Source organism: Pleurodeles waltl, chromosome 2_2 (genome assembly GCF_031143425.1).
Source record: "Pleurodeles waltl isolate 20211129_DDA chromosome 2_2, aPleWal1.hap1.20221129, whole genome shotgun sequence".
NCBI lineage: Eukaryota > Metazoa > Chordata > Amphibia > Caudata > Salamandridae > Pleurodeles > Pleurodeles waltl.
This window is the reverse complement of record NC_090439.1, coordinates 901,809,566-901,881,654: the sequence shown is the minus strand read 5'-3', so window position 1 is coordinate 901,881,654 and position 72,089 is coordinate 901,809,566.

Sequence of the window (72,089 nt, the reverse complement as noted above, 5' to 3'; positions counted from 1 at the left end):
CCAACAAGTCGAAACCAAAATGCTTCCCCTAAAGACAACACAATTCTGTGAACCCATACTTTGAGACTGAGCCCCTAGGTCAGTTGTTCCACATTTCCCCATTTAGTGACTTGTTCTTCAGTTTTTACCCCAAAACATTTCAAAGTGCTCAACCTAAAAACACACACAAAAACTAGCTTCATGCCATTCCTCAACCCCTTCCCTCCCCTGACATTTGAGAGACCTGCACAGCCCCCCAAGCTATGGCCCAAAAGAATGGCCATCAGCCCCCCCCCAAAAAAAAACCCTCACACCTACATATCAAATAGCTCATATTTCTGATTAGGCAGAGGGCCAGACCCTCTCTGGATACACCTTACCCTGGACAAAGAATAGAAGACCATAGGACCCCAGGACCGCAAACAAATATACAAAAAAGACTTTAGACAACAAGTGATACTACCTAGCCCCAAATCCTCCCATACAAGTACATAAAATACATGAAATAAGAGGTATGTAGGAGCACAACATTTTCAGAGAAACCATCCTGCACAGAAAGATCGCCCTGCACAGAAAGAGAGGGAAACAGAAAATAAGAAAAGGACAAAAAAAGACAAAAAGAAAAGCGGCCCATTTCCCAGGTTGCCATTTGGCTGACAGCTCCATAACCTTTGGGTCATCATTAAAAAAATAGGTATGACCATCAAGTTTAATTTGCAATGTTGCTGGCTTCATAAGAAGACTGTCAACCTAATCTTTTGCAAAACTGGAATATTTTCTTGAAGCTGTCAACACTGCACCATTGTGTGATGGCAGAAGTCAGCCTGAACAAAGAATTCAATCCCAGAGGCCCTAATAGGTGGCTTAGGTGGGTCTGTATGATAGATCTCCTGTTAAGGTAAAAAATTCCCAACATACATAAGAATGGCATGGGGTAGCAAGGAGGCCCACGCTTGCTGGGAGGCCTAAAAGGAAAAGAATCAGACTATCCAGGTCCCAATCGCTTAATGTAGGAAAAGATTCTCTAAAGATGCACAACATAACCTCTAGGGTCATCTTCTTTCTCCCCCTCCGGGACACCCAAACCTCTTAGGTTATTTCTTCATGATCTAATCTTTAGGTCTTCCACCTTGAACAAGAGCCTAGAGAGCTGAGAGTCATGCTGGTGGATAGATTACTTATTCTCTCCAACTGCTGCCAGAAGGCCTGCCTGGGATGCCTCCAATTCAGAGAGGTGGGTTTGGATGATGTCCATATTTTTATAGCTTTTTAAGCACTGCCTGCATCTATAGATGGTTTGCCTTTAGTGCAAGAGAATCTTTCTTGTATTCTTCCCTATGCTGACGGAGGGGGTTGCAGATAGCAGCTCACATGGGAGCATCCTAGGCTGGTAAAATCTCCTGTTGAGATTGACCCCTGATGTAGGGCTCCTAGGAGCAGGCAAGTTAGCATCTGAAGGGATAGTAGAGGGGATAGCGGCTGGTGGATGAGAGTTAGTGTCAGAGTCACCAGATCCTCGGGGGTCTGTGCACGTTCCCAACACGTCCACCACTGAACAGCTCCAAGACTCTGATAGATAAATCACAGAGACTGAGAGAGTTCAAGAGGGGAAGAGGGGATTAGGAAGGGAACAGCTGGGAAGGAGACCTGTAGTAAGAAAAAGGTTAGAACACACCATTTGAAAATTATATCTCCTGAAATCAGTACTAGATTATGATTCTAAGCCTAGTCACTCTGAAAACATGAACAATCTAAGAGTTAAGTTTAAAATGACTAAGTTTCAAGATGGCCGGATACCTGTAAGGGAATCAAGATGAATCAAATGAAAACTTTCTTATTCAAGTACTTTCCTTTACATGAGAATCAGAAAAAACATTCTGACTAAATTTTAAACCAGTCATATAAATCTTGTTTTGAGAATGTGTACTAGGACCATACAATATTGCATCTAGAAACTCTGGCCTTCTGTGTACTCTTAAAATGTTTCAACACAAATTGCGCATATTGCAGATATATATATAGTAACACCATAAAAGGACTGTGCACCATAAATAACACAATATGGATTCAGGAAGCAAATCACATAACTTGTCAACTCGAATATTACATAATAAATATCTTAGAGTAGTGGCATACAATAAACAACATGAAATAAACTCGAGGAGAGAATCGTGCGTCTTGCCGATTCGAATGTCACCATGTGAAATACCAAGAAATGGTAGCAGGCAATGAATATCAAAATCAAATCATCATTAATCGAATGGCGCGTCTTGCCGATTCATAGAACACAATGTAAATGTCAAGAAATAACAGCTCACAATAAATAACAAGATCAAAGTACAATGAAACAAATCGCGCTTCTTTTGCCGATTCTTAAGCCACCATGTAAATGTCAAGAAATGGTAGCGTGCAATTAACAAAAAAGTTAAATCCTCATGAAACGAGTTGCGCGTTTTGCCAATTCGTAAAAAATCATGTAAATGTCAAGAAATAGTAGCGCACAATGGACAACAATGTTTAAACACCATAAAACGAATCGCACGTCTTGCCGATTCTTAAGCCACCATGCCAATGTCAAGAAATGGTAGCACGCAATGAATAACAAAGTCAAACCTTTATGAAACAAATCACGCATCTTGCCTATTTGTAAACTACCATATAAATGTCAAGAAATGGTAGCGCGCAAGTAATCTGTTACTCATTTAAGAATTAAACCAAGAATATGAAAATTCTCAATAACGGTGTCGGAACAGTCCAACCACCATCTTACTGCCTGGAACAATGATCACCAATGAAGGATGAAGGGCAAAAGACTGGAAGATCCAAATAGGCCGCCGGGACAGGAGCTCAGGAAGAAGCTGCTGCTCTGCACCGGGACCTCTGAATAGTGAGCACTGGGAGTTGCGCTGGCTCTCTTTTATAGAGTCTTGGCCCAGCCCAGAACCACGCCCAGGCATGTTGCAGGGAAAGTCTCTGGAAGGCCCTGGAAAGGTGCCACACCCTAACACACTCTGAAAACCTGCAGCAATACATTGCAAAGGAACAGTATTTGTAAGCATATTAAAAATACGTTTTCAGGATTGAACTCTGCAATGCAAAAGGTTAAACCACTACATATCAGCACAAAGCATAAATTACGTTGTTTTGAAAGTGCTGGGTTTTTGCATTTTTGTCACCAATAGAGCGCGTAGTGCTCTGGTGTTGATAGTACTCCCCTCTCCCAGACACGCTCTAGGGCCTGGTTTGCTTGGATTAAGACGATGAAAACGTCTCACAAGTACTGGAGCATGAACATCAGATGCGGAAACCCATGAGTTACTTTCAGGACCATAACCTTTCCATGAGATTAAGTACCATAGTTTACACCCTCTCAGTTTAGAATCCAACACTTTCTTGACTTCGTATTCTTCTTCCCCTTGTACTAGAACAGGAGCTGGGTGAGAGTGGACCTTTTGGACTGCCTTTTTCAAGAGGGAAGTGTGGAACACTGGATGAATCCGTAAGGATCTGGGCAATTGTAGTTTATAGGTTACTGGATTGATTTGCTGAAGGACAGTATAAGGACCTATGAATTTGGGGTTAAACATGTGCTTCTTCTTGAAGTCTATATGTTTTGTGGAAAGCCACACTTTGTCCCCTGGTTGATATTGCGGTCCCTCACAATGTTTCTTGTCATAATGCCTTTTATATTTTTGTTTGGCTTTTTCTAAATGCTGTTGAATCAGTTTCTGGGTTTGATGTAAATGCTGAATGGTTTCTGACACAGGTGGAGTAAGAGAACTTTCTTGAGGAATTGTGATGGGCAAGGTGTCAGGATGATAGCCAAATAAACCAAAAAAGGGTTTAATGCCAATAGAAGTGTGGAATGAGTTATTGTAAGCTAACTCAGCTAACCAGAGCATAGATGTCCAAGAATTAAGTGCCTGTTCAGCGTAGGCACGTAGGTATTGTTTCAAAGTCTGATTTAGTCTCTCAGTTTGACCATCTGCTTGAGGATGGTGACAAGTAGATAGCGTAGATGTCACTTGGAGTGTTTTACACCACGTCTTCCAGAAATTGGAGGAAAATTGTGACCCCCGATCGGAGAGGATAACCTTTGGCAGTCCATGATAACGAACCACTCTGTTCAGTAAAATAGTTGCCAATTTACTAGAAGTGGGCAATTTTTTACAGGGGATGAAATGTCCATATTTCGTGAGACTATCTACTACCACCAGAATTACTGAATGCTGATGAACCACTGGCAGACCTGTAATAAAGTCTAAAGAAATGTGCTCCCATGGACGACTTGGGGTTGGAAGTGGATGTAACAACCCTTTTGGTTTTGAATGAGTTGTTTTAATGCGAGCACAAACTTCATAGTTGTTTACCATTGCTTTTATATCTTTTGTTAGGGTAGCCCACCAAAAATAGCATTGGATCAGTTCAAGAGTTTTAGGAGTACCTGGGTGACCTGCCGTAGGTATCACATGCAACCAATGGAACACTATCTTGCGAAGTTTGGTAGTGGGTACGAACAAACGACCATCATGAAAGGGTAAACATTGCTTGATTGACCTTTTAGGATCTGCGTGGGCCCATGTTTGCCATTTTTCAACAGTGAAAGAGTTGCGAATTTCTTCAAAGAAATCTTCAGTTTTTATGATACATAGAACCTTGTCAGGAGCAATGATAGCTCAGGAGGCTTGAAATGTAGGCAACGTGGTAGACTCTTGACGGGTCAGGCTTGAGATTATCTTTACCAGGCCGGAAGGTTACTACAAAATCAAATTCGGCAAAAAAAAGCATCCAGCGTAATTGCCGAGGGGTCAAAAGTCTGGCGGAACTCATGAATTGAAGATTACGATGATCAGTATATACTGTGACAGTGTATTTGGCACCCAACAAATGATGTCTCCATTCTTTACAGGCATCACAAATTGCCAGAAGCTCTTTTTCAGCAATGACATAGTTCTGTTCGGCTTAGTTCAACTTCCGAGACATATAAGCTACAGGATGAAGTTGACCAGTGTCTTTATTTCGTTGTGATAAGACGGCTCCTATTGCTACATCTGAAGCATCAGCTTCCACTAAGGTTGATTCGCATCAGGATTAGTCAAGACTGGGGCAGTGGAGAAAGCTTCCTTCAAAGTCGAGAAGGCTTGATCAGTTCTGGGGACCATACAAACTTTTCTTTCTTTCTTAGTAGCTTAGTGATTGGAGCCACTGTCTGAGAGAAATGATTTATGAACCTCCGGTAAAAATTTGCAAACGCCAGGAAACATTGTACATCACGAACAGTCTTTGGCGTGGGCCAATCAGATACAGCTTTTACTTTCTTTTCTGCCATCACCATACCTTGAGGGGTAAGAATAACCCCTAAAAACTCAACTGTGGTAACATGAAACTCACACTTGGTTAGTTTGCAATATAAATGGTGTTTTCGAAGGGCTGCAAGAATTTTCTTGACATGTTGGACATGTTCGTTTTCATTGTCTGAGTAGATCAAAATGTCATTGATGTAGATTATGGCAAATATGTCGAGGTACTCTCTAAGAACGTCATTCAAGAAAAATTGAAATGCAGCTGGAACATTACACAGACCAAAAGGCATGACAGTGTATTCAAAAAGGCCATATCTTGTCTTGAACGCTGTTTCACATTCGTCACCCTCTCTCATTCTGACCAAATAATAAGCACCTCGAAGGTCAAGCTTTGTGTAGATTTTTGCTCTCTTTACTTGTTACAATAAGACCGGAATTAGGGATAAAGGATATTTATTCTTGATGGTGACTTTGTTCAAACCCCTATAGTCGATGCAAGTTCAAAGTTCTCCATTAGCTTTTGTAACAAAAAACAAAGGCGAAGCTGCAGGAGACTTAGAGGGGCGAATGAAGCCATTCTCCAAAAATTGATCTAGGTATTTTCGTAAATGTTGATTTTCATGTTCTGACAGGGCATATACACAACAGTTGGGAAGTATCGCACCTGGGGCTAGATCAATTTGACAGTCATAAGATCTATGAGGAGGTAGAGTCTCTGCTCCTTTCTCATCAAATACATCTTTGTAAGATGAATACTGTTTGGGCAGCTGAATTTCTTTCTCCGCAGCAGTAGATATGTAAGAGTTGCAAACATTTGGTTCCTGAATCTTTTGGAGACATTGTTCATTACATAGCGCAGATGAGAACACGATTTTTCGTTCTGCCTAATTGATCTCCGGATTGTGATGAGTTAACCATGGCAAGCCGAGGATAATCCCATATTGGGCAGCATGGATCACGTGAAGGATGATTTTCCCTTTATGTTTCTTTCTTTGATTCTTATCTTCACAAATCATCGACAAGGGGATAGTCTGAAGAGTTACCGGACCTCCAGTCAAAAGTTTTCCATCGACTGTCTGGATGATTTCTGGGGTCTTCTTTTCAATGCATGGGATCCCCCATGCACAAACCAATTGGACATCAACAAAGTTCCCAGTAGCCCCAGAATCGACTAGAGCTTTTTTGAAATAGATATTTTTCTTGACCTGAACTCTTATTTCCAGGTTAAGATGTCTAGATCGTGAATGGTCCACGGTGACACCCAAGAGCAACCCTCCTCTGCATCTTGGGTGTTTTAGTTTTCCAACTCGACTGGTGCATTGGCTGTGACCTTCTGAACTGGATCTTGCTTGTTCTTTGGTTTGATTGGACAATCTTTGGCAAAATGACCTTTTCGCCCACAATAAAGATATTGTCCATTTTTTCTGTGTAGGTCCTTTTAATCTTTGGTCAAAGGTCTTCTGAGGGTTCCAATTTCCATCGGTTCTGGTGTTCTTTCTTTCAGAGATCTTGAGTCTCTGTTATCATGAACGCGCCATGAATATTTTTCAATCTTTTTGCGCGTTCCTTTCCGTTCTGCTAAACGATGATCAAGTCTCAAGACAAGATTTATTAATTCTTGACAGTCTGTAGGTTGTGGGTCGATTTTCGCTAAGATATCTTTTAGTTCCTCTTTGAGTCCCTTGTAAAACAAGACCGCTTGTTTTTCTTCAGGCCAGGATGTCTCGGCAACCAACCGGTTAAAGTTGGCTAAATACGACACTAGGTCTTGATTCCCTTGGCGTAAATCTAATAATTCACGATCTGCTGACTGTGTTACAGTTCTACGATCAAAAACTCTCTCAAATTCACGAACAAAATTTCTCCAGTTGTACAACAAGGGACTATTTTTACACACAAGAGGAATTGCCCAAGTAGCTGCATCCCCAGACAGATATGATAACAAGAAAGTTATTTTGGACTGGGCATCGGGGAAAGTATTTGGTCTGCAGGTGAAGTGTAGTTCCACTTGAACCAGGAAAGATTGCGCTTTCAAAGGGTCACCTGAGAAACGTTCTGGGGGAGCTAAAGGAATTGCAGAAGGAACATTTAGGGAAATCGGATTACTTCCAGAAGCCTGAGAAGAAGTACCTGGCCAAGACACACCTGTGGGACTTTGTTCCTTCTTCTCTACCTTCTCTTGCAACTGACTCACTCTCTCTGCTAAGCTAGTTGTCAATTCTTTGGATCATACCACCTCTGCTTGGAGCTGGGTGATAGCCTTGACTAACTCGTCTAGCGTGGCCATGCTGAGAACATACACAAGCCAGGAGGATAATAATTTGTGGGCTCACTATTCTGTCAAAGGCACCAGATCCTCGGGGTCTGTGCACGTTCCCAACACGTCCACCACTGAACAGATCCAAGACTCTGATAGATAAATCACAGAGACTGAGAGAGTTGAAGAGGGGATTAGGAAGGGAAGAGCTGGGAAGGAGACCTGTAGTAAGAAAAAGGTTAGAACACACAATATGAAAATTATATCTCCTGAAATCAATACAAGACTATGATTCTAAGCCTAGTCACTCTGAAAACATGAACAATCTAAGAGTTAAGTTTATAGTGACTAAGTTTCAAGATAGCCGGATACCTGTAAGGGAATCAAGATTAATTAAATGAAAACTTTCTTATTCAAGTACTTTCCTTTACATGAGAATCAGAAAAAACATTCTGACAAAATTTTAAACTAGTCATATAAATCCTGTTTTGAGAATGTATACTAGGACCATACAATATTGCATCTAGAAGCTCTGGCCTTCTCTGTACTCTTAAAATGTTTCAACACAAATTGTGCACATTGCAGATATATATATATATATATATATATATATATATATATATATATATAGTAAACACCATAAAAGGATTGTGCACCATGAATAACATAATATGGACTCAAGAAACAAATCACATAACTTGTCAACTCGAATATTACATAATAAATATCTCAGAATAGTGGCATACAAGAAACAAAAGAAATAAACTCGAGGAGAGAATTGTGCGTCTTGCCGATTCGAGTGTCACCATGTAAAATACCAAGAAATGGTAGCACGCAATGAATATCAAAGTCAAATCATCATTAATCGAATCGCACGTCTTGCCGATTCGTAAAACACGATGTAAATGCCAAGAAATAACATCTCACAATGAATAACAAGATCAAAGTACAATGAAACGAATCACGCTTCTTTTGCCGATTCATAAGCCACCATGTAAATGTCAAGAAATGGTAGCGCGCAATGAACAACAAAGTTAAATCTTCATGAAACGAGTTGCGCGTCTTACAAATCCGTAAAACATCATGTAAATGTCAAGAAATAGTAGCGCGCAATGGACAACAATGTTTAAACACCATAAAACGAATCGCGTTTCTTGTCGATTCTTAAGCCACCATGCCAATGTCAAGAAATGGTAGCACGCAAGTAATCTGTTACTCATTTAAGAATTAAACCAAGAATATTAAAATTCTCAATAACGGTGTCGGAACAGTCCAACCACCGTCTTACCGCCTGGAACAATGACCACCAATGAAGGATGAAGGGCAGAAGACTGGAAGATCCAAATAGGCCGCCGGGACAGGCACTCAGGAAGAAGCTGCTGCTCTGCACCAGGACCTCTAAATAGTGAGCACTGGGAGTTGGGCTGGCTCTCTTTTATAGAGTCTTGGCCCAGCCCAGAACCACGCCCAGGCATGTTGCAGGGAAAGTCTCTGGAAGGCCCTGGAAAGGGGCCACACCCTAACACACTCTGAAAACCTGCAGCAATACATTGCAAAGGAACAGTATTTGTAAGCATATTAAAAATACATTTTCAGGATTGAACTTTGCAATGCAAAAGGTTAAACCACAACATATCAGCACAATGCATAAATTACGTTGTTTTGAGAGTGCTGGGTTTTTGCATTTTTGTCACAAATAGAGCACGTACTGCTCTGGTGTTGACAGTTAGTGGGTGTTTTCTCAGTCCCATCAGGATCCCAAAGCCGCTCATCCTCCTCTGGAGAAAGGGCAAGGTCAAGAACTCCTTGTTTGAACACAGACATAAGTAAGGGCCAGATGTAGGAAAATCCCAAATTGCGACTTGCAATTTGCGAGTCCCTGCGACTCGCAAATTGCAAGTCGCAATTTGGGATGCAGAAAGGTGTCTCAGACACCTTCTGCGAGTCGCAATGGGGTCGCAAAGACCCACCTCATTAATACTAATGAGGTGGGTCGCAATTTGCGACCCCATAGCGACTCAGGGCACTCACGGGGATGGAGGCCTGCTGGGAACAGCAGACCTCCATGTCCGTGACTGCTTTTAAATAAAGCAGGTTTTTTTTTTCAAAGTGCAACCCGTTTTCCTTAAAGGAAAACGAGCTGCACTTTGAAAAATAAACCGAAACCTTTTGTTTCGGTATTTTTCAGGGCAGGTAGTGGTCCATTGCACCACTGCCTGCTCTGAAAAATTATTTTTTGGTCCAGTCACAAAGGGGAAGGGGTCTCATCGGGACCCCTTCCCGTTTGCGAGTGGGTTACCATCCACTTCAAGTGGATGGTAACTGCGAGTCCATTTGCGACCGCTTTCGCGGTCGCAAATGGAATTGCATACCATTGCGACTCGCAAATAGGAAGGGAACACCCCTTCCTATTTGCGACTCGGAAATGCATTTTGCGAGTCGGTTCCGACTCGCAAAATGCATTTCTACATAGCAAAGACGCATTTGCGAGTCGCAAAGTCTTTGCTACATCTGGCCCTAAATCCTCTAGTTGAGTACATGTCAGATCTCCAAGGCCACTTTTGTTGTGCCAGAAACCCTTGGAAGGAGCTGAGCCTGGAGCCTCTGAGAGCAAGAGGCATCCCTTTATAAGCTCTAGCTGGACAGCTTGATCTTGGTCTAGTTTATCAATGTCGGAAAGGCTACCAGACACTGACAGGGAAACAAAAGCCTCCTGAGAATCTGCCCCTGTGACCAGTGGGGCTAAGACATCCCCTGCAGTCTCTCCTGTGGCACAGTCCCCCTGCAAAGGAGTCTGTGAGGTAGGAATCCATATATTTCCCAGCTCAAGCTGATGGCTGGCCTTTCTTATACTTTCATAGTCCTCAATGGCCACCTTCAACTGGACCTCGAGATCATTAGTTGAAGCACAAGCAAATTCTGCCACACCTGATGCAAGTGGCTCAACCAATAGAACGTTAGAGATTAAAGAAGCTGAACTGTCGTAACAGACCAAATATAAAGATTTAAGGAAGCAGCCAAGTTCTGGATATGGTTGCAGGGAGCACTCCTTTATCCCTATTACTCCCATTACCCCTTGTAGTGACAGGAAGAGGGGAGATATAATAATCCATGGTTTTCTGAGGTTAAGTGAACATGCAACCGCGCCTCTCAAATTCCGGAACCCTTGTACCCATCACAAATGGCAGAATACCAGAATTGATGGGCAGATCAAGTTCCACACCTTCAGCCTCAATGATTGATCCCAACAGGCTCAGATCTCCCATGGCAGAGACTGAAGTACTGAAGTACGAGGGGTAGCTGCCATAGATTGCGCTGAACTTCTGGTACCCCCCCAAACCACCAGCTTTACTGCATTCATTACCGGCGGCTGACAGTAGCGGCTTACTTCCAAATCTTCAGGTGGTGAGAGGGCCAGCTACCACCTGCCACCCATCCCCTCCTTTACAGCCCCCTTAGCTGGCATCCCAAGCAATACATGGCAAATAAAAGCAGTCAGAAATGTCCAATAATCGACAATCACACAGAGCTTACCAGCATGCTTCCAGTGAGAGTCGATGCTCTATACAATGTTGTAATTATGTAGCGAGCTGGAAGGCAACCCTTCTGAAGGCTGAAAGTGGAATAATGTAGCGAGCATAGGCCAGAAGTCCCTTCCTTCAGCCTGACACCACGAGGCACCTGCCCAGCTATGCTGCTGACAGACGAATGCTTGTGAGGCAGAAACGCCATCCTACTTGTAACTCTGAGCACCATGAGAGAATGACTACACCTTTTCCTGACACCGCTTGTCACTTAGTGGGCTGCTGAATCGTGCAGCCATGCAGAAGAGACAGGAGAGGTCTGCTGCATTGTCAAATCAACAAATGGGGCAGGTAAGTATGAAAACTGGGGTCTAATGTTCCAATGCCATCAGATGCATCCAAGAGGCCCTCGAGACTGGCCATGCTGTGCCTAGCTATGATCTGCCATATTGGCAAATGAGTGGCAAAAAAAGAACTTAAAATATCTGCCATATTGGCAACTGAGTGGCACATATCATGGGTGTAATATTTTTCTTTGTTGGCCCTCACTTCAATAGTTTAGGGCAAAACAATACATTTCATTATGATCAAAACTTAACCAAGTAGATAAGTATGTGCAACATTATTTTATGCAAATATTAAAGGTGTTACAACCAAAGATAACATTTCTTTAACTCACTAGACAGAGCTGAGCAATTTGTTACCCCAGACAATGGTAATAATGATCAGGATAATGTTTTTCAAAACTCCACTGGATGCAAGTGAAAATGTTTTAAGTGCCAACTGGGAGCTAGAATATCTAGAAACTCTAAACGTATAACTTGGGAAATAGCTGTCTATCCTAAAAAGGGTTGCAACTACTACAAAATTATGCTGGATTTCTTGTAATTACGCAAGAAGTGTAATTCAGCATTTTGCACTATTTTCTCAAAAATGCCCCCTCACATCCAAAATGGACATGAGGATGCATTTTGCACTAAGAAATACCTCTAAGGGCCACATGTAGGAAAGTCCGAGATTGCGACTCGGAAATTGCGAGTCAGTCCGACTCGCAATTTCCGAGTCGCAATCTCGGATGCAGAAAGGTGTCTCAGACACCGTCTGCGACTCGCTATGGGGTCGCAAAGACCCACCTCATCAATATTCATGAGGTGGGTCGCATTTTGCGACCCCATAGCGAGTCCCTGCACTCACAGGGATGGTGGCCTGCTGAAGTCAGCAGACCTCCATGTCTGTGACTGCTTTTTAAATAAAGCAGGTTTTTTTTTCATTTTGCAGCCCGTTTTCCTTAACGGAAAACGAGTTGCAAAATGAAAAAAATACCGAAACCATTTGGTTTCATTTTTTTCAGAGTAGGCAGAGGTCCATAGGATATATAATATACAATATTATTGTCGACATTCACAAAGGGGAAGGGGTCCCATGGGGACCCCTTTCCTTTTGCGAATGAGTTACCACCAATGTGACACTGGTGGTAACTGCGAGTTGCTTTGCGACCGCATTCGCGGTCACAAAGCAATTCTGAATTGCGATGCGAGTAGCAAATAGGAAGGGAACACCCTTTCCTATTTGCGAGTCGCATTCACAAATTGCGAGTCTGTACCGACTCGCAATTTGTGAATGTGCATCGCGTGAGGCCTTTTGCATGGCGCAAACTGCAATTTTCTCAGTTTGCGACATGCAAACGGCTTCCTACATCTGGCCCTAAATGCACAAAACATAAATTGCGGCAGGATTTTTACCCAACTTACTCCAGGGATTAGCACTAATTACTTGTAGCAAAATGCACCCTTGCATCCAAAATGGACGCAAGGTTGCATTTTTCTGCTAAGACAACAGTGCTAACTGCAAAACAACTTGAACAGCAGCTGAATTTGTCATTTCTGTGCTTATTTTTTTCCCAAAATTACTCTTATTTATGCAACCAAGCTTAATTTTGTAATTATTTGTAATTGTGCGTCAAAGATTAACACAGAATTACCAATATGACTTTTATTACTCCAGCATAATTAAAATTACTGCTAGGCCTGGTTATGATTTTAAAAAATTGAGATCTTAGCTTTACTCTCACAAGGATAATAGTAGATACCATCTAGTGCATTAGTTATGTCTTAACTGTCAGCAACAATGTGTTTGTCCATAAACTAGGCTCATCTGCTTGCTTCAGGGAAAATATGTATGTATGTCACATCATCTTAGATGCAGTTGTAATAAGGGTGATCGTGTCAGAGCAGAGATAAGGGAGAGAGTAAACACACATTCTATATATTGCTTGGCCGACTACAAGCAGTTAAAAGTTGATTTTATTCTTATATCTCTACAGACATTTCAAAGTAACTGGTGGATTATAGGATACCTCCATTAGTATACCCTGACCATTTGTCGATATAGATAAAAATTTCCTCGCCGGGCAAATGATGAAGTGGTTGTCACAGCACTTCAAGTCTCCTGTGCTTAATTAAGCATTTGAATGCTAACAATTCAAATAGTATTTTAAAGAAAGAGTGGCATGGTAGATAGAGGGGCTATTTTATACCATGATCAGTATGTCTTGACAGAAAAAAACAAATCAACCAAATTTCAGATGCCATTGGAGTGAAAATTCATTTTGTGTCCAAAATTCATATGTTATAGGAACACAGAGACGGTGACAGGATGGAACATACACTTACATGACTTGTGAATGAGAAAGATCACATCTGCCTGCTTGGAAGATAGTGGATATCTCAAAGAACAGTCCAAGCCATAAGGACAAATGCGCTACTCTGTGAATTCTTTGGTACTATTTACACATGCAAGGATACCAAGATGGAGATATGCGTGGAAGATTGCATATAAACTGTTCACTGAAATTACAAAAAAGTATGGCTTTAGAGGAACTCAAAATCCTGACTCAGTCTCTGAAGATTGTTAGAGAAAGAGATGATCTCCCAAATGGCGAGGCATCTAGGTCAGTTGGAATAACAATTTACTTTTTAAAGAATTTTGCACTGAGGTGATGCTGCATCTACTTCCCATGTGGGAGCAAATATGAAGGAAGACAAGCTGCTCGAAACAATGTAAAAAATCCATCAGTACGTATAATCTAATCCCAACAGGGACAAACAGACCTCATTTAGGCTTTAACAAAGCAGTAGCACTGCCATAAATTGGCAACTGTCCCCATCTTATTTAGAGGCAGGGAAATCAACAGTTTTCCAGTGGCAGAGCCCCCTCCACTGTCAGAAACCCAGAGGCTCATATAACACAAGGCCTCTAGGTCAATGCACTTGAAAGCCCGCCTATTTAAGGTGTGCCTTCCAATGCATATATTTCCTATGCTCGAACGTCTACCAGGTATGGTAGACCCAGGCAAGAAAAGGGATCAATGCCCCCAAAGCAGTGCAGGAAAACACCCTATTCATCAAGGTCATTGTTTTCTTTCTTTTCCAAAAATAACCCCTCACTTTGAGAGTTGCTTAGTGGAAAAAAAAAATGCCAACTGTCAGCAAAGACATGAATGCTGTCCAGCATGGCCTTTGAAAAGAGTGCTCCTGCAGTGTCAGAGGGAGCATTTTTAACAAGCCTATTCACACTGAGATGGCGAAGAACTCTAAGTATGGTAGGCAGTCTTCTCACGGGATGGGGGAGGTGGAGCTTCCACACAGTCAGGCTGACAGACCATCCTCCAAACCCTAAATTCTCCTGATAGATTCTAGAGGCTGTCGAAATATTTACAATGGTTGTGGCTGCTAAGCTAAGGAAAGAAAATCCTGCACTGTTTTATCTGGATTAGGCAAGATTTATTTTGGCATCCTATGGCATTGAACATGTTTTTGTTTCTCAAATTGTTCACTCAGTCAGTTGCTACAATGTTGGACACCAAAGAGAAAATTATGTGAGTTTTTTTGGTTGGTTATAGGACTTCTCAGTACCTAGCATACACAGTGCACTGCTGAGTTTTCTGTAGTGAGTTCCACTTATATGTCATTTAACTCTCCCTATTTGCCAACCTTCCCTTCAACTATCTTGTTTTCTTTGGTAAAAGGCTGCTTCTGCAGACTAAATTTTTGTTAAGATAAATTAAACCGTTTTACCCATCACCTTGTTGTTTGTTGTAGTTGAAGCACTTAGTGTGACATGTATGCCCAGACATGGGTTCCACACCCATGCCATTGACTCAGGGTGTACCCTGCTGACGAGACCAAAACTGGCCTTGTGTTGCTTGTGTTCCCCTGTCCTGGCCTAGCAGTTCGATACGCACTGTTCCCATGGGGAACATGATTAGTACTGATTTACATAAGGTGGGTTTCTGTGTAGAGTGGCATAGTGGGTAAAAAACACAATGGACTGGATTGTGGCCTGAGTAGTTGCCAGTGGCTCAGATTATTTTGCGCCTTCCATACGTCACCCTGTTGTTTGTTCAGAATGGGGCACAATAGGAACATGGAATAAAGCCATGATTGTCTTCTGTGCTCATTCCTCCATGTGTCTGGCCACCTCACTCATTTTTTCTATTTACAATGGTGCTGCCGTATTTGCAATGTATTTCTTTTTACTTTGTTACAAGGGTGCTCCCTTCACATCCCTGCATCTATCTTCTTTTTTTATATTTCTCCACCTTCACCTGCTCTGTCATCCTACATGGCAGTGCATTCAAGGAAACATTCAACAGTGAGAGATACATCGGAACAGTCTGGATACTCGCTTTGCTGTAAAGGACAAGTAAACATTTTTAATAAGGCATGGAATCTGTGAGGCTGTTATTTATGCATAAAGGCTAGTATATAAATATGTGTTATTACTTCGTGTGCTAATGATATAGATATCAGCAATAGACATGGCTGTCAGATGTTCATTTTCCTGTTTGCCCTAAAAATGCAGTTTCAGAGGCAGTGAGAAGGAAGTGCGCACAAGACGCTCATATCTTTCTACACTAATAACATGCTCTTAAATGTGATGACAACAAACTTTATTCTAGCTCCAATGTAGAAGTGATGGTCAAGACTGGTCAGGTCTCCTGCATCCAGTTATTCTGAAGTAAGTGAGACCTATTTCCAATGACATGCCACATGCCCAGACTAGGCACTTTGTGTGAGTTCATATCGGTATGGGGTATTTTAGGTACATGTTTCTTTTTGATGTTCTATTCATGCCTCACAGCACAATGAACTGTTTCACTATGACATAAGGAGAAAACATAACATTTATGGCTGCCACTTCTTGGATATTAATTGTAGCCTCTTCTGGAACAGGATTAATTTTAAGTCATTAAGGGAGATCTCTGATTAGAGGTAATTGAGGCTGTTTCTATGACCCAGTCAGAAAGCTAACTTAACAGATTAATGTGCTGGACTCTGAACAAAAACATTAAAGCTGCTTGTGGCAATTTCCCCTTTGAAACTAGAGCTCACTAAAAGTCCCATCAGCTTACCAATTGAATGTACTGTATTTGTCTATGGAGCGAACTCTGTCATACATTAATAAGAAATACCTCAACGTTGTGTCCCACTTTATTTGAGAGAGTGATAACACTTGCATCATAGCTTATCATTAAAATTGTTTTCAGTGGCTCCTAAAAGCTTTGGGTTGAGAAGCTGAAGATGCTGACCAGGAAATAGGAAGAAGCATGGGTTATCACAAATTGTAAATCAAACAGCTGTACTCTACCAAAATGCTGGATCTTGATAGACTCCTAACTGTACAATATACACCCAAAGGACTCACAGTTAATACCTGCAGCAAGATTTGTTACATTATCTGTCCGCATATCACTACGTCTTCATACCATAACACCTTCCAATAAAATTCATAGTTGTAAAGAGAAACGAAAATGTTTAACTCATGGAATGTGAGCACAGTGGGCGGCGTGCTGCTGGAGAATGCAGCTTTAGAATCATTCACCTACAAGTGAAGAATGCTGAATATGTTAATGAAATGTTCCCCTTTCTCTGTTTGTTTTATATATTTAAAGTGTTTCTAGTCTGAAGAAATTGAGTAGACCTTGACAATTTTCATTGTATTTTAAAATAGCTGTCTCATTTACGATATTACTTATTTTAGAATTTTTAATTGATTACCTTCGAACATAGTTGTATAATATGGAGCATTTTTTGAAGACAATAAATCTACATATGTAAATGTGTTTTATCATTTCTTTATACGTATACCTAACTTCCAATAAAAATGATTTTGGAGTCAGCTCACATTCAAGCAAGAGGATTCTACTACTGGCAATCTGAAGTAAAAAGAGAAACAAAATGCCCAAACAACAACGCATTCAGATGCTCTCAATACACATAGGCACATGGATGTGTTCAGTTTAATTATGAATTCAGTCTGTAAATAGCTTCCAAAGTTTCTAACACATCTACTCCCCTGCATTTGAACCGAAGATTTTAAAAAATGTGTCTGCCAACATTGTACTATTTAAAAATGTATGAAGTATTATGTGACAGAAATGGTGGGTAGTCCAGGGAAAGGGATATGGAATTGGGTTACTGTGGTAGGAATCTCTATAATTAAGCTGTTTAGCTACTGTTTGACATTAAAAATATAATATGCCATAATTAACTACAAATCTATATCCCTCCTCACATTTTAAGTTTCAAAAGCTAGTTTAATATCTGCACTTACCCTCCACACCCCGAAGCTCCTTTATTCCAGCTTTTCCATAGGAACCGCTCTAAATTGAACAGCTGCTTTTTCCAGCAACGCTGTGTTCACAAGCTCTTCACTTTACAGCGGTCTATTTGTTCATTACTCTATGGTGAAACGACAGCAGAACAGTAGGGAATCAAATGACAGATAGCAGTTGTTGTTGGAAGTACAATTTCAACTCAGTGAGTCAGGCTGTGGTCTCACTTGAATTAGGAAGATATTGAAACTGTATAGACTATGTGCCCCTTTTTCTTTTTTTATGCATTTACCATTAACTCCATGACAAAATAAAAATAAATCTTAATTTTGTCCATTTTTTAACTCCCCAAGCCTTGAAAAATCATAAAAATGTTACCAGACCTGCAGATCTAGTGGCTTAAATAATCTACTTGCACTAACTGTAATGCTCTTAAACCATAAACTTGTTTCAAATTATGTACTCCTAGGCAAATATTTTAATTTACTGAGCCGCCATTTGATTCATTACCACACATGATAGCACCATTAATATGGTAGTGCAGCATGTCTGCTGTACAAAAACTCATGTTTAATAGACTAAGGGGCTGATTATGAGTTTGGCGGATGGAAACATCTGTCTGCCAAACTCCTGATGGGGAGGTTGCCGTGGTGCTGGTGACCCACCGGCCCCATTACAACCAAGGTTTCCATCGGTCAGCCCAGTGAGAAAGGTGCGGCAGCATTGCCGCCGGCAAATAACAGAGCTGGCGGCAATGCTGTTGCATGCAGGGAGCACCAGCACCCTTAAAGTGTGCACTGTCTGCACAGCAGACAGTGTGCATTCCAAGGGTGCTGGGCAGGGGGACACCAACACTGCCCATGCCACTGGCATGGGCAGTGCAGGGGACCCTCTGTGGCCCTCTGCACTTGTTCTCTGTCAGCTTTTTCATGGCAATGGCACCGCCATAAAAGGCTGGCAGAGAACAAGGTTGTAATCAACAGGGTGGCGCTGACTTCAGCACCGCCCTGGCTGATTGCAAACCTGCACTGCCGTCAGCCCGTCGGGATCTAGGATCCTGGCGGGGAGGGTGGTAGGTTGGTGGGTCTGCCCACCAACCTCCTAATGTGGCAGTCGGACCGCCACAGCCACAGCAGTCTGACCACCACTGCGAGTCTGGCTGTCCTAGGACTGCCAGACTTGTAAGCAGGTCCTAAATGTTTTCACCACATATAATACAAGTTTAGCCGCATATAGGATACACATGACCCCTGACTTGCCTCTTAGCTCATAAACGGCATTGTCATTGGGGCAAGGCAAGAATGTTTCTCTGATCATGGTTCAAAATTATCACTTTTAATATAAATATGTAACTAAAATGTGAAGTGGTAGCGTACTGTCATTTGTAATCAGCAATTTTTACATTAAAGTAGCCACAAACTTTCTACTACTTTACTTGGCGATGTCCAAATGACAAATATTTGCAGAAAGTCAGTTTCTAAACATTACTGTTTGTACACTATTTACTATTAGTAAAACTGCACATACTGATAAAACTATATGGTGTACAAACAGAAATGTTTAGAAATCAAGTTTCTGCAAATATTTGCCATATGGACATCACCAAGTAAAGTGGTCTGATTTATTTTGCTCACACCTCTAAATTACAAAAAAGTGCATTTATAATTCCTGATATAGTTTGAAATGTTTTTACTATATATTTACAAGCTATTTAAATGTAAACTGACATCCTACATCCTTTTGTTTCACAATGATTGCCAAAGAGCACACTTTACAAAATCCTCTGACTGTAGTAAGAGAAAAAAAGCAAACATAATTTTAAGGATAACATAAAGAGCATTTAGTAAAAAGACAAACTGACATCTGACCTCTGCCCTTGAACAGACAGCAAATGTGTCAACATAAAACAAGATTTAAAGGCATCTTTATTGCTCATTAGTTTTCTGAATGAACAGAACACCTATTCCTTTCCAGCTCAAGTTCCCTTAACAGAACAAGATGAGTAGGTCCTAACAATAGCTCTACTTGATAAAATCTCACTTGCCAAAGCGAGTTGGTGAGTAGATTTTTTGGGGCCTGCTCTCTTCCATAGGAATTGTTTTTACGTCTACAGCACATAGATTCCCAGAGCATGACCTTCAGTAGGGTCTCCTATTTCTCATGAGTATAAAATATTATCAGTCTCGTCGTCATTAATAATTTTTTGGTTAAGCTACAGTAGAACCCTGGGCCTTGAGCACTGATTGTGCCATCTTCATAAGTAGCCCCTTAACCATGTTTCAGGACTGCCATCGCAAGGACTGTGTGTGCATTTTACTGCCACCTCAACTTGTCATTTAAAATCCCTTGCCAAGCCTTAAACTCCACCTGCATTACATATAAATCACTCCTAAGGAAGACCTAGGTAGCACATAGGGCAAGGTCCCATGTAAGTAAAAGGCAGGACATGTGCTTTTAAGTTTTACATGTTCTGGTAATGAAAAACTCTCAAAGTTGTTTTTCATTACTGTGAGCCCTGCTCCTTTCAGAAGCCAAGATTGGGAATTCCTTAATATTCTTTTAAGCTGCTATTCCTGATCAGAAAGCAGTAGCTATGTCATGTTTCATATATTTGGAATGGTAATGATAAAACTTATTTAACGGTAAAGTCAGATTTAACATTAACATTTTAGTAATGTCACTTTTAGTAAGTATGCATTTCTCTTCTCTTACTGCTCTGTGTGCCTTGCAGCCTATCTCCAATACATGTCTTGACTGGGTCGGGTGAGAGCTCCATTTGTGAATTCCATCCAGACAGCCACAAACACAGGACACTAAGCTGCATCTACATTCATCTGCATACTGATGGGTCTTCCCAGACAGGGAGGATGGGAAGGGTTCACATATACACTGCAAAGGGTAGTGGCTGGAGCCACACACAAAGGGGTTATTATCCCCAAAGGATATTCTGGATATATGGCTGTGATGAAAGGGGAACATGTGCACTTCAAGGAGCTGCTTTGAAGTCACCCCCACTTCAAAGGCACTTTGGGGTATAAGTACAAGGGCTCTGATCCATTAGTACACTTCTGGACTTGGGAAGAACTCTGCTGGAGTAGAAACTGCTGTGCTGTAAACATTGCCACTTTGTTTGGACTGATAGTGCCAAGGAACTGCTTCCCTGCTTTACTGAGCTGCCTGCCACCTGTGATCTCTACCCTGCTGAGGACAAGGAATGGACCCATCCTGCTGAAACCTAGAGTGAGTCAAAGGGCTTGCTGGCTTGTTTTCTGTTCTGCAGTCTTAGGTACATCACAGACTGCCTGCAACTCTGCTACCATTGCCTGAGGTGCCCCCTCAAGTCCTCGGCCTCAGAAGTGGGTTCTACAGCTGATTTCTGCAGAAACTGATGCATCACCTCGAGTGCAGGAGAATATCTGCTGCATCGCCCTGTCATCAACCAACACAAAGGCTATTCGATGACAGCAGATTCACAGCCTGTATGATCCGGAGACGATACTCTGCGTGGCATTCACTTCAATGGAGCCCGACGATGCAGCAGTGACCCGACTGGACAGAAAATACTGCTGCATCGTGCCCTCAACTTTGACGCTTTGCTTCTTTGAAGATACTGTTTCAGCGGACACTGCATGGGTTTTGTAGCCGGCCTACCCTCTATAGCAGTCAGTCTGAACTTTGGGTTTGTACTGGTTCTACTCGACCTCAAGTAACCTTTGGACCACTGGTGACTTCAAAGCACTATTTTACATGTATTCTTTAAAAATTCATATCCCGGCTTATACTGATTGGATTTTTGCTGTCTTGGTCTTGTTTTACTCACATAAATAATCCTTATTTTTCTAACTTGGTGTGGAGTTCTTTTGTGATGTTTTCACTGTGTTACCTTATGAGTTATTGCACAAATACTTTACACATTGCCTTCTAAATTAAGCCTGCCTTCTTTGTGCCAAGCTACCAGAGGGTGAGCACAGGATAATTTAGGTTGCACTGTGACTTACCCTGACTAGGATTGTGGTTCCTACTTGAATAGGGTGCATGTCTCTGTCAACTAGAGACCCCATTTCTAACAGTAAGTGTTTCATTGTCGTAGGCATACTAACCATGCTGCTCCTTCTATGTGTAGCACAATAAAGTTGTTGAAAACATTTTGAGTCTGAAAAATATTGAATATTTAGCTGCATGCCTTTTTTCTACTAAGGACAGAAGCATATGAATCCCGATTAGTTTTGGTCTTTGCCACCACCTGATAATCTACGTTGATAGTAGAATGGTGATCTCACAATGGTTGGATTCCTGTTGTGTGCCAATGCTACAAACGTTATTTACACAACACCCAATTATTTTTATCTCATCCTTATTAGCTCGTTCTTGCTCATTAGTCAGTAATAAACACTGAACTGGCATTACTCTACACTGGTTGTTAGTCCATATTAGCCTTGATTTTACTAGCCCCCACACACAACATGCAATCATCTAAATTATACCAGTATCAGCTTTACTCAGCTATATCCATAGCGGCTCGAAGATTTTTTTAAAGGCAGAACGCTGGAAGAACATGGATGTTACTTAGGGGTCACCAGAGGTCGCAACTGCGACCTTTGTCTTGCCCCTTGAGACCCCTGTGATTGCCTTTGCGACCCCTGGTCTCATAAGTGGCAACAGTGTCAGGAACACAGGGCAGCCCGTCCTTCTGGACTGTGCTAGGGGCTCCGCTTTCTTGTTTCCACTCAGTCTTTGACATTACCCTAATAGTGAATAATACCACATTATTCACTATTAGTGTAATAAAAAAAGAAGTACTGTTAACTGGAATATGATTCTCCTTGATAGTGGAGGTAAGTGAAAAACACTTTTAAATGTAACTTCTGTGTATGCTTGCGGGTGAGAGTGTTCTTATGTAAATCAGATTGAGTGTATTAGTGAATGTGTGTGTATAGGTAAGCATGTGTGTGAGTAAAAGTGAAGATGAAATGGCGTGTGGTGTCACTTCCGCTACCCTTGGTATTTTGGTGAATTGTCGCCCATGTGAAAGAATACAATAACAACTATAAAAAGACACTGCATTCACGGTGTTCATTGAGACTTAAATTATCTCCTAGAAATATTTCTGACATAGCTGAATGTTGTGATGCAGATGCAAAAGCTGAATAGCTTTTTAGGGAAAGAGATTCAGTAACAAGCTTCAACATTTGTGTTTCGACCCTTTCTTGATGAGGCGTTTTGTTGTGACTAAAATGCCTGTGTGTCCGGTCCTTTACTGCAAGTTACAGGGCATTGGCATTCTTTACGTGACGCATCGACTTCAAATATAAAATATTTCAATATTCATGAGAGCATGATTCCTTCCCCCTTGTGAACTCTGAATGTTAACATACCCCTTGGAAACAGGCGGAACTGCTGATTTCGAGCAGATGGATGGCAGTAGATGTAGCATTAGAATTCGCTTGCTTGACAGCCAAATGCTGCGGCTGCAATCTAAGGTCAGAGACATAAGAAACTGACATTTGTATTTACGTACCACGGCACTTCCTGCTTCTGGCATGGGCAATGTTTTGATATTTCAGGTTCAAATTGATATTGTGCGCGTCTATAAGCGTGTGTGTAAACGTACGCATGCGTGGATGCGCATGTACCGCGCGTGTGCACGTATATATGGCGGTGCTCTAGTAGAAGTGCGCGTCCTCGACGATCCGAGCATTGCTGGAACGGTTAACTGCTAAAGACATACTAGAAAATAATGGTAAAGTTAGGGAGGAATAGGATGGGAGATGTAGAGCACGACAGTAAGACCATTGTTTAAGGCCTGGTCTGGATGGTGAGCACATGAAAGATATAATCTGATATTTGATGGAAGGAGATTATAGTGCATTTCAGGCTCCTTTCTGTCAGGAATTCCAATCATACCATATCAAAGACGAGCAAAACGCTGAAAGTTGGAAATGTTATCAGGCATTAGCAGGCATTTAAAGCATGCATCTTTAATATTTCTAGCTCAGGAAAGTATTTCATGCCATGTAAATGCATGGTAATTTTCCGACTTTAGAAGGGAGCTGTGCCAGCACATTACAGCATCCTGGACCCAATTCTGCAAACATGGCGATGCTTTCAAATTGCTCTGCCTGCCTTTCCCCGCCTTAGATTGCCGCGATGGCAGCAGAATTAATCCATTTAAAAATCTGCAGTTTAAATTTAAGGATTTTCATTTTCCCCCTCTCTCTTTTTTTTAGAATATCAATAAGTTCCAATTGAAGAGCGGATTCTTTTGCAATTCAGGCATGTGCTGGCGATAACGGGCGAGTTGGCATGAAGAGAGGCAGAGATGGATTAATTATGCAGAGAACATGGAAATTCTGCTTATCATCGGCGAGCAAAGGAGCCCAGCTCACATAATCAGCAAACGAAGGGAGAAAAAAAATAACAATGCAATGGCAACTTCCAGCCCATCATCAGGGTTTTTTACCCCCTTGTAATTAAAAAATAACATACAATTATAGCCCTATCTACCGTGCAGGCAAAGAGTGGGTGTCCACGAAATAATTGCACTGGGATATTAAAGGCGGGAACAAGGGCTGCCCACTGCTGTTCCCTCGCATGCTCCTCTTCGTGCCTTTGCCTTCTCTCTCACTCTTTTGGCCTGTGTGAATCGTTTCGTTCCTTTGCAGCACCAGTTGGATGGATATCCCAGGTGACATCCTATCGCAGTGGCCAAGTGTCCACGCGCTTCCCACCTCAGCTTATCTCTGTCTAGGCAAGCATGTAGAAGATGCATGTGTGAAGGTCTGGGCTTAGAAAAAATGATGGCTACTTCTGAAGCACAAAGACAGTGGTACCCAGATGGAGGAACAAGCCATCCCATTCATCACATCCAGGCTATTTCGCTTTCAGAAGGTTTTCCTGTTTACCTAGAGAGACTGCTGTCCCTCATAGATAGAATAACTCGAGCGTGATCTCGCTTGCTTTTTTTTTTTTTTTAAAGAAAAACATTTATGCGCATGATGAAAATGATAAGTCAAACCAGATGTTGACTTGTACGTTTTACCATCGTTCTCTGCATAATACACTATTATCGAGGTGTGCCAATGTAAATGTAAGTACCTGAACTTTGCATGCATTCCTCCATCGCACTAAGGTTCAATATAGTTTTTTTATATTAACGTAAAACGCATTTGCTGATAAATGTTGAAGACCGCAAGATATTTGAAAGAAAAGCCCAAATCTGTTTATCTCAAAAGTGAGCAGGTGCACCCCAGGGAATGATGCAGTAGCGAGGACAACCAAAATACTTAAACTGCCTGTAAAAAGGTGTGGGAATCAGCTGGAGAATTATTAATATGTGTCAGAAATGTATAAACATACATGAACAAAATTTAAGTGCATATACAGAGTGGGGGTTAACTGCTGTAATTTTTCTTTAAGAATCAAAGATCAAACATAACAATACGGGATTTTCAACATGTTGTAAATGCATAGAGTTATATACCTACCATCTAATATAGAGTCAAAAATGTGGTCTGGGAATGGTGGGCCAGATGTTTCAAGCAGTTTTACCCTTTCTGTGTCTAGGGGAAAATGTGTTCATACATATGGCCCGGTGTGCCTAAAGACCTGACATATGTATCCCAAGAGAGTAGATGGAACATATAGTAACACAGTGGTGACACTTAGAATTTGAAGCCAAGATGATTTTATGCCTATTCCAATATTTCTCTGCAGTCCTGACAATTGGATAGGAGCATTCTCCCCCAAATTTAACACAAACAAGACTGAATGGCTGCTCTAACCCAGAGAGAGAGGCAGATCAAACTCCTCCGCCTTTGGCTTGAGCATTGCAGTACTGCTGGAATTACATAAACCCTCATCTTATTTTCCATCTCCATAGGCTTCATTATTATACATTAAAAATGGAAGTGCACATTGTATAAATCACCAAATCTGGAAGATAATAACTCCAGAAATTTTTCAAAGGTTGTTTAAATGTTGTATTTTCTCTACTGGAGAGGAAAGAGGGCACACCATCCTTGCAGAGCTTCTGAAGAACACTCTTACTTCGCACACCGCATTCCACATCAAAATATATTGATGGACCATATTGGATGGTGTGGAGCATCCAAAGGCCTCATATAGCTCCTCATTTCTTCACTAATGTGCTTATCTACAACAAGAAACTCATTACTGTGAAGAATTTCAATAACTGAGGAGCAAAACGTGCCTCCTGCAAACATAAAAATCAACAAGAAAAAAATGTCTAACCAAGCAATCCTTTGCCTTACACCAAAATTCTGAAATACTCTTCAAATATATGCTGAACGTCATCCGTCCCTGTTCATTTTCTACAGGACAAAAACAGGCATCTTTACTGGAAATTCTAGTAGCTAAACGACCTGTGACCCTGAATGCATTGGCCCTGGTTCTTGCCACTGTATTGTGCCTCTTGTAACGTTACTGTATTTCCTTTGTTGTTTGTGAAGCACTGTGGTATTACGTGGTAAGCTGCATTAAACTAAAAACACTGTTATACAACCTTACTGCAAGAAAATAGATGCCATAAACATCACCAATAACACAGTGCAAAACTTCTGACTTTGAAGGCACTATGGCCCTCATTACAACATTGGCGGTAAATCCTGCTTACCGCCGTGCAGAAGACCGCCAACACATCGCCGCGGCCACGGAATTCCGCCACAGCTATTACGACCCACAGCTCAGAATCCGCCAAAATCTAGACACCCACACAAGTCCGCCACACCAAAGGTCAGTGATAAACTGGCGATAACAAAACCTCCACCGTCACGCAAACAGGAATACGCCCACACTATCACGGCCCATGAATCCACATGGCTGTCTTTCAACCGTGGTATTCTATTGGCGGTACACACCGCTGCGCTCAAAATACACACACATTTACAAAACACTACCACATTGGACAATTCCAAATACACACACCACTCCTGCACACCCAATACAATATAAAACACCCACCCACATTACCCACAAACCCTGTCCATCCTTAAACTGCCCTAGCTCCACTTCCTATGCCCCTTTGGACAATGCACCTGTGATGCAAATAGACTGGACTCTGCCATGGACATTCCTCCACCATCACCCCTGCCCATTTTAAAACCCCCTCCACTATTTAGCACTTAAATAAACATCCTTGAATCACAAAACAATCTGGAGTCAGTCTGTGCTTTCGCAAATGTGTATTTGCAATAACTGAGGAAAATAGCAATGCCCATTGTATTGTCAACATACCTATATCACACAGCTCTAGTCCATGAGGTAACATAGCAGAGGTCACACAGTGGGACCCACATCTGTGAAATCGAAAGGGAAAGTGACAAATTAGAGTCCATACACTGGGTGAATGTGAGAGACAGATTATAGATCGAACAATTTTATCAGATGTAGGAGGCAGTGATGTCTTCTTACCTGTGTCTCACTGGAAGTATTGCTGGATCACGTTGTTTCTGTTGTCTATGTCCTCTTCTTCTGCCTCCTCTTCTTCACTGTCCAAAGGCTCCACAGCTGCCACAAGACCTCCTTCTGGACCATCCTCCTGCAGAAAAGGCACCTGTCGTCGCAAAGCCAAGTTGTGCAGCATACAGCAGGCCACGATGATCTGGCACACCTTCTTTGGTGAGTAGTATAGGGAACCACCTGTCATATGGATGCACCGGAACCTGGCCATCAGGAGGCCGAAGGTCCTCTCTATAACCCTCCTAGTTCACCCATGTGCCTCATTGTAGCGTTCCTCTGCCCTTGTCCTGGGATTCCTCATTGGGGTCAGTAGCCATGACAGGTTGGGGTAGCCAGAGTCACCTGCAAATGTCAAGGGACGACTGTTAGACACACACTAACCCTTAGGGACAATCCCAGACAACTATTCATACCGTATAGGGTCCTTGTCCTCACCTAATAGCCACACGGTGCCTCTGGAGTTGCCCCATCACATAAGGGATGCTGCTATACCTCAGAATGTAAGCGTCATGCACTGAGCCAGGAAACTTGGCGTTCAAATGGGAGATGTACTGGTCTGCCAAACACACCATCTGCACATTCATAGAATGGTAGCTCTTCCGGTTTCTGTACACCTGTTCACTCCTGCGGGGGGTACCAAGGCCACATGTGTACCATCAATGGCACCTATGATGTTCGGGATATGTCCCAGGGCATAGAAGTCACCTTTCACATTAGGCAAATCCGCCACCTGAGGGAAAATGATGTAGCTGTGCATGTGTTTCAGCAGGGCAGACAACACTCTGGACAACACGTTTGAGAACATAGGCTAGGACATCCCTGATGTTATGGCCACTGTAGTTTGAAAAGACCCACTTGCCAGGAAATGGAGTACTGACAGGACCTGCACTAGAGGGGGGATTCCTGTGGGATGGCGGATAGCTGACATCAGGTCTGGCTCCAACGGGGCACACAGTTCATGGATTGTGGCACGATCAAGTCTGTAGGTGACAATTACATGTCGCTCTTCCATTGTCGACTGGTCCACCAGCGGTCTGTACACCGGAGGATGCCGCCATCTCATCACCTGCCCCAGCGGACGTGCTCTATGGATGAGACCAGCGATCAGAGGGTCAGCCAACACTGAGGTACTAAAACAACAACTTTATTGCACACATTTGTCAATCAGCTATGTGCCTGTCTTAGTGTGTATGCAAGGCCTAGATATGTGTGACACATTTAAAATTAATGCCATGTGGCCCCCTGAAATGGCGGCTGCCTGACCTGTAATGTGGGACAAGGGGATATGAGGTAACTGCGCTGGCGTTGTACACCGCGCGGTAGGCAGTCGAAGACCGCGGCGCAATCCTGCATTGGTTAACATTGGACCCTATGGGTCCCAGGAGCCAATGACGATGTACGCCGGCGGTGACAGTAGGCACCACCACCGACGTGACCGCCATTTTCTCTCTGTTCACTCACTTGATACCTGATCTTCAACAGGAGAGGACCTACACTGCAATTGCTGCTGTGACCTCAGTCTGGAAGCGACGATTGCTCATGTGTCTGGGGAAAGGGCCCCTGCCTTCACATCGGAGGAATTGGATAAACTAGTGGATGGGGTCCTCCCCCAGTACACGCTACTCTATGGTCCTCCAGACAAACAGGTGAGTACACTGTGAGCATGCTGTATGGGCAATGCCTGTTTGGAGTGGTGTGGATGGGAGATGGGGGGGTGAGGCGTGCATGATCCGATGGTGAGTGTATGTGCATCAGGGCAAGGGTGGGAACGTGGGCCAATGACTGTGACGGTCCGGACGGTTAATGTTGTATCTTTTCCCCTGTACTATTCCTGTAGGTCAGTGCCCACCAGAAGAAGGATATTTGGCGTGCCATCGCCAAGGAGGTCCGTGCCCTGGGGGTCCACCACAGACGGAGCACCCACTGCCGTAAAAGATAGGAGAACATTCGTTGCTGGAGCAAGAAGACAGCGGAGGCCCAGTTGGGGATGGCCTCCCAACATGGGAGGGGTACCCATCGCACCATGACCCCCCTGATGTTCCAGATCCTGGCGGTGGCGTATCCGGAGTTAGATGGGCGCTTGAGGGCATCACAGCAGCCACAAAGGGGTGAGTACCGTCACATCCATCTGACTCTGCGCGCATTGGAGGTGGGGGAGGTGGGCTGGGGGTTCCCCTAGGCTAGGGTGAGCCTTGTACGCAAGGACCCCTTGTGAGGCAGGCTAAGTGGCATCCCACCCCACCAGTAGTAAGAGCCATCTACACCTAGTCAGGCTCCTGTGACTTCCATGTGTGCAGCAATCGGGCATAGTCCATGTACCACATGTCCCTGTGAGGAATTAGGGAACTCTAAGTGCATGGCGTTGTGCAGAGGGCTGCTGTGTCTGTAGTTTCCAGCAACGATAGCGGTATTGCATGTACTGAACATGTCTTTCTACTTTCTTTCCCCCCCTTTTTGTGGTCTCCCTGTTCTTGTGTGCATTAGAATCATCAGGCGGAGGAGCTGTGCCACCGGAGCAGGAGGGAGCTGCATCCAACATGGCCCTGGAGGGCGAGACTACGGAGTCAGAATTCACCAGTGGGATGGAGGGCGAGGGGAGCTCCACGGCAGGGACTGGAGCAGAGACCAGTGAAACCAACTCCTGCTCTGATGGGAGCTCCCTTTTCGGTGGCTGGCCCCTCTGTGCCCCCGCATCTACAGGTACAGCTGCCACCCCCTACCAGCACTGCCCTCCCAGCAGCCCCTCAGCATGTGCCCCGTGGCCGCTCACCCAGGAGGGTAGGCATCTCCTTCGAACCAGGCTCCTCAGGCCCTGCCCCAGTCAGCCCTGCTGCCCTCAGTGAGGAGGCCATTGACCTCCTGAGATCCCTCACTGTTGGGCAGTCTACCATTCTGAATGCCATCCAGGGTGTAGAGAGGCAGTTGCAACAGACAAATGCATACCTGGAGGGCATTCATTCTGGCCAGGCAGCCCAACAGCGAGCATTTCAGGCTCTGGCATCAGCACTGATTGCAGCCATTGTCCCTGTATCCAACCTCCCCCTCCAACTTCCTCCACCCAGACCCAATCCCTAGTACCTCAGCCTATCCCAAGCACACCATCAGACCAGCATGCACACACCGCAACACACAAGGGTAGCTCTCGCAAACATAAGCACCACACATCCCACAGGCACTCACACAAGCATCATACCCATGCACACATACCAACACCCACTGCCTCCACTGTGTCCCCCTCCTCCATGTCTCCCTCCTCCCTCCCTGTCACGTCTCCACTCACACCTGCATGCACTACATCCTCAGCCACTACCTCCATCACCAGCACGCCCATCACCACATACCACTCATGTGCAATCACCACCCCCACTACCATTCACACATCCCCTGTGTCTTCTACCAGTGTGTCTGTGAGCTCTCCTCCCAAAGTACACAAACGCAGTCAGACACCCACCCAACAGCCATCCACCTCACGGCAGCCTCCAGCCCATGCACCTTCACCCAAAGTCAGCAAACGAACACCTCCTACAACCACTACCTCTTCCTCCACTCCCAAACCCCCTCCATCTATCCATCCCAGTGTGTCTAAAAAACTTTTCCTGTCAAACCTTGACCTCTTCCCTTGACCTCCCCCACCATTTCCGTACCATAGGGCACGCCTTTCCAGATCCCAACCCAACACCTCAGCCACCACATCACCGGGCACTCATCCGGCTGAGGTGTCCCCCCTTCCCTTACCCCTGAGGTGCCTGTTTTTTTTCGATCTGATGCCCCTGCATTGTTCTCTCCGTTTCGATCGGGTATCTTGTGTGGGCCTCGCCCATGCATTTTGGGCCCAGTGGTCCACGGACTATATTGGTGCAGTACCTGGACTTGACTTCTTAGTATACATATTTGTTTATGGTGTGTATAAAATTTTGATTAATGGATTTTACATGATTACAATCGTTCAACTCATTTCCTTTTGTCATTGTGTTCTTCCAGGGGGAGTTGGGGGGCGTAAATGTAATGTTTCAGCATATATTGGTGTGTGTGTGTTGTAGTGGGTGGGGGTGGGAGTGTTGCGTGTTGCGTGTGTGTGTCACTCTCTTTGCCCTTCCCCCTCCCTTGTGTTATGGGTGCAGTACTCACCGTGGTCGTCGCCACCGTCGGTTCTTTCTCCTGGTAGAGGAGCAGGAAGACAATCGCAGGGAGTATTTGGAGTTCAGGCTCCATGGCATCCTGGTTCCTCGTGGGTTGTGTAGAGGTCAGTGTTTCCCCTTCCAAGTCCTGTTTCCGCTGTGTTTTTGTTCGCGTTGAATCCGCCCCGGAAAAGGTGGCGGATTTGCCTGTCATAATAGTGTGGGCGGTACATTGTGTTCCGCCTGACTGTTGGCAGTGACCCCCATGCTGTTTGTCTGTACCGCCATGGCGGTCAGAGTGTTAAAGTGGCAGTCTATGTTGGCGGTTTCCGCCGTGGTCGTAATCCCATTTTTTCCCCGCCTGCCTATTGGCGGTATTACCGCCGCTGTAACACCGACCGCCAGGGTTGTAATGAGGGCCTATGTCTTAATTCAGGTAGGCCAAATGCTTGCATGTACACTCACAAAACGCCCAATTCACAAAAGGAGTATGTGACCTAGTACTTCAGAAGTACTACTTCATGTCTTACCAAATATAAATGATAAAGGTGCCAGTCCTGTACCTTGGTACCAATTCTCAGAGGGTTTATTCACAAAGATATATGCTTGTGTCCCGTAGGCTCTCATTATTCTAAAGAGACTACTGGATTTTGAGCGTCAGAATCGCCCGCGGTGTGGGGGACTAAGTCTAACCTACTGCAGGTGACACCTGTCGCTCCAATCTGGGTTTTGCTCCAGCAAACTAGCCTCATCTCTACCCGAGTGCAGGGGTGACTGGGCAGCCGAGGGCATGACATAGTTGGTTTTTCAGGGAAGCTGTGGTCACTCAGGTCTCATCCGTTTCTCTCAGTTACATTAGTCTCATATATACAATGACAAACAGAGGCAGTGTATGTTTCAGTAATTATTTTAATGAAGCAACTGCATCTTAGATAGCAAAGCATGAGCTGCAATAACCAGGATGACACTGCATGACAATATTAAAATTGTGACAAAGAGAGTGAAGCATAAGAATAACGCTACCATATTGTTACTACAGTCAATAGACTAATTCCTACCTACGCTATGATAGAGCACAGCGTGTTAAGCTCTAATTCTGCCCTTCAGGTTCCCCTGGGAAGACATCACCCCCCATTGCTGAGCAAAGGCCTGAAGTCTGCAAAACAGCTGTAGTGAAGCATTCGGCAATCAGCATACAGTCGTGGTTCTCTGGCTGGAATCTCCCTCTCACGTGTAAGGGAGAGGGAAGTGTTTTTATAATAAAACAGCTGATTGTTAGAAATGGGGTTTTTGGTTGGCAGTCAGGTTACCCCCTGTCCAAGCAAAAGCCCTCACTCTAGTCAGGGTAAGTCACACACAATCCAAGATTATCCTGTGCCCACCCTCTGGTAGCTTGGCACGAGCAGTCAGGCTTAACTTAGAAGGCAATGTGTAAAGTATTTGTGCAATAAATCATACAATACCACCATATAGCACCACAAAAATACACCACACAGTGTTTAGAAAAATATATAATATTTATCAGGATAATTGTAGGTCAAAAAGTATAAAGTTGCAATGGAAAATTGTAGAAATATCACAGAAAAGTGATATGAAGTGTCTTAAAGTCTTTAGAATATAAACAAAGTCTCTTTCAAGCACAAGTACCTGGTTTAGCGTGGACAAATCTCCTCAGAGGGCCACAAAGGAAGAGGTGCGTGGAAAAAGGGCGTGTGCGTCGATTTCTCCCCAGCACACACGGACTCGCGTCGTTATTTTACACGCGGGGAAGTCGTACGTCGTTTTCCGGCTCGCGGACAGTCTCTTTCTGTGGATCGCAGGGATTACCAGATGTCCCAGGTTTGTGCGTGGATTTTCCTGCTTGTTCTCCGGCTGCGCGTCGGTCTGCGGGGCTGCGCGTCGAAATTATGATCTCACGGCAGGCGTTGCGTCGATTTCTCCTCTAGACGTCGGTCTGCGGGGCTGCGCGTTGAAATTACGATCTCACGGCAGGCGTTGCGTCGATTTCTCCTCTAGAGGTCGGGCGGCGTTATCCTTGCGAAGCCGTGCGTCGGATTTTCGATCGTCCCCAGAGCGTCGCGTCGGTCAGCGTCGAAGTGTGGCGTTTTTCTCGCCGCGAAACAAGCTGTGCGTCGAAATTTTCGGCACACGGAGCGTCCAAGCAAAAGAGAGAAGTCTATTTGGTCCTGAGACTTCAAGGAACAGGAGGCAAGCTCTATCCAAGCCCTTGGAGAGCACTTTCACAGCCAGACAAGAGTTCAGCAAGGCAGCAGGGCAACAGCAAGGCAGCAGTCCTTTGTAGAAAGCAGACAGGTGAGTCCTTTGAGCAGCCAGGCAGTTCTTCTTGGCAGGATGTAGTTTCTGGTTCAGGTTTCTTCTCCAGCAAGTGTCTGTTGAGGTAGTGCAGAGGCCCTGTTTTATACCCAAATGTGCCTTTGAAGTGGGGGAGACTTCAAAGAGTGGCTAAGAAGTGCACCAGGTCCCCTTTCAGTTCAATCCTGTCTGCCAGGGTCCCAGTAGGGGGTGTGGCAGTCCTTTGTGTGAGAGCAGGCCCTCCTCCCTCCCAGCCCAGGAAGACCCATTCAAAATGCAGATGTATGCAAGTGAGGCTGAGTACCCTGTGTTTGGGGTGTGTCTGAGTGAATGCACAAGGAGCTGTCAACCAAGCCCAGCCAGACGTGGATTGTAAGGCACAGAAGGATTTAAGTGCAAAGAAATGCCCACTTTCTAAAAGTGGCATTTCTAGAATAGTAATATTAAATCCGACTTCACCAGTCAGTAGGACTTTGTATTACCATTCTGGCCATACTAAATATGACCTTCCTGCTCCTTTCAGATCAGCAGCTGCCACTTCAACAGTGTATGAGGGCAGCCCCAATGTTAGCCTATGAAGGGAGCAGGCCTCACAGTAGTGTGAAAACGAATTTAGGAGTTTTACACTACCAGGACATATAACTACACAGGTACATGTCCTGCCTTTTACCTACACAGCACCCCGCCCTAGGGGTTACCTAGGGCACACATTAAGGGTGACTTATATGTAGAAAAAGGGGAGTTCTAGGCTTGGCAAGAACTTTTAAATGCCAAGTCGATGTGGCAGTGAAACTGCACACACAGGCCTTGCAATGGCAAGCCTGAGACAAGGAGAAGGGGCTACTTAAGTGGGTGGCACAACCAGTGCTGCTGGCCCACTAGTAGCATTTAATTTACCAGCCCTATGCACATAGAGTGCACCTTACTAGGGACTTATAAGTAAATTAATAGTCCAATCAGGTATGATTCCAGGTTATCATGTTTTAGGGGAGAGAGCATATGCACTTTAGCCCTGGTTAGCAGAGGTAAAGTGCGCAGAGTCTATAAACCAGCAAAAACAGTGTTCAAAAAGCGGAGGGAGGCAGGCAAAAAGTTAGGGGTCACTACCCTAAGGCTGTCAGGTCTAACACTGATGTTCTGAGAAAATGTCCCTACGTAAGGATGTGTGTTTTCTACGAATGTCGGAGGCTAAACTTATACCACGTTCACCAGCAATGTACTTTGCTGTAGCCTTGGAAGAAGCATAGAGTGAGCAAGAATGTCTTGTTTGAGACCAGAGTGGTGGCCTAGGCAAAAACAGTTAGATAAACAGAAAATAAAACAAGACCGTAAAAGTGGCTATTGTAACAATAATAAATTAAAGCCAAATAAAATATATATAGGTTAGAGTGCACAGTGGCTTGGCCTAGTGTGTTAAAATAACGTACATGGAGCTATAGCTAAAATGGCTAAACAACACCCGCTACTTGTCGGTTGAAGGTGGTTCAAAGCCTTGTTACATATAAACTTGCTACTAAAAAAGCGCAACCTAAGATATACATGTAAAAATTAATGTCAATTATGAAAAGTCGAAGGGGCACATGAGCATATAAAAGGAAAATTTAAGATATGAACATGTGGCATAAAAAGACCGAATTTCAAAAGGCAAAGTTATTTTTTAAAAGTTCCAATCGATTCCGGGACCATAGAGGACAGGAAATCCTCCACTTCGGCAGATGTTAAAGTTGGAAAGGTATCGCCAAGAAGGACCAAGGAGCAGTTGTGTTCCATAGCCTCAGCCAAGGCGACATTCCGTGGTGTACGAAAAGATTAGTTAAGAGCCACATCCTCCAGGAAGGGCAACTCATAAGTAGCTTCCCATAGCAAACGCAACCTCAACGCGCATGTCTGGTGATGAGCCCTCAGCGAGAACACTAACAGATCAGCATCCAATTAAAGCAATCACTGCGTAGAAAGACAGACTTCCAGTGCGTATTTGAAAGAACACCAGAGGCACCGAAACACGGGCTGCACACAATGCAAAACCGGTCTGAATGACAGAGACCTGTCACATTCCAATTGCTCCAGGAGTGTTGCTCTAAAATACTGCATCATGCGTTCATGACACAGCTGCGCTGATGGGAGCGCTTTCATTCCTCCTTGTTGCGGCAGGACAGCCATTGCACATAAAAAATAGCAACAGCAAAATGCCTACAATTATAGCCAAAGTTATTGGAAATCCCCCCAAAATACTGGAGAAAATTGAATGAATGGCTGATGTTATCAAACAGAATATGGAGGAGAAGGTGTGAACGAAACCAGAACCAACAGCCTTAAAAAAGTTTGCGATTCCAGTTGTACTGGACGCATTAAATATCCATCTCATGAGTTCAGTAAAGTGTCTCTGAAAGTTTGCACTTAAAATGGACTGTATCTCTGCTGACGACCTTGCCACCTGAAGTGCATAGGTCTCGCATGCAGATGTAAGGGCCTCATGCTTCTGAAACAATAAAGCCTTGAGTCTGCTCAACTTGTCAAAATTCACATTAGAAGTAGCAATGTGAGGTCAAATGTCTGCCACCTCTTTTATTTTAGTAGGAGGAAACAGTACGTTCCCGCAGCATGTAACAATCTTAGAGACCGAAACAACATAAACTATTCTGGCTCGCATCCCACAACAGTCTTCACCATTGAGGAGAACATAGCTGCCATTTGAAAGCACCTGGAACGTAAGTCTAATCAAGGGGATAGGAACTTTCTTCAGATAACAAGCTAAGTTTGCTGCAGATGCGTTACACGCCCCATGCAAGGACAGCTGTTTACAAACCATCGAATGGCAGACTGAAGTCTCGCATTCACTACCGCTAAGAAAGACTTCTTTAATGCCACTGAGACATTTGTTCGAGAAGGGTAGCTCCCACACCTCATGGATGTAAATATCTCCCAGCCTTTCATATCTGCCTACCAGAATGTGGCTTAAACAGGAGGTGAATTGAAGTGTAGAAATAGGCAGATTAACGACCCCGTGTATTAACCACTCAGCAGATGGTATTTCAGCCACAGTAAAAGGCAACTTTTCTAATTTCTCAATATTTAGCATGACATAAGTTGTTTCTTTCTTAGCCATTAGTTGTTGTTGTCATGTTAAATTAAAGGAAGAAAATATTTCCCTCGCACTGACATGTTGCCTGGGAACACGACCCTCCTTCAGTGTTTGAAGTGTCCAACCCAACTGCATAATAGACCTTAGCTGACTCTGTCCGTGGTGTAAGGAAGACATATCTGTTTGTATAATGTCTATAGCAGAAGAGACAATGTTATTTAAGGTGTATATCCGGTCGGACAGGGTATTAATCCCATTATCCACAACAGCTAATGCCTTTTTTAGATTTTCCTGGTCTATTTGCCCTAACCGGGCAGCTGCTTCTTGTTGGGAAAGCTTCCAAAGTTCATTATATACTTCATATAAGAAACGCGTTCTGCAGTGTTTTTTGGGGCCTAACAGGAAGTGCTGTGAATCGGTATTATTGGACAGGAGACTGAGGTGTTCTATAACCACATCTAGTGAGGAAGTTCTTAACCATTGCTGGCATAGTTTCCCTACAATGTATGTTGTAACTATACCCTCATGTTCGGATGATATATAGCAAGGGTTCGGCCTATTAGTTCTAAAACCTCCAGAGGAGTTGATAAAACATTGGTGACACCCATTGGTATCTACTGGCCACAATAACCACCTGCCAGGACGTGTCAGTGAAACAATAAATATACTAATCTGGACCCATTCGTCAAGCTGATCTTCAGTTGCATTTGTATATTTTTGCCATTTATAAAATCTTGCAGGTATACTGGGCATGTTTAATTATTTGATCTTTGCTAAGCCTATATAACTTGTTTGTTGTACTGTTTCATTTAAGAATATCATTTGTACAGGTATCAGGCATGCTCTGAATAAAGCTTCCTTCCCCCTTATTTGCCAATGTCTAGTTCCCCACACACTTTTTAAGTCAGTCGACTTCAGCCAATATTCATAGCCTTCTATAGTCAACCGGGAAACAAAGGAATCCGAATATATACATTTCGTATTTGTCAATAATATGTGTATGTTTTCAGTAGGTGGCAATTTAAAATAATTTGACTCAGCATTTTTAACATTATGCCCAGAAAAATATGTAAACTTTTCAGAATATGTTTTGGAACTCCCTTGTGGTGGAGTCAGACAATGTTCCCATTGTGTATAATTAAAAACAGTCTCTGGGCTGGTTGCTCTGTGGATGAAATGGTGCCCATAATAATTATAGCAAAACATATCACCATAATTCTCTTTGGATTGATAAACATCTTCGTTTTCAAATACAGTATAATACTGCAATTCAGTCATCATAGAATCAACGTTTTCACATCCCAATCATCAGAAACAATGCCTGGTATTATTATATCATTCATGGAGAGTTTGAACATACTGTATATGGTATTTGAATGACCTCCATAGGGCCGCATATATCAAAAGTTACTTCATCCCAAACAATCCCATCAGGAATTGTTATTGCGGAAATGTTCACAAAAGACTTTAAGGGCCTGATTACAACTTTGGAGGATGGTGTTAATCCGTCCCAAATGTGACGAATATACCACCTACCGTATTACGAGTCCATTATATCCTATGGAACTCGTAATACGGTAGGTGGTATATCCGTCACATTTGGGACGGATTAACACCATCCTCCAAAGTTGTAATCAGGCCCTTAGTGTGATGAAAAATGTGGTTTTAGGACCTCATCCACCAGTTCAACCGTTTATTTTTCAGGAAGAAAATGACCATGTATTAACAAAAAGAAAGGTTTGACAAAAACAATCCAAAGTAGGAAAGCTAGTACAGTCAAGGAAAGCCAAAGATAGTTCCATGGAAAAATGAAGGGGGTCATTACAACCCTGGCGGACGGTGTTAAAGCTGCGGTAATACGTCAAACAGGCCGGCGGACAAAAAAAGGGAATTATGACCGTGGCGGAAACCGCCAACATAGACAGCCACTTTAACACTCCGACCGCCACGCCGGTACAGACAAGCAGCGCGGCGGTCACCGCCAACAGACAGGCGGAAGACAATGTACCGCCCACAGTATCACAACTCGCCAATCCGCCACCTTTTCCGGGGCGAATTCACTGTGGATAAAAACACGGCGGAAACAGCTTTTGCAATGGGAAAACGCTCACCTTAACACACTCCACGAGGAAGGAGGCCACCATGGAGCCCGAACTACAAATACTCCCTGCGCTTGTCTTTCTGCTCCTCTACGATCACCATCTACGTAGGCACCGAAGACAACGGTGAGTACTGCACCTATGACATAGGGGAGGCAAAAGTCAGGGGGAAACACACGCAACACCCCCACCCTCAACCCGACCCTCACCCACTACAACACACACACCAATGCATGTACAAACAGCACAGTAACAACCTCCCCCCCCCGGAAGAATGCAAAGACAAAAGGAAATCAGTTCAAACATTGTAATGTATCAAAATACAGTAAGCTAATATATACAGATAGATATACACATTCCAGAATTGATACATTACGATTAGTAGTGCAGGTATGTACATATCAATGTATGTGCACCACTGGGCCCAAAATGCATGGGCGAGGCCCACACTAGATACCTGTCCACAAACTGAGAGAACACTGCAGGGGCATCAGATAGAAATACAACAGGCACCTCAGGGGGAAGGGAAAGGGGGGCACCTCAGCTGGATTACAGCACCACGGCAGATCCACGACGGGGCTCCATGCCCATTGATGTATCCTGGGGAGTGCAAAGCCACAGTCTCTCAAGTCTCTACAGTGGGTGGGTTGCCCACTGCATTATCCTGGATAGTGCAAAGCCACAGTCTCTCAAGTCTCTATAGTGGGTGGGTTGCCCACTGTACCATCCTGGGGAGTGCAAAGCCACAGTCTCTCAAGTCTCTACAGTGGGTGGGTTGCCCACTGTACCATCCTGGGGAGTGCAAAGCCACAGTCTCTCAAGTCTCTACAGTGGGTGGGTTGCCCACTGTACCATCCTGGGGAGTGCAAAGCCACAGTCTCTCAACTCGATAACAGTGGGTGGGTTGCCCACTGCATGATCCTGGGGAGTGCAAAGCCACAGTCTCTCAAGTCTCTACAGTGGGTGGGTTGCCCACTGCATTATCCTGGGGAGTGCAAAGCCACAGTCTCTCAAGTGGATAACAGTCTCCACAGGTTCTGGAGGGGGACTGGTGCCCAGACTGCATCAGGCTCCCCGTGACGGTTCCTGTTCCGTCACTGTCCCAGCTGCACATGGGCTAATGATGCTTGATTTGGCGGTCTTTTCCCTGTCTAGCGGTGCTTTGCCATGTCGGTCTTTGCCCTGTTCAGCGGTGCTTTGCCATGGCGGTCTGTGCCCTGTTCACCGGTGCTTGACTTTCCAGTTTCTGACCTGTTCAGCGGTGCTTTGCCCTGTTCAGCGGTCTTCACCATGGCGGTCTTTTCCCTGTTCAGCGGTGCTTGACTTTGCAGTTTCTGACCTGTTCAGCGGTGCTTTGCCCTGTTCAGCGGTCTTCACTATGGCGGTCTTTTCCCTGTTCAGCGGTGCTTGACTTTGCAGTTTCTGACCTGTTCAGCGGTGCTTTGCCCTGTTCAGCTGTCTTCACCATGGCGGTCTTTTCCCTGTTCAGCGGTGCTTTGCCATGGCGGTCTGTGCCCTGTTCAGCGGTGCTTGATTTTGTTGTCTGACCTGTGCATTGGTGTGTGGCATGACGGTCCCTCATTGCCCAGCGGGGCTGTGGCTGCCGGGGCCCTCCAGGGCACTGACTCTGGCGGTGGTCTCCGGACCAGTGAAGATTGTGCTGCCCTCCTGGGCACTGACTCTGGTGGTGGTCCCAGGACCAGTGACGATTGTGCTGCCCTCCTGGGCACTGACTCTGGCGGTGGTCTCCGGACCAGTGACGATTGTGCTGCCCTCCTGGGCACTGACTCTGGCTGTGGTCTCCGGACCAGTGACGATTGTGCTGCCCTCCTGGGCAATGACTCTGGCGGTGGTCTCCGGACCAGTGACGATTGTGCTGCCCTCCTGGGCAATGACTCTGGCGGTGGTCTCCTGACCAGTGACGACAGTGCTGGCGGTGGTGTCCCGGCCGCCGGGGAGGATGGGACCCTTCTCCGCCGTGCTGCTCTTCCAAGACTGTGCAGACTTCTTCTGGCCCTTCACCACCTTTGGAGGAGTCACAGCTGACTCGGCACTCCCCCGGGGACCCTTGTGAGCAGTTTTGCCGCCAGGAGTCTTCACCCTGTCCCGTCGGCCACTTTCCAACTTAAGGTGCTTTACAGGGGGTGGACTGGCAGTGCTTTGGCTCCGTGTCACACTGGCTGCCCTGGTGGCCGATGCACTCCACACACCTTTAACACGCACCACTGGTACTGGACTTTTTTTGGCTGAGGTGCTACTACGGGACCTATGAATTGGAGGGGTGGGGGTGGTGGCAAAGAGGTCAACGTTGCTGAGGAAGAGTTGCTGACGAAGACTGGGATGGGTAGCTGGAGGGGGTCTGGGAGTGGAGGAAGAGGAGGTGGTTGTAGGAGGTGTAACTTTAGGTGATTTGTGTGCAGGTGCAGGTACTGGAGGCTGTCGTGAGGTGGATGGATGTTGGGTGTGTGGGTGCCCGCGTTTGTGTACTTTGGGAGGGGTTGTCAAAGACACACTGGGAGTGGACACAGGGGACGTGTAAATGGTAGTGGGGGTGGTGAGTGCAGGTGAGCGGGGTGTGGTGCTGGGTGTTCTGGTGCGAATCCTAGTGCCGGTAGATGTAGTGCATGCAGATGAGAGTGTAGACGACACTAGGAGGGAGGAGGGAAATGACGAGGAGGGGGACACAGTGGAGGAAGTGGATGTTGTTGTGTCTGTATGTGGGTGATGCTTGTTTGAGTGCCTGTGAGTTGTGTGGTGCTTATGTTTGCCTGAGCTACTTTTGTGTGTAGAGGTGTATGCATGCTTGTCTGGTGGTGTGCTTGGGATAGGCTGGGGTACAGGGGACTAGGTCTGGGTGGAGGAAGTTGGAGGGGGGAGACTAGACACAGGGACAATGGCTGCCATCAGTGCTGAGGCCAGAGATTGCAGGGTTCGATGAAGGGCAGGCTGACCAGAATGAATGCCCTCCAGGAATGCATTACTGTGTTGCAACTCCCTTTCTACACCCTGTATGGCATTCACAATGGTAGACTGCCCAACAGTGAGTGACCTGAGGAGGTCAATTGCCTCCTCACTGAGGGCAGCAGGGGTGACAGGGGCAGGGGCTGAGGTGAAGGTGATGCCCACCCTACTGGGTGAGCGGGCACGGGGCAAATGCTGAGGGGCTGCTGGGAGGGGGGTGCTGGTAGGGGAGGTGGCGGCTGTACTTGTAGAAGTGGGGGGCACAGATGGTGCCGCCACCACAAGGGAGCTCCCATCGGCGGATGAGTCCGTGTCGCTGTTTGGTGATCCGGTGACCGACGTGAAGCTCCCCTCACCCTCCGTCCCACTGGTGTATTTAGAGTCTGTGGTGTGGCCCTCCATGGCCATGTGGGATGCATCTCCCTCGTGCTCCGGTGCCACTGTACCTCCGCCTGATGATGCTGATGCACTCAAGAACAGGGAGAGCACAAAAAGGGGGGGGGGACGACAGAAGAAAGACAGGTTGAGTGCATGGCTTACCGCTACCGTTGGCGGACAATACAGACACAGCAGCCCCCTGCACTATGCCGTGCTCTTGGCCTCTACAGATGCAATTCCTGGGATCTGCCCTACATGGCTATGGTGGTCATCTGCAAACATAGATGACACAGGGGCATGTATACCTGTACTTGCCACGCTACAGAGGTGGGGTGGAGTGCCACATGGCCTGCATTACGGAGATGCCTAGCCTACGGAACTCGCCCTGGCCTAGGGAAACCCACAGCCCTCCTCCCCCACCCAGACCCCTCCACTGCGCGCAAAGTCCCCAGAATGAGAGTGTACTCACCCCCTTGTGTCTGCTGTGATGCCCTCAAGCGCCCATCCAACTCAGGGTAGGCCACCGCCAGGATCCGGAACATCAGGGGGGTCATGGTTCGACGGGCACCCCTCCCACGTTGGGAGGCCATCCCCAGTTGAGCCTCCGCCGTCTTCTTGCTCCAGCGGCAAATGTCCTCCCATCTTTTCCGGCAGTGGGTGCTCCGTCTCTGGTGGACCCCCAGGGTCCGGACGTCCTTGGTGATGGCACGCCAAATGTACTTCTTCTGGTGGGCGCTGACCTACATGACATGTACAGGGGAAGAAGAGAAGTCATTAACAACAGCACCGTCGAAGTGGGTTGCCCCCATCCCTACCCTTGCCATGTGGCACATGCATTCACAGTCCTTCATGTTCCCTGACCTCTGCCCCCTTCCTACTGACATCCAGCCCTCTCCACCCAGGCATAGCCCATACAACGTGCTCCCTGTGTACTTACCTGTTGGTCTGGAGGACCGTAGAGTAGCATGTACTGGGGAGGACCCCGTCTACGAGCTTCTCCAACCCCTGAGCAGTGAAGGCAGGGGCCCTTTCCCCAGGCGCAGCAGCCATTGTCTCTTCCAGACCGAAGTCACAGCAGCACTTGCAGTGTAGGTCCTCTTCTGTTGAAGATCAGGTATTGAGTGATTGAACAGATAGAAAATGGCGCACTTCATCATTGGCTCCTGGGACCCATAGGGTTCAATGTTAAAGAATGCAGCATTGCGCCACGGTCTACGACCGCCTACCGCGATGGTGTACAACGCCAGCGCAGATACCTCACATCCCATTGTCCCAGTTTAGAGGTCAGGCAGCCGCCATTTCAGGGGCCCACATGGCTTCTTTTACTACTGCGTCACACATACCTAGGCCTACACTCAACACACAAACAGGAAGAGTTTTGTATTTGGTGTTGTGTTCTGTGTAGCTGTGGGTATATACATGGGAATTTGTTGACTCTGTGGTTGCTGTTGTCCTTCCTAGGCACCGTCAGCTGGGACATGTGAGGAGATGGCGGAATCCTCCGGTATACCGACCGCTGGTGGACCTGTTGACAATGGAGGAGCGACATTTAATCATCACACACAGGTTTGACCGTGCCACAATCCAGGAACTGTGTACCCAGTTGGAGCCAGACCTGATCTCACCAATCCCCCATCCCACAGGAATCCCCCCTGACGTGCAGGTGCTATCAGTGCTCCATTTCCTTGCAAGTGGGTCTTTTCAGACAACAGTGGCCATGGCATCAGGGATGTCCCAGCCTATGTTTTCCAACGTATTGTCCAGAGTGTTGTCTGCCCTTCTGAAACACATGCGGAGCTACATCGTTTTCCCTCAGGTGGAGGATTTGGCTACAGTGAAAGGTGACTTCTATGCCCTTGGACATATCCCCAACATCATAGGTGCTATTGATGGGACACATGTAGCTCTGGTCCCCCCCCACAGGAGTGAACAGGTGTACAGGAACCGGAAGAGTTATCATTCCATGAATGTACAGATGGTATGTTTGGCAGACCAGTACATCTCCCAGGTAAATGCTATGTTCCCTGGCTCTGTGCATGACACCTACATCCTGCGTAATAGCAGTATCCCGTATGTGATGGGTCAACTACAGAGGCACCAGATGTGGCTATTAGGGGACTCTGGTTACCCCAACCTGTCATGGCTATTGATCCCAGTGAGGAATCCCAGGACCAGGGCAGAGGAACGCTACAATGAGGCCCATGGGCGGACTAGGAGGGTGATCAAACGCACCTTCGGCCTCCTGAAGGCCAGGTTCAGGTGCCTCCATATGACAGGTGGTTCCCTATTCTACTCACCAAAGAAGGTGTGCCAGATCATCATCGCCTGCTCGATGCTTCACAATCTCGCTTTGCGATGCCAGGTGCCTTTTTTGCAGGAGGATGGTCCAGATGGCGGTGTTGTGGCAGCTGTGGAGCCCTGTGGAGCCTGTGGACAGTGATGAGGAGGAAGCTGAGGAAGAAGACATAGACAACAGGGAGTCAGTCATACAGCAATATTTCCAGTGACACACAGGTGAGATTTTTTTTTTTACTATTACATTCACATTCACACTTCTACCTCTATCCTGTCTGTCATTTAGTAGCAGTATTTGGTAACTGAGTTGTACCTTTCCATTACGGTTTCACAGGTGTGGTTACCAACGTGTGTCATCTGCTTGCATCCTTCATGGACTTGTGATGTGTGACATAGGTATGTTGGCATTACAATTGAAAACGCATTTTGACACTGTCATTGATAATACAAATTTACCAAATCACAGACTGACTCCAGATTGTTTTGTGCTTCAAGGGTGTTTATTTAAGTGCTCAAAAATTGAGGGGGGTTGTAAAATGGTGATGGGGGATGATGGAGGAACATCCATGGCAGAGTCCAGTCTATTCGTCTCACAGGTGCTTTGCCCATATGGGCATAGGAAGTGGAGCTGGGGCAGTTCCAATCTGGACAGGGTAACAAAGTGGGACAGTGGGAGGGCAATCAGGGTGATCTCATTTCCTGGCGGGGGTCTTGCCACCTTGCTCTGTCCTGTTCCTGGATCTCAGGTACCGCTTGCGGGGTGGTTCTCCGTCTGCAGGGGGTGGGATGCTGGTGTGGTGGTCCTGTGGCGGGGCGTCCTGTCCACTAGCGCCAGCGGAGGTGGTGGGCAGTTCATCGTCCATGCTAGTGTCAGGGGCCCCTTGGAGTGCCACGGTGTCCGTCATGGTCTTTTGTATGTCCTTCAGCACCCCTATGATGGTGCCCAGGGCGGAGCTGATGGTTCTGAGCTCCTCCCTGAACCCCAAATACTGCTCCTCCTGCAGGCGCTGGGTCTCCTGAAACTTGGCCAGGACCGTCGCCATTGTCTCCTGGGAGTGGTGGTATGCTCCCATGATGGAGGAGAGGGTCTCGTGGAGAGTGGGTTCCCTAGGCCTGTCCGCCTCCTGTCGCACAGCAGCCCTCCCAGTTCCCCTGTGTTCCTGTGCCTCCGTCCCCTGGACCATGTACCCACTACCACTGCCCCCAGGTCTCTGTTGTTGTTGGGGTGGTGGGTTATCCTGGGTTCCCTGTAGTGGTGTACACACAGCTGATTGACGTGTCCTGGGTACGGAGGTATGGGCCCACTGGGTGGGTGCTTTGCTGGTGTTACCAGAGGATGGAAGGTCAGTGTTGGGCTGTGCCTATGCGAGGGGAACCGACTGTCCCGAGGCCCACGATGGTCCGGGCTGGTCATCTGGATCCTGTTGGCCAGAGCTGCTGTCATCACTGTGGGCCTCTTCTGTGGGTTGAGTGCAGATGTCTGGACCCTCCTGTTTGGTGACGTTCCGTAGTGGTCCTGCAGGGGTATAAGAGCAAGATTATTGCATGTGTGTGTGTCATGGTGTGCAATGGGTGGGTGTGCGTGTACCCCAGTGCAAGCATTCCTGTGTGGGGGTTTGTGTGATGATGGTTAGGGGGTTGTTATGGGTATGTGAAGTGAGCATGCTTTAGTGAGGGGTGACCATGCTTAGTTGTGTCATGCAGGGCTTGGTGTTGGGATGTGTGGTTTGTGTTATGAGTACATTAGTGAGGAGTTGGAGTGATAGGGAGGGTGAGGGTGGGGGTGTGTGATAGAGTGCTGGTAGGGTGGGGGATATGATAGTTAAGATTTGACTTACTAGTGTCCATTCCTCCACCGACTCCTCTGAGACCCTCTGGATGCATGATGGTCAAGACTTGCTCCTCCCATGTTGTTAGTTGTGGGGGAGGACTTGGGGGTCCTCCGCCAGTCCTCTGTACTGCGATGTTGTGCCTGGAGACCACAGAACGCACCTTCCCCCGTAGGTCATTCCACCTCTTCCTGATGTCCTCCCAATTTCTTGGATGCTGTCCCACAGCGTTGACCCTGTCCACGATTCTGCGCCATAGCTCCATCTTCCTGGCTATGGGGGTGTGCTGCACCTGTGAGCCAAACAGCTGTGGCTCTACCCGTAGGATTTCCTCCACCATGACCCTGAGCTCCTCCTCGGAAAACCTGGGGTGTCTTTGGCGTGACATGGGGTGGTGTGGGTGATGTATGGGGTGGTGTATGTGTTGATGTGTGTGGTGATGTGTAGTGGTGTGTGGTGTTTTGTGTGTGGAATGTTGTATGGGTGATGGTGTTGTGTGCCTCTGTGAGGTGGGGTTCTCAATTGCTGTGCTCTCTGTCTCTCGGCTTCCTCAAAATTTCTGGTTGTAGGGGTTTGTGGGTGCTGTGGGTGTGTGTTTTATATTGTAATGGGTGTATGGGAGTGGTGTGTGTATGTGTATCAGGTGTGTGTATTTTGAATTGTCCAATGTGGTGGTGTTTTGGAGATGTGTGTGTATTTTGAGCGCGGCGGTGTGTACCGCCAATGGAATACCGCTGTTGAAAGACCGCCGCGTGGATTAGTGGGTCGTGATAGCATGGGCGTGACGGTGGAGGTTTTGTTTTCGCCAGTTTATCGCTGACCTTTGGTGTGGCGGACTTGTGTGGGTGTCTGAATTTCGGCGGATTCCGAGATGTGTGTCATAATAGCTGTGGCGGAATTCCACGTCCGCGGCTGTGTATTGGCGGTTTTCTGCACGGCGGTAAGCGGCTTTTACCGCCAATGTTGTAATGACCCCCAAAGTGTGTTATTTTAAGCCAGTTCATTAGCATATGTGTTCTTGATAGTTCAGGTGTTGAAGAGGTGAATAAGTCGGAGACGTCATCATTGATGTCAGCAAAATATCCAGAAGAAGTTTGTGCAAAAACTGGAGCTGAGTTAGTTGGTAGAGTTGGTGCTTCTTGCAGTGGCACAGAATAAATAGCACCATCCATTTGTGTTGAAGCTGTATCGAATCAATCAACTATTTCTGTATTATTTGATGTTAGTGGAACCAATGCAAGATCATTTTCCACCCTCCCCATGCTCGGAGAGGTGTCGGTGTTGGTACTCACAACTTGTAGAGGAACGTCCTGACCAGTAGTGAGAGGGATTCGGGAACTACTGGTTGTTCCTCTTGGTCTGCTGTGCAGGATCGCCCACATGGTATAGTTTGACAGTGTCGATGGAGACAAAACTATTTTCTTTGGCACCTGCCAACGGTGGTAGAATTACAGTTCTGGTACTGTGTATTCCCAAGACTGGGACCGGTGCTCGATAAGAAGGACCAAATTCCTTTTTCACAGCAAACTTTTCACGTACTAGATCCCCGACTCTAGGAATCCAGCCGATAGGTGTTACAGGTACATAGTTGAATCCTGTGGAGGCAGCACTGATAGAAACATTTTCGTCACAGAACTGTTGTAAATCCTGTAAGACAGTGACACGTTCATTTATGTCCAAGGGTGTTTCCGCCGCCTCCACACCAGGACCATCAAGATCTGGAACATACATTTGACTTCCAAAAAGGCACTGATATGAAGTACGACCCCCCAGGGAACTTCTAGGCAGGTTGTTAAGTGATCTCTGAACTCCATACAGGTGATTAAGCCAACTACGACCCGTACCTAAGACTCTGGCTGTTAAGGATTGCTTTAATTCACGGTTTAATCACTCCACAACACTATTTCCCTTGGGATGAAATGGTGACGAGTATTGGAGTTGGACCCAAACGAAGCCATGGCATCCTGGAATGCCCTTGAGCATTGAGCCCTGGTCCGAATGGAAAGCCACATCTGCATATGTACCGATAAAGTCAGCCAAGCATTGTGGCCACACCCTTAGAAATCTGGAGCAAGGGTCAACAGCGACCAGAATATACTTGTATGCATTGTCTGGTGTTAGGGGCCTGAAATGGTCCAAGTACACACATTGTGAAGGTTTATTTGAAATCTAGAGGGGTGTCTGCGGCGGGCGTTTGGCAGAGGAAACTTTAATTTGTTGGCAGATGTCACAACGAAGGACATACTGCTTGGTCTCCTTGTAGAGACCTGGCCACCAATAGCGGGCTTGTAAGATTGACATTGTAGCTGCCACACCAGCATGGGCAGATGCTATCCCTTCATGGGCTGCTTTAATCAATTGTGGTCTTATATCTTTGTTGGGAATATCTCTCTCCCCTACGCCTGGTATCCTAACTTCAGCGTTCAGGCAACCTCTCATTCGGTAGGAATATTTGTCAGGAAATGCTTTTGCATAGGGCATACCATCAGCCGTAGCTTTCACGGCAGCCCATATGTCTGCATTCGGTTTGGTACTTAAACAAGTTACTGCAGCAACAGCAGCCACAGCTACTGCTGACTTTGCGGCTTTATCGGCCAATGTATTCCCAGCAACGTGTATTCCAATGCGCTGGTGTCCAAGTGTGTGTACAACATGGACACTTGGTAACGTTTCTTTCAGATCTGCTACTTTCCCTCACAGAAGTCTGTGTTTAATGGTGTTGCCTTTAGAATCTCTGAACCCATTCTGGCACCAGTAATGCAGGTATTCATTGAAGAACTGGACACAGTACGAATCACAAAAAATCAGTGTATACTGTGCAGGATCCGTATGTTCCAGTGCCATCACCAGAGCTTTTAGCTCTGCTAATTGTGCTGTGCAATCCCCTAGGGATTGCGTAAATGTATGGAGTGGACAGAACTTATTGTCCTCCATATAGCCGCTTATGACTGCGCAAGCAGCAGAATATTGATGTTTTGTGCCAATTGCAGGTGGTGCTGAGCCATCGGTATACATGACTCTGTAATATTGTTCGATAGGCAATGTGTTTGCTGGAATTGGGTATTCCAGCTCCTATTGCAAAAAGTCTTGAGTTTGTAACTTTGGGTGAAAGATGTAGTCTACATCAGTGGTTGTCAAAGATGTGGCCCATTGTATCCAACGTGGATTTAATGCTTTAGTGTTTGGGATGCTTGATTTTGTGACAGCCTCTAGGTCTGGAATTAGAGAAACAACAATAATGCATTTGCCCTGGACTAGAGGTCTTTCTTTAATGACAGCCATCTGAACAGCAGTGAACATTTTCTCAGTGGCAGCAAAGCGTTGTTCTGCTACTGAGTACAAATGTGATTTGTAAGCTTTTGGGACGGTCTCACCCTCATTGAAAGTTACATAAGTGAAACCAATGGCCACAGCAATTACTCTGATGACCAAGTGTGTTTTATTGTCCCTCGTGTGTGTAGGTGTTGTGCTGCAAGCATGTCTGTCTGCAGTTCCCTAAGTATTCATGTGTGTTCGACTGTCCAAAATTTACATGAAAAGTCAGGACGTATCAAGTCATATAAAGGTTTAATGCGTGAAGCATAATCTGGAATGTAAGGGCCAGATGTAGGTAGACTTCAAGTGGATGGTAACTGCGATTCCATTTGCGACCGCTTTCGCGATCGCAAATGGAATTGAATTGAATTGCATTGCGAGTCGCAAATAGGAAGGGAACACCCCTTCCTATTTGCGAGTCGGAAATGCATTTTGCGAGTCGGATCTGACTCACAAAATGCATTTCTGCATAGCAAAGAGGCTTTTGCGCCTCGCAAACGGCGTTTTTCGCTGTTTGCGAGGCGCAAACCCTTTGCTACATCTGGCCCTAAGTTCTGCCAAAATTTAGAAAATCCAATAGAGATTGGAGTTTTTTTATCATGTTTGGAGGTTGTAGTTGTGCGCATTTTTTTTAAAAAGAATTATGGTACTAGACTCTTTCCTTCACTTGATAGCTCATATCCCAGAAACAGGGCGCTAAGAAAAGGTTATTTTTGTTTTTTTGAAGTTGAATTTGTAGCCAAATTCAGCAAATCCTACAACAATGCAGGCTACCCATCTTAAATGTTGTAGCAATTCATCATCTGTAAGATAGATATCATCTACAAAGGACAACGCTTCAGGGTCAATGTCGTGCAAACTTGCAATTACACGAACTGCGAACAGTCCTGGGCTGTTCTTGTACCTCTGAGGTAAACAACAGAATTTTTTCTGGGAGCCTAGTGCACTGAAACTTGTTAAGTCTCTACTCTCAGGTGCTATATTCTGGCAGAAAAAAACATTGGAAATATCCAGTGTTGTTTTGTATTTTTTACGCACTATATTGTTCATCAGTGCTGTACTATGTGAATTTTGTATAGCATGTGTGTGTATGATTGTTTAAGTGTCTGTAGTCTAAGACTATTCTGTATGAATGGTCCAGTTTGGCTACTGGAAATAAAGGATTATTCATTGGGGAGACACAGCGTTCAATTACGCCCTGGTATTGTAGTTGTGTAAGTATTTCTCTCACTGGTGCTTTTGCTTCATTTTTTATTGGGTACTGAGGTTGGGGTTGAGGTTCATTTTAAATGGGAATTACATGGTAGGGGGATTCTTTATCCCATCCTACATGATTGCGATATAACGCGGGTGCCTGTGCCAATGCCCAATCAATGGCATAGGATTCAGCGAGTTCCTCCGGAACAAGGGGCGAGAAAGAATGTTTAATAACATCTTCTCCATCTGGGCAGGTACTGACAAATTCAGGTGGCCAATCTTGTTCAGCCAACAAAACATTATATATATTTACTACGTGATCCCAAAAGATTGCGTCTATTATGTGTTCAATGTCTCCTTCTAACTGTAGCGTTACTTTATACACCCTATCAGGCGTGTAGACACGCATGTCTGCAGTTTCTACTTGTAGAAAGTCATCAATTGCTTTTACCCCTAGATGCTCTAGAAGACTCCAGTGATCTATTGTGATCTCTGCCGCACTGTCTAGCAGTGCTAGTGCCCACTTCCTGTTCTTCAAGAGGACCCTCTTCTTGAGTGGCATGTCGTACTGCAACTGCTGCCACCTTTTTCTTTTTAAATTGAGGTTTCTGTTGGGGAGGTTTCTCTTCTTTTTTAATCAAAACCTCTGATGAGTGTTGTGATTCCTGTCTCGGTTTCACGTACTCTGTTCTTCGCTCTGATCGCCCACCTCTCTCACTGCGTTTTTCCGATGAGTCCTAATAGGAACGAGATTGGCATGTATCAGTATATTGATATCTATCAGGCATTTTTATATTATCTCTATTTCTGAGATTAAATCTATTCAGGGGGGTCTCCGTACGCGGAGATTCTCCCATTTCTGTTTTAGGTGTTTGTTGTTTTTTATCCCAGCGTTTCCTAATACCCTCAGGAGCTTGCTTGGAAAAATCTTTATTAGATTTGCCCTGAAATTGTGGTTTAGTTTGTCTGGCACCTAGACCATTTTGACCAATGCTAAAATAGGTCTCTGCAATAATCTTGGGCAGCTCACGTTCCTGATCCTGTTGAGGAACATCACGGAGCCGCATGCGCACTACTAGTGCGACTGCTTCCCCTTTAAAATTACTTAAAATAATTGTGGATACAGTGGCACAATTGCCCATTAAGCGCATCCTCAAGTCCAGGGCCGGGGCAGCCCCGTATTCATCTTGAATTTGCTTCAACACTTCCGGTAAATTGGCAAGTGTCGGTGTACCGTGTGCGGTTGTATAGAGCGCGGCAAATTACCGTGCCCCAGGTATTACAGTTATCTACTGTAGGGACCATCCCAAATGTCAAGCACATCGTTAGAATTCCATGTTTATCCTGAGGTCCCGTATGGGGAAATACTGCTTCCAGCTCATTTATTTTTTGTACTAACCCAAACGGAGTTTCCTCTTGTTTGGCAGGTACTTTATCCATGATCGAATGTACAGTCGCAGGGTTTTTACTTGGCATCATTGGATGTGGTTGTGATGGAGCAGCACGTGCTGGGTTTGTTTTTAATGTTTGCATCACAAACTGTACTAGTCGTCTATATGTTGCTGTTAATTCAGTATATAAGCGATGAACCTCAGCTACTGCTAAAGTCACTACTGCAGGGTGAGGTGTATAGGTGGCCAATAAAGGCCAGGTAGGACCATCATTACTTAGAGGACCTAACCTTACTGGTAAAAGTGTGTGGGGTAGGGTGCCATCAAGCCAATTATTATGTTCTTGATAAGATAAAGGTATTTCTAAATATGCATATGCCCTGTTTTGTCCAGGTACGTTTGCAAATGTATAGTGATGAAATGTGTTTGTGTTCCCATCAACTGCTGGAAATGTGACCCAAAAATAGAAAAGTTTTGTTCTATAAGCTGCAAGGGCGTCCACCACAAATGTGACTGTCAACCCCTCTAAGCCATTAGGCCATTTGCTAATAAATGTGTAGTCAGATGTTGTCTCATTATGACTGCTATTGCTACCTGTTGCGGGTTCGCAATTTTAGATGGTAAATTTGTTCTGAGAAGGCATACCAAATAGGGTTTTTCCTTTTAGAGTTCAAGCTTGAACAACCTCTTAGCATAAGATAGGATTTCCTACATAGCTGAGGAGGAAGTCCTCAATACCATGGACGTCTCCGTATATAGTACTGAGGTATTGTTGTATATAGTGAGACAGAGATACTCAAGAGTACCCGAAAATTAGAGCCTGACCAAACGTTGGCGACGCCGTGTCACGTAGGTTCTCATTGATCTAGACTACTGGATTTCGAGCTGCAGACTCACCCGCGGTGTGGTAGACTAAGTCAAGCCTACTCGAGGTAACACCTGTCTCTCCAATCCAGGTTTTGCTCCAGCTAACTAGCAGTGCCTCATCTCTACCCGAGGGCAGGGATGACTGGGCAGCCGAGCGCATGACATAATTGGTTTCTCAGGGAAGTCGTGGTCACTCAGGTCTCATCAGTTTCTCTCAGTTACATTAGTCTCATATATACAATGACAAACAGAGGCAGTATATGTTTCAGTAATGATTTTAATGAAGCGACTGCATTTTAGATAGCAAAGCGTGAGCTGCAATAACCGGGACGATACAGCATCACAATATTAAAATTGTGACAAGGAGCATGAAGCATAAGAATAACGCTACCATATTGTCACTACAGTCAATAGACTAATTCCTACCTAGGCTATGATAGAGCACAGCGTGTTAAGCTCTAATTCTGCCCTTTAGGTTCACCTGGGAAGACATCATCCCCCATACCTGAGCAAAGGCCTGAAGTCTGCAAAACAGCTGTAGTGAAGCATTCGGTGATCAGCATACAGTCGTAGCTCTCTGGCTGGAATCTCCCTTTCACGTGTAAGGGACAGGGAAGTGTTTTTATAATAAAAGAGCTGATGTTCTGAGAAAATTTCCCTACGTAAGGATGTGTCTTTTCTATGAATGTCGGAGACTAAACTTATGCCATCTTCACTGACAATGTACTTTGCTGTAGCCTTGGAAGAAGCAAAGAGTGAGCAAGAATGTCTTGTTTGAGAACAGAGTGCTGGCCTAGGTAAACAACAGTTAGATAAACAGCAAATAAAACAAGACTGTAAAAGTGGCTATTGTAACAATAATAAGATGAAGCTGAATAAAATATATCTCGATTACAGTGCACATCCGCCTGGCCTAGTGTGTTAAAATAACGTGCATGGAGCTATAGCTAAAATGGCTACACAACACTTGCAGTGCTCCTGAATTCCAGGAGTAAGCCAGGAGTACTCCTGACTTACTCCTGAAGGGGTCAAGTCACAAAAAACATTTTTGAGTGTGTGAAATAGTACTCCAGTAGTCATGCCACATGTAAGACTAAATATGATTTACAAAAGTGTTGGTGGGAATTTCTTCCTATGCCTATCCTATATCTTGGCCCTAATTCACAAAAGGATGAAAATTCTCAAGGATTTACTCTTGAGTGCAGCAGTCATAATCCAGGAGTACCAACAAAAACAAAAATTGTAAGATCGTTGCAGTTCACAAAAGTTACACTCATGTACACGCCAGTAGTATTACAGCCCAAACAATCTCAAATCTGTTATATACAAGGCTTGGAATCAGTCACACATCACAATAGGCCGCTCACATCTACTGCAAGTGAGTTACATAAAAATTAGTTGGCATGATACCAATGCATAGCTTAACACCTAAAACAATAAAAACGAACGAAACAAAATTCATAATAGTCATACTATTTTAGACATAGCAGGAACCCATATGCACAATATTGTTCAAAAGTAAAAAGAAAAAAAACTCAATTAAGCATAAAATTATTATACGAAATAGTCATATAAATTTCCACTTCGCATACCCCGTGTATCTCACATTGCACACATGTTAAAAACATACGGACAACACCTCAACAGCAAAAAGGCAGCAGTTTACATCTAAGTCACAACTTATTTTCTGTGGTAAAGCCAGCTAGTAGCACTTACATGCAGAGTCTAAAATGCACTCTTTCTTTTCTGTTGCTCCTGTAACATGCTAATAAAGGCAGGTAAAGTATTTATATTTCAATATGGCATTGTTTTAACCTAGGGATTCAGAAAAAGAAAGACCATAAGCTTGAACGCACCCAACTGGCAGTACAGATCATTCTTCAACTATACTACCATACCACTGAGATAACGTCTCCTAAAAAAGATTCAACTTTAGATGGCTGACAGTGGAAAAACAAATTCACAAAAGATAACTATCTATGCTCCAGAAGGCAATGTCCAAAAGTCCTGTAAGAACATTTGTCCTTGTTGGTTACTTGTCAGTGCCCTATTCTCTAACCAGGGAACAAATTGGCGGTGATCCACATAAGAAGGAATATGTGGAGAGTGGAGGGAGCTGAGCCATTTCCTGGCCCTGCTTCATCAGAACAGGAAGTGCAGCAGGATTTTGAACACAGAGGTAGCTTTGGACCACGATGCAGCGACAAACATTTAGGCAGCTGTATGCATGCCTATAGCCTGCTATTCCCAAGCTGTTCTCCTTGGTGCAGTCTCTGTGGATTGCGGGGTACCCCTGGTAAATTCATCTGTGCAGCTGGGCTATAATGGGTCTGTACCAGTTTCGCAGACCTGCACTTTTGTTGCAAGGCACCTCCAGTATACTCATTTTGGAGCTGACACTCCAAAGGCCACATGATCCTCCCAGGTCCCCTGCCATCCTCACCTGCACAATGAGCCACTCATGTCTTTCTTCAGCTTCCCAGACCTGAGCATCCTATGCTTTCCACTGGAGCAGCCACCTGCAATGTGCACTGCACCTGACCTGTTTTGCTAAGTGCAAGAGGCTGACAAATGGACCATGGAGAAGGTTTAAAAACTAAGCATCATAGTTAAAAAGTGAGATCTGTATAATGTTTGTAAGGATTGTTAATGGTCCCTGTGTCAGTTCTTTAACCTTATGTCACCTAACCTGTTAGAACTTTAAAATTAATTTCCAAAAAAGGGCTCAAGTACCTTTCTATAAGAATTACTTTTATACCCAAACCAGAAAAAGATGACTATTTTTGTGAACACTATACACTTAGGGCCTGATTATGAGTTTGGCAGTCCTACCGCCATCCCTCCTCGTCAGTTGTACCAAGAACTCCGTTGAGTTGAGTTGATTGTCTCTCGTCCCCCGTATGTACATGTCACCGCTGACCCAGCAGTGGTGCTTCTGACAGCAGGGCACCGTCCCAGGACTTGGTCAGCAATTTAGGAAATATTTTTTCATATGTTCAATGCGGGTGTGTACATTATGACTAAATAAGTGGAAAATGCACACATATGCATGCCACATGAAAAAATACCTTGTATGAGTATTTTTCCATTGCTGGAATCCGGACCATATGTGCCCAGTCCAGTCCATGGGACAAAAGTGTGAAATCTACTTACCTGGATTTCGCCCCCACAGGGTCATTTTCTTGAGGGTCAAGTTGCTGCTGTGAAGCAGGACCCCGTATAAAGGGGTCCACCCCAGAGACTGAAGGAAAAAAAAGGAAATGGGTGAGCTTGCACCCCATTTCCTTTGATTCTGCTGTCTCGAAGCAGGTGGTCTCCCCGCCAAAATTGGCTCAACGGAAAGGCACTTCGTAACCTCGACAGTGGGAACCTTGCCTGGTTTTCCATATGCCGCCATCGAGGCAGTCAGCAAATGGCTGGCGGATTCAGCGAGAGTCCGGCGGTCTCTCCTTCAGCAACCCACTAACATCGTAATACAGTGGGTGGACCGCCAACTAGGCAGGCAGGGAATCCGACACTGTTTCAACACAGGGACCCTTTCCATCAAACTCGTAATCAGACCCTTATTTCTTTGATCAATTCTGATGGCAGATTTTCGCTAATGTGTTGGCCGTGAGATTTGAAGCATACTTATTTAATTAAAGCATATCAGTCAGAATTTGTCAATTGAAGGTTATCATATGATAATGATACAATGTTTTCAAACATTTTTTGAGATACCTAGAACCATATACCCTAAAGCAATTTCTTATAGATGCAGGATGGATAAAATCCTTTGATGTATCTGGCTCCTTTTTCTGAATTTGATCAGTCCAAGTGTATGTCCTCTGATCCCTAAAACATGGCAAACGTGACATCAATTTCCAGCAAGGCCATTATTTATGGTTCAGCAAATATTCCAGTGGCAAGGAACTTAAATGCCACCTGTGGACAACAGCATGTTTTATGCCCTCCACTAGGGTGACCAGGAAAACAAGGCTTCATGCTTACATGTGTAGCCTGAATGCTGCAACTTAAAATCCTACAGATGGATTTGTCAAAATAAACCCTTTTTGACAAGACACAAGCCTACCTTTAAATATTATATAGGTCACCTGCGAGAAGGCCCTCCAGCAAAAAACATGGTGCCTAGCATTTACAGGTTAAACATATAGAAATTAAAGCGTGACCTGTTCCCACTGTGACTAGATACCAAAAGCTATTTTCAGAATAAAGATGCTGTGACATTTCAAGGAGTCAAGGTAAAGTGTAATTAAAGCACTTTTTTGCAATTTTGGCTTAGAAAATACTACACAGCTCTTTCAACCACTACTTTTAATATTTATGAACAATCTAATACTACTGGGAAGCTAGATTTAAGATACATATACTGGGAAAATGTCTTTCAGAAAGTTATACTTTCCATGTGTGATGAGCCAGTATACTAATTAGCAGTAGAATGCCTAGGCTACCCTCCTCCTTCACCCCCTGAATAGGTGTGAAAACTGCTCCTAGAGCAAAGATAATGGTTTATGACTTATGGCAAAATATCTTTGATGTGAGGTATGTGACTCAGCTTATCTCAGGAAAGGCCATTGGGAGAGTCAAGTGACTTTATTTTTATTTATTTTTTTGGTTTAGATTTCTTTATTTGGTTTTAACAAAATGTACTATTTTGCAGGAAGGTGTTCACATTAAAACAATAAATGTGTGGTTTACAAATCGATCAGTAATCTCAGACTGCCATAAATTATCAGACCTATTGTGTGTCAACCACTTACGGGGGTAACATAACCCTGACATTTTTGTTCACCAACTTAAGGGGGCAAACAAGGTGAGATGTCCATTAGCCCTCATCATTTCTGACCAACACAGTCTACCCAGTGCATACACATTAGACAAGTGCATGTATGTACAAGGCCTCCGGGTCGAGCATGCAGTTTGCAAGGGTATTTTCTGTGTCAGTGCCATGCTTAAAGCTGAATAGTACAGTTGCAATTGTCTACGATGGTCTATTATCTTCTTTGTGTCTACCTTTGCTGCATACAGATCCCGCACTATCACAACTGGGTTCCTATTCTTCCTTTGATGGACCAAGTCAGTGATTATGTTCAACTTTATCCCACTTTTGTAGGTTACGTAGCCACTCTGCCACCTCAGGTGCTGTGCTAGGCTTCCAGTGCTTCGCACTGCAACACTTGAACAGCACAAGTGTCCGGTCTACAAACTTGTTTAGGAGTTTTAGATCTTGAGGATAGGCCAAGGCATACCTGTGGAGTTTGTGGCAAAGGCTTGTCCAGCATGTCTAAGATTATTTCTGCTACTGTTGTCCACGTCTGACGTAGCACCGGGCAGGTCCACACTATGTGGTAGAAACTTGCCTTGGGCTGGTGATATCTGGGAGAGTGTGCAGACGATCTTGGGAACATGCAATGTGTAGGTTTTGGAGCAAAATAGGTCTGGTGTAAATTATTGAATTGTGTGAATTAAAATCTCAGGTTGTGTGATACTTTCTTTATGTGTTCCGTGACTCTCTTCAATTGTGCCTTGGTCGGTTTGCTACTCATGTTGGGTTCCCATTTGTCCTTGATACTGAATTCAGTGGTCTTCTATTGTGTGTTGAGTAATGTAGAAAGTGTAGTTACTGCTTTCCTGACAGTGCTGTGTGTCAGTATTCCTGCAAGATTAAAGATGTAGTCAGTTCCAAGTGTCCACTACCATATTTCTTAAGCACTGCATGTTGTATGGCATTGTATAAAAGAAAGTGTCGAACCAGCACTTCATATAAGTCTCCCCTTTTTTAGAAGGTGTGTAATTTTTCCTCAGTGTATAAATCTTCAGTTATCATTACACCTGCATCCCTCCAGGCTATACAGCCTGACTCAGTATGACATTTTGCAGTTCCAGTACTGCCCATAACAATAATTTCTGGGCATATGTATGGCATTGCCCACTTCTATGGACAAATCTATGTTGCCACATTCTAGCCACTCTCATCAGTTTGGTTCATCACGTAGCGATATAGAGGAGTCAGGATCCAGGAAAGTGTAGATACATTTCAAAGGACCCTCTTCACCCTAGATCGCTCTGTGCAGGGTCTGTCACCCAAGTAGCACATCAGCCATTGTAGTAGAACCACCCCATAATGTAGTTCATAATTGGGGGCCCTAGTCCACCCTCCAACAAAAGTCTCTGTAGCATGTATACTGCAACTCTCTTTCTACCCTTGTCTCTTACGAGCTTTGACAAGAGACTATGCAGGTTTTAAAGAAGGATCGAGGAAGGAGAACCAGTAGTGCTGTGGATAAGCATAATAATACTAGTAAAATTATCATTTAGGCTATCTGTACACAGCCCAGTGGGTATAGCGGGAGGGAGATCCAGAATGATATAGAATCACATATTGTTGGTAGCCCCCTGCTAAAGTTCTCTTCGATAATGTTCGTGGCTCTGTGGTATATGCGCACCCCTAAGTATTTAAGCATGTCAAATCTCCATTCCAGCCTGATCTGCAAAGCAGCACTTCTGTGGTCACCAGGTACCAGGCCCAATGGGAACACGCATGACCAGATTCCAGTTAATTTGGAGTCCTGGTACATCCCCCAGTACCTGCATCAGGCCCCAGAGAGACCAGTGGGCATCTCAGAGGTAAATCTAGGTATCATAAGCATGGAAGGCTATCACATTCCACCCTCCCAAATGCATGTATTCCCCAGTCATGCACTTTAGTCTGTAACACGCAAGCCGGTGGTTCCATGCAAGAATGAAGATTAAAGGGGAGACAGGGCACCCTTGTTGGCTTCCTCTGCCTATGTTGAAGTGGTCTGAGATAATCTGTCCCATTTTAACCCTGGCCATGTTGTGGCTCTTCAATGTGCGTGCCCAACTCATATATACCAGGCCCTTACCCATCCTCCTTAGCAATGCCAGGAGGTATGGCCAGTCAAGTGTATCAAATGCCTTCTAAATGTCTACAAACACCACTAGGCAGTTCTCATCCACTGTTCCCTGCTCTCCCGTAACGCTAATCAACAATCTAATATTGAGAAAGGTGTTTTGGTCCAAGTGGGCCAAAGAGCTCACTGTAGTCAGCAGTCTATTTGTTAGTATTTTTCATAGGATTTTGTAGTCCAAGTTAAGTAGGGACGGGGGTGGTAGGATGGAACAACTGAAGGATCATGGCCTGGTTTGGTAAGCACCACTATCAGCACCTTCCTCAATGATTCCAGGAGCATTTTCACTTCTCCTCGTTCCTCAAACATCTGTAGAAGTCTCATGGATGTATGTGTGCTGTAAAGAGCATAGAATTCAATAGTAAGGCCCTCTATACCCGGGTTTTTTGTTTTGCTATGTGTGCAGTAGCCCAGCAAATTTCATCTTTCTGTAGAGGCAGTTGAAAGTCACTGTGTGTGTTGCTGCTAGTTTATCTGTGATATAGGCATCCCATGAACATAAGTGTGTATTTGTTCATGATCCGCTGTGAGGTGTTCCATGTACATTGTTCTCTACTAGCAGGGAAAGGTTATATATTTATGTCCACTTGAGTATTGACCACTTTGCCATTAGGAGTTGAGATTGATCCTATAGGACTATATGTTGAGTCATGTTGCAGAAGCCATGCTAGCATTCCACCAGCTCTGTCGTCCTCCCTCTGCTGTCTGACCCAATATTGTCTATAGTCAAGTTTACCCATTCTCACAGTCATCTCCGTCTGTTTCTGTCACAAAGAGGTGAGTTGCTTAATGGTCACAGGGAGTTAAGGTACTTAAATAAATTGAAAGAGACCTGGATGTGGCCTCACCATTCATAGTTTATTGTAAAGTGAAACCTGGACAAAACGTGCCCTTTGATCGCAGAGTACATTCTAGTTATGTAATTTCCATTCACAGGGAGAGGGAAGTTGATCTCAAAAACAGTTTGGTGTTGTTAGGAAGAAGGTGCAGACTCGTTACCAAGGTCACACTCTTGAGTGGGCTGTAGGCCTCCCTCAGTGGGAGAAAGGTTCTGCCATCTTGATTGTTACCTAGAATGGTGTAGTGTTGTATTGTGTATAGAAAGACAAAAATGATATTCTACAAAAGGGGAAAGGCTTACATTGGGATATTTTACCCATTGTTCAGCGTGTCATCTCCAAATGCTGGTTAGTAGACTGCACAAAAGTGGCATTTCAACCCCAGCTACTCTGAACATTTGTGACCTTTGGATCGATGGAAGATGCCTATGCCTGCTTTCTATGACCTGTGTGAGACAAAAAGTACTGAGCATGCTTCCACTTGTACCAATGACAAAGACATCTTTATGGCTGTATGGACAGAGCTCCCCACAAGATGCCTTTCCCAAAGTAAGCCTCCAATCAACCAATGGCAAGTGGCATTGACCAGTGGCAAGTGGACCCTGACAGGACTGTGCTAATGGTATCTGCTCTCCATGATGTCCTGGGAGCTTTACAAGTGACCAGGAAGAGTTGTTCCAAAAAGAAGAAGTTGGAACCTAAAAGCAGATTCTAGTCTCCTTGAAGAAGACTTTGGTAGACACTTGTGACTAAGATATTTTGCCCCAGTGCATGCTGCCCATTTACAGATTCCCAGCTTGTGCCACTGGAGGATTTCGAACTCCAAAAAGAGACTAAAAACTCCCAAAAAGAAACCTTGACTGGACAAAGACCATTCAGGTATCCGGCCAATGAAAGGAATTCAGAAGGTGCAAAATTTACATTTTCCCACTTGAAACATTTTCCATCAAAACCAGTGGCTTTAGCTGGACCTCATCCAATCCGTATCCAACTTCAAAGAGGACTTTGTCTGATATACAGTAGCCCTTAATCTCAGCTAAAGGAAGGATTTCTAATTAGAGAAAAAAGACTGCGTGCAAAGGTAAAGTTTTGGACCTGGTCAACCCACTCCAGTGCATCGTAGTTGGCCTCAATATGTATCTAAGTCCTGGTCATCTACACCCATAGACTGCTGTTTTTTGGTGCTTTTAAAGTACAAATTAAAAAAATATATATATATCACTTGTTTTTCTTATTGGATTGTAATATGTTTTATGTCATTTTTTTAATTGTTAATTGGTTGCAGGATTATTATTGATTCATTGATGCAATTGGATTCTGCCTATTTAGTATGTCCAGCTATTTTGCTTTTTTGATCACCTGTTTTTCCCTTTTACTGTCTCACTACTTTTGTCTCATTCACAGTAATCACATGGTAAATGAACTGTGATTCTTTACTACCAGTGTTGAAATTTTAAGATCAGGCTGCTGTGACACAGCTAGGGTAGAGGCTGCTTATGTGGTCATGCCTGTGAGGCAGCTTATAAGAGACTACCACCGTGCACAGCCTGGTAACTGCGCACAGCTAGCCTAGCACAGTGGAGGTCTCTGCAGGGTTAGAAGATTGCCTGGCATACGCCTTATATTATTAGTGGGCACTCATAGGCGAGGTCAGTAGGATTTAGGTCCTGATTTTGGTCTTGCGGGTGCATTACTCTGTCAGTAATGTGACAGTAATTCCATCTGCTGTATTACAATTTACATAGGATATAATTGAATCTTAATACGATGGATGAGATATCTGTCACATTTGTGACAGAGTAACCCCGTCCACCAAGATCAAAATCAGCCCCTTACTGTTTAATCAACACTGTTATATACAGATAGGGAGAAATCTGCCTTAGAGGCAGGGCTTGCTCTAGGGTCGTGCGACCGGTGCCACCACACCTGCATCTGACTTTTGGAGGGGACACTGTTTTTACAAGTATATTATAATTTTAAAAGCCCCTAGTGCAGCATTCGTTGCCTCCAGCAATTTTCAGGCAACTAAAAAAATGTCAAGATAACGATGATGAGTTAATATGCCTCCTGCAATGAACATGTACCATGAAGATCACAAACTGCATCTGACACAAGTAGGTCAGTGGGTTACTGCTTTTGTCAGAAAGGTCCTTTTGTTACTTACAGTTTATACATTAAAGTCCTAATATAGAACAGTAAACTATTAACTGTCATCAAAGAACTGTGTGCATTCTGCAAGGTATAGATTAAAGCATCATTATTTTTTTCTCCAGGCTTTCATTATCCTGATATCGCAAAAAAGGATTTAATATAAATACATTCTTATTATTAAAGAGAACCCCCAACCATGGTGTTACATTTACATTTTTTAGTTTCTGTTTCTACAGACCAAGCACTCTTAAACTATACAGCCTACCAGTAGGGATGACATGTGACTCCTACATTTTTAGTGCTCTATCTTATGTAACATTTCTTATACACTGATTTTTACACAGTTATGATTGAATGTCTCTGTGCAATGTGTGTGCAATGTAAAGTGCTCTGACACCCAACATTGGATTGAGTTTTACTACAAAACTAAGTAAATGCATCTGAGAGAGAGGGGTTATGGAGACTGGAGGGGCACTGTTAATGGGTGGTAGTGAGGGAATTTGTGGTGGAGGTGATCATGGGGTGTGTGCAATGAACACTGTTGACAGGGTGCTGCCAGCACTAAGGCTGGCCCTGCTTAGAGGACAATGTTGTCTCGTGCTTTGGCCTACAAAATCCCTTAAAGTATGAAACTGGGGTGCAATGTGCACCAAGTTTAAATCCACAAGTCCCAGTAGTCTGCATGTACACTTTATGGGTCATCCAGAATCTTCATATTTCTCTGGCTCAGCTCAGGATCAGATTTCATGCCTTTTGTCAACCTGTTGGGTCAGGTGTATTACTCTGCTCCCAGCAGAGGGAACAGATGCTTCCCTATACAAAAGGAATAATTAGCAGTGCTTCACTGAGCTCATGAGGAGGAAGGGAAGGAGAGGAAAAGCAACATCTGTTAATTAGCTGTCACACTGTACCAGGGCTGGGACGGCCCAGGCCCACTGAACAAATTAGAAAGCCCAGACCTCTGGAGCCAATACAGGAGAGGACTCCCCTTTGAAGTATGGTGTCAAAGTCCCTGGCAGTGATGTTAGCTAGGGGTGAAGCTTAAGTCTCCATAGGAGAGGTGAACAGGGAACACTTGATGGCTCCATCATGAATTGTCCCAGCATGCTGTGCAGGAGGACTAGACAGGGTCAAAGGGGTGATGTTACACCTTAGGATTGGTCTGGGGCACCTGGTTTCTAGAACTTTCCACCCCCATTTAAAACTCTTGCACAAGGGAGAGATGACGGTTGGACTCTGGACCTGCAACGTGACAATGACAACAACATGGAAAACTGGAAAAACAAGCACCCTGATACCTAAATGGGCTCATGATTCTGTCCCCCACTGACCACAGGACCAGTGGGTCTTTCCAGGACAATTGAGGCTGGTTCCCTTACACCCCAAAGGACTAGGTGGTGGAAACTCTGCACCTCTGTGTCCCAGAAGCAGGAGAGGAACACCAGAAACCAGGGAAGAGAGGAATGCTGGTGCAGTGGAACAGCTTCCCTGTAATGTACACCAATTTGGAGGTCAGAAGTCCTGTCAATACTGATCCTGGTGGCTAGAACTCACCACCAGAAGTAAGGTGAGCCCAGGACGATCCTGACTGGCCAAACAGGGCCTGCATTATGGTCTTTTATAGGTGGATGTCCATTAACCTTTTTTGGAGAAAATGAGCGCATAGCAATCTGCTGTATTTTCAAAATTCCACCTGGGTGGGTCAGTGCCTGGGGATAGGTGAAAGCTTTGCTAATAACAAATGAGCCCAGGAGGGGAAGTGCATGGGTCCACCCACTCTGCGTTTTGTGAGGCCCGGGGCCACCATCCCCTGGTTGGATTATGCACTCAGGGCACAGGACTCCAGCCCCTGGCCCCTAATGGAGCAGAAAGGAGATGTAGTGCCATTTCACTCCCCCCTAATGGTGGTGGGCTCCCCCAACTCCTGTGTCTAGGGAAGCAGGACAGCTAATAAAAAATCCATATCCTGTATGCATGTAGTGGGGAGGGAGAATTCAGATGCTGGCTTGCATGGTGCCAGTGAAGAGAACCATGTGGGGAGCCAAATGGCAGTGAGGAAATGGGCTCCTCAAGTTGCTCCAGTCAAACCTCATATTAAGATGTCCATTTGGGACCGGACACACCCAACAAAAAAGATAAAGTAATAGAAAAAGTTGAACCCCATCCGCTGCACTGAGACAAAGATGTTTCCAGAGACACTACAATAATATGCATAGCTCCTGGCTGGGAGCACCTCATAACATATCAAGAGAGGCTTGTTTTACACATACTATTTACCTTGTGGGTGCCCTAGAACAGACAGGGGCACCACCAATGTGTTCTAGAAGTACTTTGGGAGCTGCAGGAGGTGCAATAGCACCCCTCCTTTCGCATTAAAAACTGACTCTAACTTTTAGGAGTCATGAACTCATGGCTTTTGACCATTGTTTTCTGAGCACTCCTGTTAGACCTGGCAATTCTTGGTGTGGTTTCCTTGTACTTTTTGCTTCTGACCTCCTGTTTTTGGACCCCCTGCTGTTATTTGTTTTTGCTGGTTTTGATACTCTGGGCACTTTACCAGTGCTAACCAGTACTAAAGTGCAAGTGCTCTCCGCCTAAAAGATATTGGTAATTGGATTTCCATGATTGCCACATTTGATTTAGTTGTAAGTTCCTAGTAAAGTGCACTGTGCATACCCAGGGCCTGTAAATCAAATGCTACTAGTGGGCCTGTATCACTGATTGTGCCACCAATATGAGTGGCACCGTAAACAGGTCTCAGACCTGCCACTGCAGTGTCTGTGTGCGCAGTTTTGCACTGCCAATTCGATCTGGCAAGTGTACCCACTTTCCAGACCCAAACCATCCCTTTCACTACATGTAAGTCACCCCTAAGGCATAGTGCAGTATATGTAAAAGGAAGGACATATACTGGTGTTTTTTTACATGTCATGATAGTTAAATACTGCCAAATTAGTTTTTCACTATTGCAAGGCCTATCTCTTCCATGGGTTAACATGTGGACTGCCTTTAAATGTATTTTAAGGCAAATTTCCCATTGGGAGCAGATAGCCATTTGGAGTTTGGGGTCTCTGAACTAACAATATAAAAATACATCTTTTGGTAGAGTTGGTTTTTAATTTATCTGTTTGAAAATGGCACTTTTAGAAAGTGAGCGCACTTAGGGCAACCCAGTATTCCCCTAGGAACTGGGTACAGGCAATGTCTCACTTAAAAATGCTCCTAGAAGAATTGTTTAGAAATAGTTTGTGTATATATGAGCTCATCTTCAATTAATGAATAAGACAACTCCGTACTGTTCAAATAATATATATGAATCAATAGGACTCAGGAAGTTCAAAAAATGTACAACAAATACAATGAATGTCCTTCTAAAAAAAGCAACACTGTATATAACTCCCCCCACTCCAGATCACAAGATTGAACAGAAGATCCAGGAAGGTGTTATAACCCTTCTCTTGACACAGTCCTGCACAATAATTGCCTGGTTTTCAGTCCCAGTTCAAGCAATATCATGGTCTTTCAATTCAGCTTGTCAAAGGATAAGGTAATGTCGATGTTTCGCTCTGTGGTGGCAGTCAGAGGTATGCCAGATCATCATCAGGACTCAGTGTTGTTAAATAATACAACAGTCAGAATTATTTATTTTTTTATTCCGACTCCCATGGGTTAGGCGGATGCAGATGGAGACAGACGCTAGTGGTCCCGTAGTTAGAAGGTTGATTCCTTGTGTGCTGCTATGGAATCTATTTTTGCAACTTTTTGTATTATTTTACAACACTATGGCCCTCATTACGACCATGGCGGTGGGTGGTAAATTGGCGGTAATACCGCCAACAGGCTGGTGGTAAGTACCGCCAAACTATGACCATGGCGGTGATAACTCCCAAAAACAGCCAATGTACCACACCAACCGCCACGGCGGAAACAACAGCCGGGCGGGAGACAAAGTACAGCCCACCATATCATGTCACTGCAATCCGCCACCTTTTCCGGGGCGGTACCAATGCTAACAAAAGCCTGGTGGAAACAGAGCTCAGAAGTGAAAGGAGTCACCATTGGAGACACAAGGCAGAACCACGCCGCCATGGAACCCGAACTTAAATTTTTCCCGATTATCTTCTACGTTATGCTCTACCTTGGACACCAATGCCGACAAAGATGACGATGCAGAATATAGCCGCCTAGTTCACAAGGGAAGGAGGGAGGAAAACGAGAGTGACACACACACACACGACATACACCCAAAACACACACACCATACACGCAACCAGCTGCACATGTAAACCAATCGCACAAGGCACACAGCAGAATAATACACTGACCATAATGCTGGAGTAACGACAATGTATTAGCATAGCAAAATCCACCCCACGAACCAAACATATACAAATGTCCATAAAGGGCTAATGCCCAGCCCAAAGTCATGAGGGCACACAAGGCCACAGGGCACATTTCAAGGCCCAACATGATCCCTGACACAACCGGAGAGAACACTGCAGGGGCATCATTTTGCAAGTGGGAAGGAACCTCAGGGGGGGAAGGGCACCTCAGCCCAATACAGGAACATTCCCACTGGTTCTGGAGGGGGCAACATGCCCATTGCTTTGTCCTGGGGAGTGCAAGGCCACAGTCTCTGAAGTGGGTGACTTGCCCACTGGTTCTGGAGGGGGCAACATGCCCATTGCTTTGTCCTAGGGAGTACAAGGCCACAGTCTCTGGAGTAGGTGACTTGCCCACTGGGTCTGGAGGGGGCAACATGCCCATTGCTTTGTCCTAGGGAGTGCAAGGCCACAGTCTCTCAAATGGGTGACTTCCCCACTGGTTCTTGAGGGGACAACATGCCCATTGCTTTGTCCTGGGGAGTGCAAGGCCTCAGTCTCTCAAGTGGGTGACTTGCCCACTGGTTCTGGATGGGGCAGCCCGCACAGTAGCCCCTGGAGGGGGGACTACATGGCATCCTCCGGCAGTGATGGCTGTACTGTGGTGGTGGTTGGAGGAGGCTCCTGGGCAGCCCCTGCACTCACTGATGGCTGCATTGTGGTGGTTGTTGGAGGAGGATCCTAGGCAGCCCCTGCACTCACTGATGGCTGCATTGTGGTGGTTATTGGAGGAAGCTCCTGGGCAGCCCCTGCACTCACTGATGGCTGCATTGTGGTGGTGGATGGAGGAGGCTCCTTAGCAGCCCCTGCACTCCCTGATGGCTGCACAGCCACAACTGGCAGTGGGGGCCTCGTGAGAGCTGGTGGTGGTGGTGGTGGGGTTAGCCTGACAGCTTCCGCCGGCTTAGAGTGCCTTGTCTCCTCCTGTTCATGGGTCGGGTCCCTTACCCTTCCTGGCAGGGGTGGATGGGCTCTTCCCCTCTCTGTCTGGTGGTGCAAGCTCCTTCCCCTTCTTCATAGCTGGTGCAGGCTCCTTTCCCTTCTTCACAGCTGGTGCAGGCTCCTTCCCCTTCTTCACAGCTGGTCCAGGCGACTTCCCCTTCTTCACAGCTGGTGCAGGCTCCTTCCCCTTCTTCACAGCTGGTGCAGGCTCCTTCCCCTTCTTCACAGCTGGTGCAAGCCCCTCCCCCTTCCTCACAGCTGGTGCAGGACTCTTCCTTTACTTCCCTGGTGGTGCTGGCTCCGTCCCTTCAGTGTTGGAGGTCTGGTATACCTACCACCATCAGTAGGTGGTGCTACCACGGTCCCCGTGGACTGTTTGGCTGAGGTGCTGGGCTGTGTCCATGGTACCCTGCCCATACGGGCAGGATGGGGGGGATGTAGGGAAGAGGTCAGTTTGGGAAAGGAAAAGCTTTTTAGAGACGTTGGGGAGGGAGGAGTAATGGAAGTGGAGGATGAGGGAGTGGTTGTTGGAGGTGTATGTCTGCTGGTTTTGGGTGCAGGTGTATGGGCTGTATGCTAATGTGAGGTAGATGGCTGTTGGGTGTCTGAGTGCTTGCGTTTGTGTCCTTTAGGAGGGCGGGACAAACTTGGTGGGAGAGGACACAGGGGACGCGTGCATGGCTGTTGTGGAGGTGTCTGTCAGTTAGGTGTGTGTTCTGCTTGGTGTGGTGATGCTGATAGTGGATGTAGATGTAGTGCATGCAGGTACGAGTGTGGACGTGACTGGGAGGTGGAGGAGGAGGAAAGAGAGACACTGGAGGCAGTGGAGGCTGTTATGTCTGCAACTGTATGGTGTTTATGTGTGTGCCTGTGGGATGAAGTGTGGTGCTTATGTTTGCCTGTGCCACTCTTGTGTGTTGCCTTGTGTGCATGCTCATCTGTCTGTGTGGTTGGGATGGTTTAAGGCTGAGGAGAATGGGACTGGGAAGTGGAAGTTGGAGGGGGGACGGTAGAAACAGGGACAATGGCTGCCATCAGAGAGGAGGCCAGAGCCTGAATTGATCTCTGTTGGGCCGCCAAACAACCATGAATGCCCTCCAGGAAAGCATTGCATTGCTGCATCTGGGATTCCAGCCCCTGGATTGCATTCACAATGGTTAACTGCCCTACAGAGATGGATCTCCAGAGGTCAATAGCCTCCTCACTCAGAGCAGCAGGGCTCACTGGGGCAGGGCTTGAGGTGACTGGGGCAAAAGAGATGCCCACCCTCCTGGGTGGGTGGGCACGGGCAACTCACTGAGGGGCTACTGGGAGGGCAGCTGCAGGTACCGGGGGTCGCGGCTGTACCTGCAGCTGGGGTGGTCACAGAGGTGTCCGCCGCCACCAGGGAGCTCCCATCGGAGGAGGTATCAGAGTCTGTGTTGTCCCCTCCAGTCTCCGCCGTGGTGCTCCCCTCACCCTCTATCCCACTTGTTCCCTCAGCGTCGGTGGACTCTGCCTCCAGGGTCTTGTGGGATGCAGCTCCCTCTGTCACCGGTGCCCCTGCTCCTCCACCAGATGATGCTAATGCACACATTGACAGGATGACAAAACAAGAAAGGGGGGGAGAGACAAAGGATACACTGGGTCAATGACTGCACCAACACCACAGTTGGCGTACACAGCACCCTCACACAGAGGGAACAGGCCTACGCACTATACATTGCACTACTAGTGAAATGGCTAGTCACCAAAGCATGAGGAGGAGCACACACCACCACTGCATCACACCTGGGACCCACGTAGCCCTGCCTAGAAGTGAATATTAACAAGCTAGGTTACCTGTATTTGCCATGCAACCATTATCCTTCAGAGGACCCACGCTGTAATGTCTGGCCTGGCCTTAGGGGCACCCACTAACACACAACCATCACAGTTGTAATGATACCCCCTTATGGCTGCTGTGATTCCCTCAAGCACCCATCCAGCTCAGGGTACACCATGGCCAGTATGCGGGCCATCAGGGGGGTCAGGGTCCCAAGGGCATACCCTTCTTCGTTGGGAGGCCATCCCCAGCTGCCTTCTGCGGTGTTCCATGCCCAGCGTCTCAGGTCATCCCACTGTTTCCAACAGTCGTTGCTCCGTCTGCCATAGATCCCCAGGGTCCGCACCTCATTGACAATGGCATGCCATATTCCCTTCTTTTGATGGGCGCTGACCTGCAGAGACAATAAAGACAGGAAAACACCATTAAACTAGCAGTCCAGGCTGTCACACATATGGCCCACTATGCCTGTTTTCATCACCATTGACACACACATTGCCCAGCGCATGACAGGTACACCATCAACAGATAATCCCCCCTTACGCAATGCCTTCACACACATCCCTATGCATCCATGCCAAATGCATGGTGCCCACGGTGTACTTACCTGTTGGTCTGGAGACCCATACCGCAGTTTGTACTGGGGTAAGTCCCCATCCTCCAGTCACTCCAACTCCTCTGAAGTGAAGGCTGGGGCCCTTTCCTCGGTCATATGGGCCATGGTAGGTTCCAGACACAGGTCATAGCAGCATATGCAGTGTACGTCTTCTCCTGTGGAAGTTCAGGAAATAAGTGAGAAATCAGATAGAAAATCGCGGTCATGTCCATGGCAGTGTACACTGTCACAGCCTGTGTAGATCCCCATTGGCCACTGTACTCCATAGGGCCCAATATTATCCAATAAGGAATTGCACGGCGGTTCACAACCGCCTACCGCCACGTGCACAATGTCAGCTGAAATAGCTCACTTCTACCTGTCCCTCTACACAGGACAGGCGGTCTCCATTTCAGGTGGGGTGAACAGGCCTATCGATAATTGCTGCGTCACAGGATAAATAGGTACATACTTTGATATTACACTGTCCCAATACATGATTGCACGATGTGGACTGCTGTTGTGGTATAGTTGTTCAACTTGTGCTAGCCTACTCACTCTTGTGCCCCTTAGATTCCTACCACTGCGGATGAATAGGAGATAGAGACATACCCCAGTGTACAGTCCCCGGGTGGACATAGCTTAACTGGAGGACAGACACATAATACTCACCTATAGACTGGACAGGGCCACAATCACAGAGCTGTGTGCCCAGTTGGAGCCTGACCTCAGCTATCCGTTATCCCACTGGGATTCCCCCCTCTTTTGAAAGTTCTATCAGTGCTCCATTTCCTGCCAACAGGTTCTTTCTAAGTGACAGTGGGCTTGGCAGCAGGAATGTCAAAGCCAATGTTCTCAATCGTGCTGGAAAGAGTGTTGCCTGCCCTGGTAAAACACATGTGCAGCTACATTGCTTTCCCCAGGTGGAAGATTTGGCCACAGTGATGGGCGGATTCTATGCAATGGGACACATCCCCAATATTACTGGGGCAATTGACGGTACACATATTGCGTTTGTCCCCCCGGCAGAATGAACAGGTGTACAGTAATCGTAAGAGTTTCCACTCCATGAATGTGCAGATGGTGTGCCTGCCAGTACAGTTCATCTCCCACGTCAATGCTAAATATCCTGGGTAGGTGCATGATGCCTTTGTTCTGAGGAATAGCAGCATCCCAAATGTGGTGGCCCAACTACAGAGGCACAGGGTGCGGCTTATAGCTGAGCCTTGTCACCACCCAGTGTATGTTGGTGTATGCCTCTACTGTTAGCCAAATAGGATAGTGGGTGGCCAAATGTTGTCCCTCGATACTTGCAGGTGATTCTGGCTACCCAAACCTATTGTGGCTGCTGATCCCTGTGAGGAATGCCAGGACAAGAGCTGAAGAACGTTATAATGAGGCACATGGGTGAATCTGAAGGATCATTGAGCAGACCTTCTGCCT